Source organism: Bidens hawaiensis, unplaced genomic scaffold (assembly GCF_021521415.1).
Source record: "Bidens hawaiensis isolate Kalapana, Puna unplaced genomic scaffold, B.hawaiensis_p1.1 tig00016109_1, whole genome shotgun sequence".
Classification (NCBI taxonomy): Eukaryota; Viridiplantae; Streptophyta; class Magnoliopsida; order Asterales; family Asteraceae; genus Bidens; species Bidens hawaiensis.
Window position 1 is genome coordinate 495,124 of NW_027492464.1, and position 68,808 is coordinate 563,931.

The following is a 68,808-nucleotide window of genomic DNA, read 5'->3' on the forward strand; positions in this document are numbered from 1 at the left end:
ACTCGCGATCAAGCCTCTTACACTATAGTTTCGGTTATTGTTCCAAAACTAAAGTTTAAACCGTAAAAATTCGTTTTTGGTTCGTTTAACTCCTTTCTTGGACCAAGATCCCTTGTATAACCCGTATACATCACTTGATCATGCAAGAATCGGTTTTCATCTTTGAAACCTCATTTTCTTGCAAATAAACTCAAGAAACGAAGATGGAAACGTAAATAACTCGACTCTTTACCTCGGTTTTCTTGCTAAAATCTCGGTTTTTAGGATCTTGATGTGGAGAGGATTGAAGATCATGGATATGTTTGTTGTAAAAAAAAGAAATGAAAATGGGGTTTAACCCCTTTAGTCCGATCGGTCTTCAAGGGGGGTGGGGTGGGACCCACCTCTCCATTTCTAGCCACATGTTTGGATTCTCGAAATCCGGATAATGTTTTGGATAATCTGGTTCAGTTCGTTTTTCGGTTAAATGTTTAATTCGGCTTAAAACGAGGCTAAAACGGTCGTTTTCGGCTTAAAAATGAAATTTATATAAAATCACTTTAAAAACTTTAAAAACTTAAACCATGACGTTTATTAACTTAAAACATCATATTATTAATAATTGCGCATCTTTTTCGGCTTGATCGATCGTCTCTTGCTCGGTTTGGTATTGAAGGTTTCGTTTAATGTACCGACGTAATATTAAATCGAAAATTCTTTTTCTGTGCCGTACTTTACTTATCCCGAAGCATTAATGCTTCGTAAAATCACTAAATATTATAGATATCGTCTATAAATGATCCCTCGATTCGTTCGGGTTTCAATAACTATCGATCGATTAATCGCATATTCAATACGATGAATTATATATTCACGTACAATCAATACAGTGAACCATGTATCCTCGTATAATTACTATGGTAATTCATGTACCCGACATTAAATATAACGTAACTATTGTCTACCGGTTAAGGTATATCTGGTTTCGTCGGAATCGTTACATTCTCCCCCCGTTAAGAAATTTCGTCCTCGAAATTTTACACGCCCGCTATCCCCTTCCGGGAGAAAGGTGGGGGTTTTTCCTTCAGAATCCACCCTCGCGTTACCAGGTATAATCTGGTCCTCGCTGTGAATTCCACTTAGTCTTAGTCAATAAAGCTTGGTGTGTCCAAACTGTTTAGTTTTCCCGTCTACTATCTCTACGGAATTATTTATGATATCAGGCATGTCTTCTATGAGTACCTCCATTACTGGTACTTTCGTTGCCTCATTGCCTGGGTACTTTTCAATCCGTATACATGGCAAAACATCATGTATAGTACTTAGCCCCTGATGTACTTTAATCGATAAACTAAATGACCAATCATGGAGATAGTCTCATGAGGTCCAATATATTAAGGAGCTATTTTCGGTTTTGCCAAACCTCATATCACCTCTCTAAGGTGATGCCTTAAAAATGCCTTGTCACCTCTTTCCAGTGACAATGGTTTCCTTTGAATGTTGGCATAAATCCTTTGCCAATCTCTCGCTGCTTTCAACTTATCTTAAATATTATAAATCCGATTGGTTGTTTCTCGAATCAATTCAAATCTTGTGGCTTGATTGACGCCCATTTTCAATTTAACAAATTGGTGATAATTTCTTCACCCATAGAAATTTTCAAGCTCTTGATGCTTCCTTCCCCGCCTTCCAATAATGGAAGTAGGATGACTATTTCGTTCTGAGATAATTGAAAATGGTACTCCACGACGAGATACCATTTCACCGTCATGAACTTGGGCGAGAATTCATTGTGGTAATCGTCATGGATTGGGATGAAATGCGAGGATTGGTTAATCGATCCGCGATTACCCAAATTGCATCATGTCCTCGGGACGTCTTAGGGAGATGTGTCACAAAATCCATCGTGATTTACTCCCACTTCCATTCGGGAACTTCTGGTTGTTGTAATATCACAATTCTCGCACAAGTCGTACACTTACCGACATACGTTGCTATAACCTTTTTCATACCCGGCCACCAGTAGATCTCCTTCACATCCTTGTACATCTTATCCGATCCCGGATGCATGGAATATTTCGATCTATGCGCTTCGTCCATGATTAAATCACGAAGGTCATGGAGGGTCGGGATCCAAACCCGATTTTTGAAATAGAGAATTTCGTCCACGCGCTGTTCGAAATTCTTCTCATTGCCGTAATGTTCCTCCTTTTCCAATTGTTCCTCTCTCAACGCCTCCCGTTGAGCGACTCGAATCAGGTCCGAAAGGTTCGACTGGACTATCACCCCCAGCGCTCGCACTCGCAATGACTTAACCCGATCTTTCCTACTCAAGGCATCGGCTACGACGCTAGCCTTGCCGGGGTGATAACGGATGTCACAGTCATAATCGCTTAACAACTTGACCCATCTTCGTTGCCTCATATTCAGTTCTTTCTGATCGAATATGTGCTGCAAACTTTTATGACTAGTGAAGATGGTGCACTTCGTACCGTAGAGATAATGTCTCTAGGTTTTAGGTGCGAAGACAACCGCTCCCAGTTCGAAGTCATGAGTAGTGTAATTTTTCTCGTGTACTTTTAACTGTCGGGAAGCATAGGCTATAACCTTATTATTCTGCATCAACACGCATCCTAACCCTCTACGCGATGCGTCACAATACGCGACAAAACCATCGTCTCCATCGGGGAGACTTAAAATCGGCGCTTGGCACAAATTTTTTTTGCTTTAACGTTTGAAACGCCGCTTCCTGCTCTTCTCCCCAATCATACTTTCGATCCTCTTGAGTCAGGAGAGTTAGAGGTTGGGCGTTGCTGGAAAAGTTCTCTATAAATCGACGATAATATTCAGCTAAGCCTAAGAATTGGCGGATTTCCATTGGCGATTTAGGCGCTTGCCAATTCTTAATTGCTTCAACCTTACTCGGATCAACGTGTATTCCTTGATGGTTTACAACGTGACCGAGGAATTGCACTTCTTGAAACCAGAAGTTACACTTGGAGAATTTTGCATACAACTTTTCCTGATTCAGAAGCTCTAAAATTATTCTTAAGTGTTGCTCGTGCTCTTCTTTACCTTTCGAGCAGATCAAAATATCGTTAATAAACACGATGACGAATTTGTCGAGGTAGGGTTTACAGACTCGATTCATGAGGTCCATGAACACTGCCGGCGCATTTGTTAGCCCGAACGGCATAAATAAGAATTCATAATGGCCGTATACGTCCATCTTTACCATACCTGTGGCCTACTATCACTCGACATTCTTCTTCCTGCCGATAACCATATTTTCCACATTTAGGGAATGACCCTTCATGCGGTTCATGTTTTCACACCAGAACTAGTCTTTAGTATAATTCTGGGTTGTAGGACCTACCTACTTATTCAAAAGCATATCTTGCACTATACCTTTATCATTTCTCTTCTTTAACACTCGACGTCTCACCTAACGTCCTTCCAGTCTGCTTCCCATAGAGTCAAATATATCAATGCTGGCTTGTGACACAACCCTTCCAAAGGTTGTATATTTTACAAGATTGACTATACTCCTTATCGATGGAGTTAGTCCCCAATATAGCGCTCACTTCGCTTAGTTTCAGGAGTAATTAGCCATGTTACCAGACATGACAATTCCTTCAAACGATTAGCGTGTTCTAAGTGATCAGCACACAACATTTCTATCTGCCATAGCTCAGTTTCCAATCTCTGAACTTAATTACTTGAATAAAAGTGCTCTAGCACAAGAATTTTAAATTCTGACCATATCGTCTGAGTAATAATTTTCTAACTATAATTTTGAACCATCGTGTTCCATCACAATCAACATAATCTACCAACATATCTGTAGCATATTTCACTACACAATGTTCTAGACTCTTACCAATATCCTTAACCATTTCGATCTTTTCTATCCACTCGCTAATCTATTCCTCCCTTTACCATCAGCAAACTATTAATAATTTCCATAACACAACCTACAAACATATCCTTCATACCGGATCTAATTCATTACGACTACTATTCATGTTTAGTTTATAACTAATACTTGTAGTCATATTAGTATTTGGTGGGACATTATCACTCTTAGTAATAACACTAAGAATTGAAATATTCATAATCATGTGATTGCTCGATCTATAATTCTGCGATCACATTTACATCAACACTAGCAGTGATCTGTGATACAACATTCGGTATCATTATCTGCTATCTTTGAGCAATCAACTGAATCATATCAATCTCCATCATTGGAGTTACTCTTTTTATGTCATTCTGTCGTACTCATCCCGTACGCAGTAATCAATACTAATCTCACCGTATAACTCGTTACCAGCTCAATCATAACAACAGGTACACATACACACCAAATATTATCATACATATTACACATACCAGTATCTAGTATATATGTCCCACAAATATAATAACATATGGACTTAACCTGACGTCGGTTATCGTTTAAAATATGTTTCATAACCCTTGTTACCAACTGACATATAGATCTTTCTCAACAAAGATTAATATTTAATATGCTTGATTTCAATATCCTTCTGCATGTCAGCATAACCGATACATGCTTACCGTGAGCACCAAGCGATTAAGTACCACGAAGTTATAATATCCGTGTCTATTTGTATATCCGGCATACACGGTATACCACCTACGAGCGAACAACCAACTATGCTATAATGATTCCAACACCTCTTTGTGTATGGGTAATCATTCTATTCGAGTATACATGGGTATAGGCATCTAACGGATGTAAGGTTAACATAGGGAGTTGCAAGGTTCAAGGTAATCGCGCAACCCATGTTGCCTTCAAATATTATCAATTACTATTATGGGAAACTCTATCACTTGCTCAGTCAATGTCCTCAAGCGTTCTAGATTCGCTAAAATCAGTAATTCTCGATCTGGAGGTGGTATGACTCATATGTTTGAGAGTGAGAAATACATATATATATTTCTATATATTATTTTTATCTGCTCATTTATTATCATTTTTTTTTACCTTAATGGAATAAGAATGGGTTCAGGTACAGGTCCGCCCGTACGTGAGGGTCGTCGGTTCGGGTGAACATAGGGGGTTATTAGGATATACGGTACCGGTGTTGGTAGGGTAAGGGATTTATCAATTTTGATTGGGAGTGACGGTTACTAGATATTTCTGGTTAATGTCAAACGGGAGATCTAATTTGGTATTATCATAACTATGGCCCGATAAGTCAGACTTATCATCAACCGATGCTCTAGAAATTTCAGCATCCTTGGTACTTTTATTATTTCATCCCCCGGTTACTTATCCGGGTCCTATTTCTCAATACATGTACCCACAAGATACGTACATATATATATACACATTAGCACGCATAGATAATATTATATACTTTACACATATGTTGCCATATTTACCTATTAATGTACCCCGTGACTTCCCCTGAATTCCCTCGTGCAGACAAGTCTGTTATTATGTTCCGGACCATAATAACTCACTTGTCCATCCAAGTTCATCCAGATCTCGTCACTATAAATTATTAGTTGATATTCAGATCCTATAATACTTGAGCCTCCGGTTATATTTTAGGTATCTTTTAAAGACATCCTAAATCTTTATAACCAATGGCTCTGATACCAACTTCTGTAACACCCCGTAACCGCAGCGGAAACGTAACCGGGGCGCCACAGACACCTCCGATATCAACCACATTGTTTATAAAGAAAACTGAATACATTAATATACTTCAAATTACATTATCTCGTATTTCATTACCGTCTAGGTGATACACACATCATACAATACGATACATAATTCTATTTGTTATAATGTATCCTAACATCCCACAAGCAAATCTTACACACATTAAGCACTTAGCACGTAAGCAATCACTTCATCTTAATTGTACCTGAAAAGCATGTGAGAAAACGGGTCAACTACGAATAGTTGGTGAGTTTCACAATTTGAGTAAACCATGATAAATCCATATCAAAATATAATATTATCGATGTAATTATGCTGAGCCCACAAGTGAAACCTCTGTTGACCCAGTACTGTACCCGTTCCGCGGGCAATGTTAACCCAGAAACAATTCTAGGGACATCTGGGGACACTGTTAACCCAGTACAGTACCCATTCCGGGGGCAATGTGTAGGTTCCCTGGATGGATCAACACGAGATATCTCGATCTACGTAGGTGCGGAATCCCTGCGTAGGTCGTTACGAGCGTAGAAGACACGAATAGATCAAACACGATACGATAAACAAACACGTTATATTATAACCAAAACACGTGATACAATATCACTATTACAGACACGAACTCTCGTCCTCACGTTACAGCTCTCGTAACTTCGATAATGATCACACGAACTCTCTTAAACAAACCGTAACCTAGGAATATAAATACACGGCAACTTCGCCTGGCATGTTCAGGCGAAGTTGTCCATAACTTCGCTTGACTAACAAGTTCGCCTGATAAGCGAACTTGTCAGTAACTTCGCTTAAACATAAACAAAACATAATTAACATTACAGACTCGGTTACAGACACTAGACTATGAACTACTGACATTATGCACCAACATACTCCCCCTTGGCAGTAGCTTCATGTCTTTACCTTTAAGCACGTGACTTGTAATCTTCAATCTCTTGGTCTTCATGCATGTACTCCTTCTCTCACGCATACCGTGACTACTCGCTGATATTTCTTCGCTTCGTCTTTCCAAGCAGGAATATAGAATATCTTCTTCTCGTTTAACACCTGCAGATCAGCTTTAGATAAATTAACAAGATGCATCGGATCATACACTCTTAGCACTTCTTGTTCATCTTCGTCTTCCATCACGGCTTCAGCAGTCTGGCAATCCACATACCACCATTTAAGATCTTTCAACACATCTTGAGGCATAGTCTTCATTGGAACCTCTTTCATGCATCGAATCGGTTTGTACTTCATTTCCATCCATGGCTTGCCATCTGCTCTCATTCCTCTTTCCTTATCTTCCACTAGCTTTCCCTTCTGTGGCTTTAATAACTCAAACTTCTTTTCTTTAATACTTTCTTTCCACACGATCTTCCCAATAACTCTGGCCATGTTGTCGTCGCTTCTATTAATCAACCCCAATCTAGCCAAATCCTTCACCTCACATTCAGGCAATGTATTGAGAGATCTCAACGTCCTCTTAAAGTATTGGATCCCATCATATCTTTTCACCACAAACACTTTTAACTGTTCATCATATAGCCAACAGATAATTCCTTTCTTTGATTCAGCATAGCCTTTGATATTATAACTTTTCTTGAACATAGTTGGAACAGCAGGCTTCTTAGTTTTGATAAACCAATGAGCATAGCCTTCCTTCCATCTAGGCTGCTCCTCCCATTCTGTATCATCATCTACTGTATCTTGACATACATCTGACTTTTCAACTTCAGGGATCTCGTGTTCAACATTCTCCTCAACTATTTCACCTTCTTCAACATCATCTTCTATCACAATTTCTGCACCAATCTTTTCAATCTCTTCGACTGGTAGAACATCATCTTCACACATAAATTCATCATCCAACATATCATCATCCAACTCCTTCAAGGCATCGATCACATCATCTCCCATCTCCTCGTCATCTACCATCACCACCTCATTACCACCAGAACCGCCAGCTGCACCAGCAGACTCCCCCTGAGCTGTGGTTGTCCCAAGAGCTTGAGTAGTTCTTGGCAACTCACCACCTGCACCTTTCGATGCATTGGGATCATCGTCTCTGTCATTCTTCTTCTTTGTCCTGAGCTCGTCGCCTTTACAGCTCGTCTCCCCCTGAGATGCCAAGAACTCCTTCATAGCATCTATAATTTTTCCATGTTCAACCAGGAGGGGCGACTGTAGTTGATTTTCTGCTACTAGGCGCTGAATAGCCTGGGTCAGGATAAGATTCACCCTTGAATGTTCTGCCACGACCCGTTCAAGTGCAGCTATTCTTTCCGAGTCTGATAGGGTTGCATCGAAATCGAACCTCATGTGAGATATGTCTTGAGTATACTGAGGAGGGATTTCGAATGAAACCGGGACATTAGAAGTAGCTGTGGACGTAACCGCAGGTGGTATCGTGACCGATAACCCTGCAGTGTGAACCACTGTCGACTCAATAACCTGTGCAACAACCTCCGACGGAGTAAGCGTTGGAGGCGGCAACGATACAATATCTGGAGTCGTCAGCTGGAGTGTGATGGATGGGAGGCCAACAGATGATGATGTAGCCACCACGGGTACATCCGTGGCGCTTGAACTTGTAACCTGTAATGGTGTAGGGACAATCGACATACCGGACAGTGCGGGTGGAGCGAAACGTACTACTCTTGAACTCTCACCTGCTCCCATACCTGCACCTGTCCTGTCCCTTCTTGAACGTCTGATCAACTTATGAATGTCTTCTTCTTCTTCTGACTCACTGTCGTCATCTGTCCTCTTTCTCTTCTCATACGTTCTTTCTCGAGTTACCATCATACGTCTTGCCTCATCCATTACATCATCAAAATCTGAGTCAGCCACCGTCGTAGCTGCTCTAGTAACATCCACCCTCGAAACTTGTGCTACCGATACCTGTACATCTTCTTGAGGATCAACTCGGTCCATATCGAAGTAGCCTTGACCTCCAAACACTTCATCAAGGTCTATGTTCTCCTCTAGTGACACAACAGGCGCAGCAGGTATATGTTGAGGTGCTCCTGCTTGTTGTGGTTGAGGGTCTCTGAACTCGTCCCCATTGGCAGGAACATACTCCGGGTTGATTAAATACCCAAAGAGTGGAGTATGCCTGGGACGGAGCTCAGGTTTGCTCCTCGCGCTCGATGTCCTGCACTGAGCGAAGATACGTTTGTTCACACTCTCCACGTATCTGATCGGGCGGCGCTGAGGTAGATTTGGAGCCACATGGTTCAAGATCATCTGGATGAATCTTGGATACATAATGAACCTCTCACGCGCCACTGCCCATCTTTGTCTATCGATCTCATAGAAGACCATCTGACTGAAGCTATAACGTTTGTTATAAGTCAGAGCAGTCATCGCCGACTGCATGGTCGCACCCATCCAGTCAGTACCCGCCTTCCTCCCTGACATGCAGACAATCATTACGTGCATGAGGAAGCGCCACTGATCGAGTAGGAAACCCTTCCTTCTTTGTGTATCGCCCAACGGGCCCGAATAGCCCATTCGTAAAAACGCTCCATCTCGGAAAGGAGCCACAAAGTCCGTCGGGTCATCCCTGGTCTCATTCCCGAAACGTAAAGCCGCCCGGATTTGTTCAGAAGAGAACTGAACTTCTTGATTGTTGACAGTTGCTCGCATAACCGGGGGCTCAACGCGGCAATCGTATTCCACCGTCTGCCAAAAATCCTCAATATTGGGTAAGGATATCGGTAGAGTAGTTGTGATCGCGTGGAATATCCGCGAGCGAAGGAGGAAAGTGATGATTTCGCGGTAATCCTCCACACCACTCGCATCTGGGTCTAACGTAATATACATATTATGACCCGGGAAGAACTGCCTTTGATTATCTCCTCCATCATCACCGCCTGCACCACCAACTCCAGCAATAGCAGCCATATCTGCAACAAACGAACCAAGTTAGATAAACGTTAAAGCATAACACAAGTTCGCTTGTTACCATGAGCGAAGTTGTGATAAAATCTGTATAGGCGAAGTTAAAGGTGGGGCGAAGTTGGGAACAACTTCGCTTCATCTTTAAGTTCGTCTAATAACTAATACGTAAAAAGGTCCAGGCGAAGTTAATGATAACTTCGCCTCACCACAACATCGCCTCAGGCGAAGTTACGGATAACTTCGCCTAATCCTTAAGTTCGCCTGAATCTGAAACGGCGACTGTTAGGTTTACGAAACGACGTGCAGTTGGTGAATTTAACGATTGTGGACTCCGTAAAACTCGATTTTATGATGGTCTAGACGTTCAGGTTGTTCACAACCCGTAAAAACAAGTTTGAAAAAAACGGTTAATAATGGCCGACCGACCGAGGTCACGAAACCGGTCTAAACGACCTTTGATAAAACACCAATGACAAAGATTATTAGCTATGACGACACTACGAACCTTGAATCGATAACGGAAACTGAGAAAAAGAACAAAGATGAAATCGAAAGACAAGTTCGCTGGTTAATCGGATAAGTTCGCTGAAAATACGGAGAGAATAAGTTCGCTTGTTTTGAAAATTAATGAACAGTTTGAACTTTAGAGTCCTTTATATAGGGGCGGAGTTATACAGGCAAAGTTGTGGATAACTTCGCCTAGGGCGAAGTTATTCACAAGTTCACCGATATATCAAATTTTACAAAATCAACCCCTATAATTTGAACAATTTGCAATTTAGTTTTAAAAATTCCTTAAAGAGTTAAATGACACGATCAAGACTAAGTAACCAAGTATAAAATCAACAACTACATAAATAGGAAAAACTTTTTAAAAATTAAAGTACAAGGGATCAAATTTCAGTCTCGACAGGGACTACTACGTGTTAGAAAAGATCCGAACAGGAATCATACTAATTACGTGACTGTCACATAGATCCGTGTTTAGCTGTATTATGACATAAAGAAACAGGTTGTAAGCATGTAAATAACTTAAATGGTTTTCATCGTTTCTGTGATACGAGTTAAGTTCAATTAAGCTCAAAAATTAAGTGGGCAACAACTCAGAGATTTTGATTCCTCCTATCTATTCTCAAAGCGTATTTGGCTTTCCCCAAGTCACCCCGAATTGACTTCGACCCATAGTGTCTGAATAAGTTTGTAAGTACTCTTCATCTGCTTCCCATTCTCTTTCTTACTCCATGATTGAGAAGTCTTGACATTGTCAGCTCTAGAATGTTTCAATAACTCATAAGGTTTTTTTTTTTTTTTTTTCGAATAAACATTTACATAGACTTCAGAGTAGTAAACAACTGCAAGTCCCGAATCTGGATCACTGCAGTTTCTTCACACACTATCTTTACGGGAATCAGAACACTTACGGGTTCGTGTATGACTGGGTAATCGCTTTTCTGCCTATCATTCGGAAAGATATATATGAAGACATGCAAAACTCTTAAGGAGTTTCCACGTAAAATCAAGTAGATTTAGTTTGTATCACTTCTACTTTTACGAACCATAAAAAGCTACCATGACATACAATGACTGTTCTAAAGCCTTTTAAGCCTAATAACTTCACTAGTTAAGCACACAGAATCAGTAAATCTATCATTTTCCAAGGTTGGATCAATTTTCTGTTAAAACATACTTACGAAGTAGTAGACTTGAAAAATAATTTCATTTCCCTTAAAGAAAAATTTAACTTCTATCGCCCCGACCAAATCAAAGTCTTCAGGTCAACGGCTATCCCGAAGATCCAATGGATCAGCTGGACCGACCACATACTAGTATGTGTCATTCTAACTAAGTATGATCTACTAATTTTAAGCGAAAGAATGAAAACTCATCATAAACCGCCCGGTCACTTTCAGTCGTCTGGTTAATGGCTATCCTCATATTCTACAAGTAGAAATGAGCACCAAACATATCCTAAGACATGTCCATCAAACTGAGGTAACCGACATTGTTCTAAGCGATAGTGACGTTTTTTTTTTTTTTTTTATTATGCACAAAAAGCATGGTTACTCGGGATTGATCATCCCATTCAACTCAACAAGGTTTTGAAATTTTGATTTGTCAAACGCTTTATTATATAAATTAGCGAAATTATCAAGCGTATCCACCTTTTCAAGCACAATCAGTTTCTTCTCATCACAATCCCGTATAAAATGATGACGTATGTCAATATGTTTAGTTTTACTGTGCTTCACGCGATAGTTAGTTACTGAGATAGCAGCTGTGTTATCAATGCAAATAGGAGTAAGTGAGAAATTCAGACCATAGTCGCGCAACTGTTGTTGAATCCACAGAACCTGGGAGCAGCAGTTGGATGCTGCCATGTATTCTGCCTCACATGTTGAAATGGCGACTGATGTCTGCTTCTTGCATTGCCAGGACACTAATCTGCCTCCTAGAAACTGACATCCTCCAGTAGTTGACTTCCGACTCTGATTGCACCCTCCATAATCAGAATCTGTGTAAGCTACCAAATCCAAGTCTCCTCCTCTCGGGTACCACAACCCCAGCTTCGGCTTGCCCTTGAGATACCGCAGTATCCTCTTCGCACCCTTCAAATGAGATTCTTTTGGGTTTGCCTGAAAGCGTGCACAAAGACAAACATCAAACATTATATCAGGCCTAGAAGCAGTTAAGTACATTAAAGAACCTATAATAGCCCGATATTGGGTTGGGTCCACATCTGCGTCATTGTCTGTCTCAGCACCCAATTTTTGATTGAGGCAGACTGGAGTATCGAATGGAGTGCTGTCCTCCATCTTGAAGCGTTTGAGCACATCATGGACATACTTGGTCTGATGAATGAACATCCCATCCTTCTTCTGATCAACCTGCAATCCTAAAACAAAAGTTAGTTCACCCATAGCACTCATTTCAAACCTTTTCTTCATGACGGCCTCAAACTCCTGACACATGGAGACTTTTGATGCAGCAAAGATAATGTCATCCACGTAGACTTGCACCAGCAGTAAGTCGCTTCCTTCTCTCTTGAAGAACAACGTGCTATCTATCTTCCCTCTTTCAAACCCATTTTCAAGCAAGTAATCTGATAAGGTTGAGTACCAGGCACGAGGTGCCTGATGTAGTCCATACAACGCCTTGCTTAACTTGTACACGTGGTCTGGAAAGTCTGGGTTAGGAAAACCCGGAGGTTGCTCAACGTACACAACCTCATCAACTTTCCCATTTAGGAACGCACTTTTCACGTCTAACTGAAATACCTTCATCTTCTTATAAGCAGCAAATGCCAAAAACAATCTAATGGCTTCCAATCTTGCCACAGGAGCGAACACTTCATTATAATCAATCCCCTCTTGTTGATTAAAACCTTTAACGACTAGCCTCGCCTTGTTTCTTATAATAATCCCTTTCTCATCTCTCTTGCACTTAAAAACCCATTTTGTGCCTATCGCATGCACATGCTTCGGTTTTTCAACCAAAGTCCAAACTTCCATTTTCTTGAATTGAGCCAGCTCTTCTTGCATGGCCTCGACCCACGAGCTGTCCTTTAGAGCCATTTGGTAATTATTTGGTTCAATCTGGCTGATAAAGCAGGTGTACAAGCATTCGTTGATTATGCCTGTCTCCTTAATGCTTGTGTAAACACAGGTGTGCTCATTCAAGCTACGTCTTGTTTGTACACCGGAGGACACATCACCAATCACATTCTCCAAAGGGTGATCTTTATGAATTCTCGTGGTCGGAACAGAACCGACATGCAAATTGTCTTTCAAGTTAGAAGAGAGCTCGTCAATGGTTGTTTCTTGCTGAGAGTGAAACGGATTGAAAAATTCTTCTTCAGGAGAGGCAGCAGGGGTATCGATAGCATTTGATGAGGAAGGTTGACATTTATCAAACAGCTGTCTTTGCACTAGATTTTCTTCCTCATCAAGGATCATCTTCGTAGCAATTCTCTCTTCTTCTTCTGCACTATCCAAATAAGGTATGTTAAAAGACTTAAAAAGTCTATCATAGTCGAAAAACTCAGCAGGTCCGTTGCTTGGTTTTGGCGGTTTGTAACTTGTGATATCGGTGTTACACACCACCTCAACCTTGCCGGTCGATGTATTAAAGACACGTCTGTTGGGAGTCGCAACAACATAACCGACTAAGATTCCTTCATCGGCTACTTCACCAAATTTAGAATTTGTCTTTAAAATCGAACAAGGGGACCCGAATGGTTCAAGACCACTCAAGTTGGGCTTCCTCCCATGCATAAGCTCATAACACGTTTTATTAAGTCTTTTAACAGTCAAGACTCTATTCAGGATATAACAGGCTGTAGCAACAGCTTCAGCCGAGAACACCACAGGAAGCTTCGAATCAGCCAGCATAGTTCCGGCTCCTTCAATTAACGTTCTATTCTTCCTCTCAGCCACTCCATTCTGTTGCGGAGTATACGGAGCGCTGTACTGGTGCTCAATCCCTTTCTGAAGGCAGAAGATCTCCATTTCAAAATTCTTGAACTCCGTTCCATTGTCACTCCTGATGAACTTAACCCTTTTATCCATAACGTTCTCAACTTTGGTAATCAAATTCTTCACCATCTGAGCCGTTTCATCTTTTGATTTCAGGAAATATACCCACGAATATCGTGAGTAATCATCAGTGATCACCAAGCAATAAGAAGTACCTCTTAGACTTTTTGCATTCACGGGACCAAAGAGATCCATGTGAAGCAATTCTAGAGTACTGACAATAGAATTGACCTTCTTGGTGTGATGGGATTTCTTGTGCTGCTTTCCCTTCTTGCACGCTAGACATTTGTCTTCAAAGTTGAAACTTTTCAAGGGAACGCCCAGCACAAGTCCATTCTTGACAATGTGGTTCATCTTCCGAAGATGAATGTGCCCCATTCTCCTATGCCACAATTCGGACTCCGATTCGCTCGCTTTTGTCATAAGGCATGATTCTTCCGTGGCCATTTCAGTCGACCTCATATCCATAATATACGTATTCCTCTCACGTGGAGCCTTCATCACAATTCACTCCTCTGGTATCTGAAAACCAGGATGCAACACAATCGCCTCATTCTTTGTAAAATGTACGGTGTACTCCTTATCACAGATCTGCGACACACTCAGCAGATTGTGCTTCAATTCTTCGACAAAGTTTACTTTCTCTAGAGTCATCTTTCCATTAGACACCGTTCCCATTCCTGTAATCTTTCCTCCACTTTCTCCAGCAAAGCTCACTCTCCCTCCTTGAACAGGTTTCAAATCGTGTAACAAGAATTTGTTACCCGTCATGTGCCGGGAACAGCCGCTATCCACAACCCATTGATTGTTGGCAGCCATGTTCAACTGTTCCTGCACGATTAAAGCAGAGAGTTAAAATCTGGGGACTCAAGACCGATTGGTCTTGGTCGATACATCCCGTACCTTGGCTGTCCAAAGTTAGTATCATAATCATTTACGTGAGTCCTAACAGGATACCTTCTTGTGGATTGTCTATGAGGCCATCCAAACCGTCTTGAATTAAATGAATTATTAGTTATGGTTTGGGTGTTACCAGTGAAAAACTGAGATCTATTTCTTTGAAAACCTGGATTAGTCCATTTTCTGAAATTCAATGGGTTTTCAGTTTTATCATTAAATTGATTACTGTTAGCTCTTTTCTCAGATTTTAAAGGCCTCACACCTCTGAATTTTTGCTTCAGAGGGCAATCAGCAACAAGATGTCCTTGTTGATTACATCTAAAACAACACCTGTTTTCAACTTTATTATCAAAAGTTGTCTTAGATGTTGAGGCTGTATTACTGCCCGTTTGTCTCACATATGGTGGGACATACGGGTTTAGTGGAGACTTCTTTTCAGATGTTTTCTTTTTCTCTCCACTTTTTGGTAATACTTCCTCTTGATTTGTCTCACTCGACTCAGAAGACTTGTCCGAGTTAGATGAGACAGAACTCGGAGCAGAAATTTTAACACTTGCAACAGGCTTACTAACTTCTGGTTCTTTAGTAGTAACTGAATTGGAACTGTCTGAACAACCTCAAAGTCAACAGATTTCTGATTACTAGGGTTAAAAGTGTAATTGTGATTATAAGGTGGTGGAACCTCATGATAACCAATTCCTCCCCTCTTAACTGAGGAACCTTGATCACTAACAAGGTGATCAAGAATAGCAGAGGAATTTTTGAACTGCTCAAGTTTTCTATTCAGTTCCACCACTTTCACCTGGTGATCAACAATCTGTTTTTCTCTTTCAGCTATTAGTTTGGTTTTTTCTTCCAAAACTTCATAGCTTAGATCAATCACTTGAATTTTTTCAGCAAGTTTTGCTTTTAGACTTTTAATATCTTTTTCACAAGCTTTTATTTTAACTTTATAGCTATTTTCTCTTGCTTTTGTAAAATGATGATCTTCTTTTAGAGTTTTAAACTCAGCATCCAAACTAACATACTGATCAGTTATAGTTGATAATTGCTCAGACAAGTTTTCACATTTAGAACAAGTAGGTTTAGAACATACCTCGGAGAGCTGGTCTTTAGCATCAGCCATGAAAGCTTTTTCTTCTCCAGTAGCTTTCTAACCTTCTTCATTTTCCACATTCGCCAAATTTGCCTGTTCAAAGATTTCTTCAGAGCAGGTTCCAGTTATATTCACCATCTTCTCTGGAAATCATGGCATTATAATCTTTACTACCCCCATTATGCTGTGTAGACTTGCCTTGACCACGTTCTACACGCTCATTTCTGCACTCCTTAGCAAAGTGGCCGTTTTGCTGACAGTTGTAGCATCTTACCTTAGTCTTGTCAAACCCTGGCCTTCCACCGACAAACTTTCTTCCGGTCTTTTTCATAAACCGTTTCACTCTTCTCACGATCATAGCCATCTGCCATTGCAGATCCATTTCTTCCAGATCATCAGCATCAATCTGGTCATAGTCTTCATCCAACATAGCTGGATCAACAATCTTCCCCTGAATGTAATTCTCATAGGAAGCAATAAAAGAAGCATAGAGAGCAAACTGCTCTTCAGCAGATTTGACACTCATAGGCATCTTAGAGTAGTTGTTGCTAGGAATACTTGGAGAGCAACTACTCTTGCTTGCTTGCGGTTTAGATGCACTAGATCCACCTGCTACAAAGCAAACATCACCATTCGTGTTGACTGACACATGCCCCTCATGTGATGAGTTGGCGCCCGACTCTCCCTTTGAGTAGTAGGCAGCTGATTCAGTCTTCGAACCTGAACTAGAGTTGACTTTAGCACCATACATACCTGGATCTTGAACCTGATCCGTAGGTGTCTCCTTTCTAACCATGTTAAGCTCAAAGGTTCGGAGCTTGTTGACTGCCGTTTCCAGATCATATTGGGGAAAGTCTTTGTCTTCCCTCATCAGCACCGTGTACATCTCCCATTTTGGTGGGAGAGCATCAAGAAGCTTCTCAACTATCTCTTCTTCTCGGTAAGAAATTGAATAGTTGCTCAGTTCAGTCATCAGATGATAATATCGGGTGATGATATCATCTAGAGATTCATTCTTCAAATACTTGAAGACTGAGAACTGGGTTTTGAGCAATTTGATCTTCGAAGCACGGATTCCCACATTTCCTTCAAACCGGTTCTCAAGAGCTTCCCAAAGCTCTCTTGCTGTCTTGTACTTTCTAAAAGTATGAAGGATCTCTTGTGGAAGAGCCATAGTGATAGCAGCATGAGCCTTGCTCTCGGCCTCATACATCTTTTTCTCTTCTTCTTCCATTTTGCTGTACTTTTTGATCTGATCACGACCTTCGTACTCCATGGTGGAATATAACCATCCTGGATGCATACCCACATTTTCGCATCCTGGTACTTGACATATTGTTCGAACCGATCCTTCCAAGCAACGAAGTCAGTTCCTTTAAGCAACTTTGGGGCCTTAGTAGCTGACCCTGCTTCTACTTCCATCTTAACTAACTCTGAGATGTTAATTGATGACATCTTTCTCGAAAACTAAGAAACCCGAAAAAAAAAAATTCTTCTGAAAAGTACTGTAGGCGAAGTTACGGATAACTTCGCTTAGACTTAACTTCGCTGGATCTTTCTTAAATTCTTCTGAAAACTACTGTAGGCGAAGTTACGGATAACTTCGCTTAGACTTAACTTCGCTGGATCTTTCTTAAATTCTTCTGAAAAGTACTGTAGGCGAAGTTACGGATAACTTCGCTTAAGTCTTAACTTCGCTGAAGAACTTCGCTGATTCTTAACTTCGCTTGAGGTAAGCGAACTTAGGAGGTAGGCGGAGTTGTAGAGAACTTCGCTTGAGTTAGGCGAACTTGAGAAGGTAGACGAAGTTGTGGATAACTTCGCTTAACCTTATATCTTCGCCGAAACCCTACGAACAGTGACGGCAACTTCGCCTGATGAACACGAAGTTTCTGCAGATCTGATATCTGGGTTTTTCGAGGTTTTTGACGCTGTAAAGGGTTGAATACGATGGTAGGAGGTAAGAATGACACAAAAACACAGAAAACACGTCCCGCGAATAGTCGAAACGGGACGACTTCTACACCCGCGTGAATATCCCGAACCACACAATTGAGCAAATGCTTTGATACCAATTGTAGGTTCCCTGGATTGATCAACACGAGATATCTCGATCTACGTAGGTGCGGAATCCCTGCGTAGGTCGTTACGAGCGTAGAAGACACGAATAGATCAAACACGATACGATAAACAAACACGTTATATTATAACCAAAACACGTGATACAATATCACTATTACAGACACGAACTCTCGTCCTCACGTTACAGCTCTCGTAACTTCGTTAATGATCACACGAACTCTCTTAAACAAACCGTAACCTAGGAATATAAATACACGACAACTTCGCCTGGCATGTTCAGACGAAGTTGTCCATAACTTCGCTTGACTAACAAGTTCGCCTGATAAGCGAACTTGTCAGTAACTTCGCTTAAACATAAACAAAACATAATTAACATTACAGACTCGATTATAGACACTAGACTATGAACTACTGACATTATGCACCAACACAATGTTAACCCAGAAACACTTCTAGGGACATCTGGGGACACTGTTAACCCAGTACAGTACCCATTCCGGAGGCAATGTTAACCCAGAAACACTTCTAGGGACATCTGGGGACACTGTTAACCCAGTACTGTACCCATTCCGTACGATTCCCGTACAATCAAATATTTATAAATACACGCAAATCCATGCGTTCAGTATGTACTTAAACATTTCAATAGTAACATGTTTTCCGCCCCGGGAAAATATTTAAAAACAATTCCGAAAAAGGGGCTCGTGAAACTCACCTTAGCACATGCAAGCAGGTAACAACAATCATTATCAGTTAACACGTCCAATCTGTAATATGATCCCTACGATCGTTATTATACAATTATTGTTTATATAATCTTTAACCGTGTTAACCGGTACATCTGGGGACACTGTTAACCCAGTACTGTACCCGTTCTGGGGGCAATGTTAACCCAGAAACACTTCTCCGGACTCAGATTGTGATATCGTTTAGAGTTCACTAGTCAGAATTTCTATTAGTTCATTTCCCCGTTTTGCGTGCCTAGCACGGTTATCCGTTTTTACGTTTCAAAAATGAGTTTGGTCACACACGACCCGAAAAAAGTTGTTGACTGATAATTTAATCAAGGTTATGAAATTAGAGATCGGTTTAGACGCCCCGATTGGCCGCGGGACCCGTTTCCGTCTTTAGTGCACCGGAAACTGTTAAATCGTTTAAAATTACCCAAATTATCTGAATTATTTTCGGATGATTTATTTTTACTTGTTTAACTCAGTTATATGAAAATAGTTCATTTTTAGGGTTTTTATACACCAGTCAGCTCGTCTACCCGAACTTTGCTGGTTTACGCGTTTTATATTATAAAAGTTCACCTTTATTCCAAATAAATATCCGTTCATCCTCGGATCTTGAGATTTTGCACAAATAACATTTTGACAGTGGGGAAATTTATAAAAATATTTCCAGAATTAATTTTTATATTTACAATTTATTTATCTATTTTTAAACACCATTTAAACACTAAATGTGTCGTAAATACCAAACGACCTTAGAAAAATCCCAAATTTTTTCCTGGATGGCCCCTGCCATCTCCATAGTCCCCTGTAATTTTTCCAAAACCAGAATCTCTTTTTACATGCCATTTTCACTAAAACCGAGCTAGAAAACCCTAGAACTCGTTTAACCGAAAAGCCTACTTAGACTTATCCAACTGACCTAAAATTTTGTGTGTGACTTATACATGTTATGAAAAGCTTATATGGAATTTTCCAGAATTTATCATGATATTTAAGTATTTTTCACCATTTTTAGCCAAAACCGAGCATTAAATTCACCAAATATTCATCCTTTATCCAAAAATTACCAAAATTTTACAGAACTCTTATTTTCATGTGTAGATCATCCCTGTGAAATTTCGTAGCCTAACTCTAAATGTACCACAATCTGTCCAAATATCCATAACCGAACATAAACCGAATATACCTTTTGTTTTCCGCCACTACAAGCTACACACTTGTCTTTCCGCCTTATCTACCACTAAATACAGAACCTACAACCAACATACCCCAATACCAAGCAAGTTACACTCACGATCAAGCCTCTTACACTATAGTTTCGGTTATTGTTCCAAAACTAAAGTTTAAACCGTAAAAATTCGTTTTTGGTTCGTTTAACTCCTTTCTTGGACCAAGATCCCTTGTATAACCCGTATACATCACTTGATCATGCAAGAATCGGTTTTCATCTTTGAAACCTCATTTTCTTGCAAATAAACTCAAGAAACGAAGATGGAAACGTAAATAACTCGACTCTTTACCTCGGTTTTCTTGCTAAAATCTCGGTTTTTAGGATCTTGATGTGGAGAGGATTGAAGATCATGGATATGTTTGTTGTAAAAAAAAGAAATGAAAATGGGGTTTAACCCCTTTAGTCCGATCGGTCTTCAAGGGGTGTGGGGTGGGACCCACCTCTCCATTTCTAGCCACATGTTTGGATTCTCGAAATCCGGATAATGTTTTGGATAATCTGGTTCAGTTCGTTTTTTGGTTAAATGTTTAATTCGCCTTAAAACGATGCTAAAACGGTCGTTTTCGACTTAAAAATGAAATTTATATAAAATCACTTTAAAAACTTAAACCATGACGTTTATTAACTTAAAACATCATATTATTAATAATGCGCATCTTTTTCGGCTTGATCGATCGTCTCTTGCTCGGTTTGGTATTGAAGGTTTCGTTTAATGTACCGACGTACCATTAAATCGAAAATTCTTTTTCTGTGCCGTACTTTACTTATCCCGAAACATTAATGCTTCGTAAAATCACTAAATATTATAGATATCGTCTATAATTGATCCCTCGATTCGTTCGGGTTTCAATAACTATCGATCGATTAATCGCATATTCAATACGATGAATTATATATTCACGTACAATCAATACAGTGAACCATGTATACTCGTATAATTACTATGGTAATTCATGTACCCGACATTAAATATAACGTAACTATTGTCTACCGGTTAAGGTGTACCTGGTTTCGTCGGAATCGTTACAAAGGTTCTTAGTCAATAAATAAAAATTAGGAATTTATAGGACAAAGTCCAATAATACTTAGGAATAGCTCGTACGACCTCCACATGACCATTCATCCATCCAAATTTCACCGAGTGCATCTAATTAGTAGTATCAACGTGTCCTTGGCTTATGGTGATTTGTCGAACCAGTTTCCTTTGACTCTAGTTTTTCTAGCTCTCTTTGTCTGAGATGGGGTAGATGTAGCCTTAATTTTTGAACTTAGAACGTTTAATGAAAAAGAGGGGCTTGATTGGCTGGTAGATGGGTTTAAGTGGACAACAATATCGGCAATTGCGGTCAATATGCCAGGCTGTTTCTTGTGCTTTGAAAATGATAATGATCTGAGAGTTTGTTGTTTTTCACTTGGGTATGATCCTGTGTAGATTACTTTTTCAGGGACGAAAAAGACTTAAGTGTGGGGATGTTTGATGTGTTGTAAAACACACTTACTTTCCTTATCGTTTTATCATGATTTAATTGCTTTTTAGTTTAATTATTAAGAGGTATAGCTTGTATTTGCTTAATTTTATAAAGATGGATGTTTACTTGTAGGTTATGAGTGTTAATGAAGAAAAGTGGCAAGTTTGAAGACTCTAGGGGCTTATTTGAGCAACTTTGAAGACTACAACTCAAGGCCCGACCCAAGCCCACAAGTTAGAAGCCTTACATGCATAATATATTAATTAAACAAAAGAAAAAAGAACCCTAACAGCCCATCAATCCCGAAATCAGCCCCCAACTAGAAAAAATAACCCTAAAAGCCCTCATTCAAGAGGAAAAATTCGCTTTTTGCAATTCTTGAGCCAAGGGAAGAAGAAGGAGGCTAAAGATAGTTGTGGACAGCAGCTACGGGTCATATACATTCATAATCTCAGCCATATAACCCTAAGTAATCATCCATAAACTTTGTCCTTTGTTCAAGAACCCTAACATGTTAAGTTTAAGCTTTTTGTTGGATTGTTTTGCAAGTAATTTGAAGTTTGACTTGTGTTTGATTGTTCTTGATCATTGAATGAGTTTTATTATGTTTTGTTTGAGTTATTTGATGTTTGTCTTAACTATATGCTGCTGTCCAAAATCAATGTTAGGCTAAAGTAGTTAGTTCTACCTAGGTTAGATGATTATTGTTGGGTTTTAGTAAGTAGTTTGGACTGTTGATGATCATGACTTGAATTGTTAATGTAAAGTTTGTTTTAAGATTGAATTAGGTTGTGTTTAGTGGCTGTGAATTTGTTAATTACACTCAATTACCTATTGCTTTGATTAATTGAATCAGTTTTGATTGATTGTTGCATGTTTAAGGCTCTTTACTTTGTGTTTAGGGTTTATTTGCGGGAAGTTCAACCGTAGGGATAAGTGGGTAAATTAATTAGATAAAATCAGTTGTGAAACACCTTCTTAGAGACCGAGAGGTTATAGGAAGTCGGGTCGTCTCATAGCTTTTACTTGTTAGGATTAGGATCGCGCGAGAGCGGGTTCGGATTTTGCCAGGTTTGGGTTTGTGAGCGATTAGTTGACCTAGTTTAAGTTGAAATAAATTGTTCCTCTTTCCTTGGTTGCGTAGTATTCGTCTCCATTAGGGTAGTGTGTCGGTGAGACCGAGAGGAGAGTCGGCATTAGAGCACGTTAACAATTCGTCACCCGGTTAGTTCTTAAAATCAACTAAGTGTAGGTTAGGGTTTGTTAGTGAGACCGAGAGGTGATCTAGCTTTCTTGAGTAAACCTTAGTTGTGTCATCCTTAGGAACTGGTGTTGTGAGATTCTACAATCCATTAGCTTATTATACCTTCAATAGGATTCTTACCTAAGTAGACGTTTTTCCCATTGATCAGAATTATTTTCAAAGTTTCGTCTAGTTTTCTTAATTCGAGTCTTTCAAGTTATAGTAAGTTAGGTTAAGTAGTTAATTATTAAAAATCATTTAAATATTCTTAGGTGAGTCTTGGTTAGGGTTAAGTATCATTAACTATTTCAAGTGTCATTGTGTTCGATACTCGGACTTCCATAGTGCTATACTATTAGTGATCGGTACACTTGCCGGTTTTGTGTGGTTTCTTTAGGAGTCTTGTTTAATAAATTTAAAGCTTATTTGTGAGAGCATCATATTACACATATCAATTTTTTGGCGCCGTTGCCGGGGACACGGTTTGAGGCGTATTGAGAACGACCCGAGTTGGGATTTACCTATTGTATTTTCGTATACTTAGATTAGATTAGTTATTTTAATTAGTTTAGTTTTAGTTTAATTTTATTTTTAGTATTTTATTCTATTTTTATCTGGTTCCCGTGATCCTTTTCTTTTGAGTGTTCTTTACAGGAAATATATTCGGACGACAGGTTGGAACGCCATGGTGCAAAGTGTGTGGTGGAGATCACTGGGTACATGATGCATATGAGCGAAGGAGGATAGAAACCGAGGCACGAAAATCTCCATGGGAATCACTTTTGGCAAAGCCTCCTCCATACCGATTTGCATATGATCAAATGGGGAACTTCTTAGGGTATAAAGATTTGTCAGGGAATATATTAGAGCCCACCCCAGAATTGGAGGAAATAATGGATGATGTGTTGTTTGCTATTAAAAATGATTTGGAATATATTCCACCTTTGAATCCACCTTTGTTTGTAACCCTGAGTGAGATTGAAGATACCAGAATGGAGGAGTAGAGAGTAGAGGAGTATGTTCCTTCTTGGGAGGAAGAATTTAAGGATGAGTTTGGTGAAGAGTTGATGGACTTTGCCACTATGGATGAAGGTGAGTTTGACCCACTTGTTGATCTAAAGCTGCTTGAAGATTTAATATATAACGAGCCAAGTGTGGGGATCGAGAAGGAGCTTTGTAAGGAGAGCCATGAAGTAGTTAGTGATTTGGTCCTTCCGACACTTCACCTCGATTGTGAAAAACCAAAACACGAACCATACTCAATCTCCATTCGGGACATGTTAAGGTTTAATAGTTTGGCTAAAAGAACTAGAAGGAGGATTTCTGGGCGAAGAAATCGTAGTGTGATGAAGAGATTGACTTCCCCATTTCACTTCATTGAACCATTTTTGGGGGAATTTAATAGTTGGTGGGCCGAGTTTAATTCATATGGTCGGGCCCATGAGAGTTGTGCAATTGGTTTCTTCCTGACCAATTGTAAAAAGAGAGTGTTGAGGAGCATCGATGGGAAGAGGATAAAGGAGAAGCCTCCTGATTGAGGTTTCAGGAGCGAGTCCGGCTGAAGACTATTCAATAAACTTAGCGCTTCCCGGGAGGCAACCCGGTAATATCTTTCCTTATTATTTGATTTTCATTTTTATTTTTATTTCCGAGTTTTGCCGGGTGTCTCTTCTCTTACTTGCAGGTTATTCCTTGGTTGGCTGATGACGATTGATGAGCTAGATTTTTAAACAAGTGTGGGGATGAAATTTGCATAAGGACTTCCGCTTTCGTTCGTTAGTGATAGCTTGATAGAGAGCACTGGAGTTTTAAGCTTGCGTTCGAATAGGAGGGCGAGGAACATGATTCACCGCACACTTGCATGATCACATATACCAGGGGAGTCTGTTCCACTTTATTTTTCTTTATGTTTAGTTTTGTCTTTTCCTTGTCTCACATTGAGGACAATGTGAAATTTAAGTGTGAGGATGGGGAAATGACGTTTTCATTTTTAAGAAAAATAAAAGAATATTGAAAATTTTGGGAGTTAATACTTAAAAAAAATTAAAAAATTTAAAGAAAAATGTCCCTTGAAAATTGTTTTTGTTCTACGTTAAGCAAGAAATGATATTATTACCAATGTGCTAACGAACTCTCAGAACTTTTAAATAATACAATAATAAAAGAAGGGATGGTTTGCATATCTGATTTGGGATGTGTCGGTAGGCCCAACTAGCTTTGATAGTCCTCTTTAGCAGTTTTTATATATATAATAATTTAAAAAAACGGTGAAACCGAATTTCGATGCTTAGGGAGGATTACCATAATCTAAAAACTTTAAGATGGTAAGAATTAAATGCACTCAAAATCAGCACACACCACATGTCCATCTTTTACGAGCTTAGAAATAGTTATATATTTTAAGGTGATATAAAAGATTGAAAAAAAAGAAAAAAAAAAGAGAAAAAAAGTATGTTTTGAAAGTTTGTTATGTATTGTATTATTCAAAGTTGTTCAAGACAAGCAAAATTCTTATGAAGAAAGTTATGTATTGTAAAATGCCAAATGAGCATTGTTTAAAGTTAGAAAAAGAGGCCAATGATGCACATACTAGACGGGACTTAGAGTTTACGTGTTACCTTGGGGATGGTGACTCTGAGGATACACTATTGGGGCTCGAAGGTTCTTAGTCAATAAATAAAAATTAGGAATTTATAGGACAAAGTCCAATAATACTTAGGAATAGCTCGTACGACCTCCACATGACCATTCATCCATCCAAATTTCACCGAGTGCATCTAATTAGTACTATCAACGTGTCCTTGGCTTATGGTGATTTGTCGAACTAGTTTGCTTTAACTCTAGTTTTTCTAGCTCTCTTTGTCTGAGATGGGGTAGGTGTAGCCTTAATTTTTGAACTTAAAACGTTTAATGAAAAAGAGGGGCTTGATTGGCTGGTGGATGGGTTTAAGTGGACAACAATATCGGCAATTGCGGTCAATATGCCAGGCTGTTTCTTGTGCTTTGAAAATGATAATGATCTGAGAGTTTGTTGTTTTTCACTTGGGTATGATCCTGTGTAGATTACTTTTTCAGGGACGAAAAAGACTTAAGTGTGGGGATGTTTGATGTGTTGTAAAACACACTTACTTTCCTTATCGTTTTATCATGATTTAATTGCTTTTTAGTTTAATTATTAAGAGGTGTAGCTTGTTTTTGCTTAATTTTACAAAGATGGATGTTTACTTGTAGGTTATGAGTTTTAATGAAGAAAAGTGGCAAGTTTGAAGACTCTAGGGGCTTATTTGAGCAACTTTGAAGACTACAACTCAAGGCCCGACCCAAGCCCACAAGTTAGAAGCCTTACATGCATAATATATTAATTAAACAAAAGAAAAAAGAACCCTAACAGCCCATCAATCCCGAAATCAGCCCCAAACTAGAAAAAAATAACCCTAAAAGCCCTCATTCAAGAGGAAAAATTCGTTTTTTGCAATTCTTGAGCCAAGGGAAGAAGAAGGAGGCTAAAGATAGTTGTGGACAGCAGCTACGGGTCATATACATTCATAATCTCAGCCATATAACCCTAAGTAATCATCCATAAACTTTGTCCTTTGTTCAAGAACCCTTACTTGTTAAGTTTAAGCTTTTTGTTGGATTGTTTTGCAAGTAATTTGAAGTTTGACTTGTGTTTGATTGTTCTTGATCATTGAATGAGTTTTATTATGTTTTGGTTGAGTTATTTGATGTTTATCTTAACTATATGCTGCTGTCCAAAATCAATGTTAGGCTAAAGTAGTTAGTTCTACCTAGGTTAGATGATTATTGTTGGGTTTTAGTAAGTAGTTTGGACTGTTGATGATCATGACTTGAATTGTTAATGTAAAGTTTGTTTTAAGATTGAATTAGGTTGTGTTTAGTGGCTGTGAATTTGTTAATTACACTCAATTACCTATTGCTTTGATTAATTGAATGAGTTTTGATTAATTGTTGCATGTTTAAGGCTCTTTACTTTGTGTTTAGGGTTTATTTGCGGGAAGTTCAACCGTAGGGATAAGTGGATAAATTAATTAGATAAAATCAGTTGTGAAACACCTTCTTAGAGACCGAGAGGTTATAGGAAGTAGGGTCGTCTCATAGCTTTTACTTGTTAGGATTAGGATCGCGCGAGAGCGGGTTCGGATTCTTGCCAGGTTTGGGTTTGTGAGCGATTTGTTGACCTAGTTTAAGTTGAAATAAATTGTTCCTCTATCCTTGGTTGCGTAGTATTCGTCTCCATTAGGGTAGTGTGTCGGTGAGACCGAGAGGAGAGTCGGCATTAGAGCACGTTAACAATTCGTCACCTGGTTAGTTCTTAAAATCAACTAAGTGTAGGTTAGGGTTTGTTAGTGAGACCGAGAGGTGATCTAGCTTTCTTGAGTAAAACTTAGTTGTGTCTTCCTTAGGAACCGGTGTCGTGAGATTCTACAATCCATTAGCTTATTATACCTTCAATAGGATTCTTACCTAGGTAGACGTTTTTCCCATTAATCAGACTTATTTTCAAAGTTTCGTCTAGTTTTCTTAATTCGAGTCTTTCAAGTTATAGTAAGTTAGGTTAAGTAGTTAATTATTAAAAATCATTTAAATATTCTTAGGTGAGTCTTGGTTAGGGTTAAGTATCATTTACGTTTTCAAGTGTCCTTGTGTTCGACACTCGGACTTCCATAGTTCTATACTATTAGTGATCGGTACACTTGCCGGTTTTGTGTGGTTTCTTTAGGAGTCTTGTTTAATAAATTTAAAGCTTATTTGTGAGAGCATCATATTACATACATCAACCTTCCTTCAAAATGGGTTAGAAAGGGTAGGATCCTGGGTCCTTAAAAAATGATAGGATCCTTGATGTTTAATTTTGACTTTGAGTATTCTTTTTGTTTTGCAGTTGAGAACTTTGCTTCCTTGGCTAAATTACCTGGCACCGAGGAAATAACAAAACGGTTCCTTGCACTGGATACCGAAGTTAGAACATTTCAAGCCCGATTCATCGAAGCTTTTTGCGAAATCTCCTCGGATTCAAATATGTCCAGTAAGTTTATTAAAAACAATTTCAAAGTAAATAAAACTGGATAGAATACTTATCTGTCAACCGGATTTGTGTAGGTGCCAAGAAGTCTCAAAAGTCTGCTAGCAAGTTCTCTCTGGAAGACATCGACAATATGCTCACTCCTCAAGACATCAAGAAAGAAATTCCGAAGACAGCCTCCAGTTCCGAGCCGAAGACTGCAACGACTAGAGCTAAGTCCGCGGCTTCTAAAAGAAAGAGGTCCTCCGATCCCGAAACCCATTATGACACAGTCCTCTTTGTAAATATCTTGTATCCTGCTATTTTGAATTTAAGGATCCAATATCCTTCTAATCCTGACTAAATGGTTAATTACAGGCAATTAATGCTTTCAAGGAGCATTATGAAAATATTTTAGGCTAGATGAGTGACAAGCTATCTGGGTTAGGGAATGCGGTGGTCAACAAGGACAAAGCTTTGGCTCAGCTTAAGAGACAGCTCGAGGATCAGATATCCACAGCAGAAGCCCAGCGCCAAGAGGAATTCAAGCAGGCAACAGAAGATGCCAAGATGTGGGCAGCCAGGTCAGTGCTTCAAGCAAGGATTAAGATGGCGACGGAGGCTAGTGATCCTGCTTTTGACAAGGAAACCTGGAACGTGCAGAAATGGAAGGATACCTTGGCGGCTCTTGGCGGTGATGAGGATACTGAGATGGCCGAGGAGGATGTTGTTGGAATGAGCGGGGTTAAAGATGTGATTGAAGGTGGTGAAGGAGCAGGTGCTGCAGAGGGTGAAGACGCAGCTTAAGTGGGCGATGAAGGATATAAAAGACAAGGCCCGAGCCCACTTTTTTTATGTTAATGTTTTTAAGGATAATCTGGTTTGTAATAAACAATAGTAAGTAGGGTTTAAGGATCACTGATCCTCAAGACAATTTTCAGGGGTACCGAAGGTGGATGGATCCTCTGTTTGTGGGGATGAAGCCTTTGGTGCCTCTGACTTTTATTTTCCTGCACTTAAGAACAATTAGTAACACCTGTTTAACCCGGGTGGATGGTCCATCTTTTGAATGGTGAAATCCGGGTTAAAGATTTTGGTAAGTCCAGGTGACTTATGCTTAATAATATAAAGCTTTTAACTATCTGCTTGTTACTTATCATTTTGAAAGTTTGTTAGATATAGCTTTAGCTTTTTTGAAAGTTTTGAGAAATAATCTTGAGCAAAAAATTATAAGATAGGATATCCTTATTAAAAATATTTAGAATACAATTTTCTTAAAAAACAAACTGTAGGATAGAGTATCCTTAAAAATTGATAAAAGATTTTTATAAAAGAATACCCTTAAAGGGATAATCCTAAAACGATTAAAATTATTCCAGCTAAGAAAATATAAATTTATTAATAAAAACCATACCATAAGGTCTAGGTAGATCTAAGTTACCATAAGTATAGAACCTTCGATGATCCTTGAAGAATTAGTCTAAGGATTATGAATCCATAAGCCTTTGTTTTAATGATGAACTTAGAAGATCTGTTGCAAACAACTTATAATGTTAACTGGGATCAAACCCATTAAACTGGGGTCAAGCTCGAATAATAAACTGGGGACAAGCCCGTGCAACTGGGACTAGCCCGTGAAACTGGGGACAAGCCCGTGAAACTGGGGAAAAGCCCAAAACTGGGGACAAACCCAAAACTGGGGACAAGCCTAAATTGGGGATTGGCCCAACGATACGGATGTCAACTGGGGACTTACCCAAACCGGGATTTAGCCCAATGTAAGACAACATGAAAATGTTGTAAACCGGTGGTATGGTACGTCTACCATAAATCGTAGGATCCTCCATATAGCCGAAGACAACGAAATTGTCAGCCACTAAACGTGTACTGGTCCCGCTGTCCGTGACTATACGTTGGATAGCGTGCGCTCCAGGCGAGAGTGTAGAAACTCTAATTTATAAGAAAGGTGAAAACCTTTAAACCTTAGGGGATATGACCATCGGGGGTCATATCCAATCGTGGGCTAGGCCAAGGGAAATAGAAAAGTACCTTGAATGTAAAGGAGAGGTGGCCAACCTCTTGGTTATTACACATCTTATTAGAATCTTTCATTGATACTTAAAACTTGGAAGAAACAAATTGTCAAGAATATATTATCCTGAAATCAATAATAGGAAATTTGAAAAGAATAAGTAATCAGATAGATATTACCAATTTTGGGGATCCTTGATCCTCTAAGGATAATAGATCCTCACAGGATACTTGATCCTGATCAGAAAAAGTACTTCTTGAGGTGGATAGCATTCCATGCTCTTGGTAACCTGTTTTCTTCCATAGTGAGCAAATGATATGCCCCTTTTCCTGCCTCCGACTCGATCAGATAAGGACCTTCCCATTTAGGTGCTAACTTCCCATCAGCCGGATTGTTCGTGTTTTGGAAGGCTTTCCTTAAAACTAAATCTCCTTCTTGAAATCTTCTGATTCTTATATTTTTATTGTACGCCCCATCTACCCTTTGTTGATAGGCTGCCATTCTGATCTTGGCTAGGTCTTTGAGTTCTTCAACAGTATCCAAGTCTTCAAGAAGAATTTCTTCATTGATCTCAGGATCACGGATGCTCGTTCTTACTGTAGGAACCACCATCTCTGTGGGGATAACGGCTTCTAATCCAAACACCAATGAGAAGGGTGTTTGCCCTATTGCATTTTTGGGTGTTGTCCTATCGGCCCAAAGAACCTAAGGTAGCTCCTCGGCCCACTTTCCCTTTTTGGATCCTAGCTTCTTCTTTAGATTGTTGATGATGATTTTGTTGCTATACTCCGCTTAACCATTAGCTTGAGGATGCACTGGAGTAGAGGTAATCATCTTGATGCCCCAGCTGTCACAAAAGTTAGTGGTTCTTTTCCAAATAAATTGGGAACCATTGTCACAAATAATTTCTGAAGGGATACCAAATTTGGTAATAATATTTCTTTTAATGAAAGATATCACCTCTTTTTTGCATACTTGAACAAAAGCTTCTGCTTCTATCCACTTTGAAAAGTAATTCGCCATTGCAAGCATGAATACTTTTCCTCCTGATGCCTTAGGTAGTTTGCCTGCAATATCCATACCCCATTTCATGAAATGCAATGAAGAGGATATAGGATACATAGGTTCTGGTGGCTGGTGAAGGATGTTTGCATGTCTTTGGCAAGAAGTATCCTGTTCTTAGAATCCTAGAAAACATAGCTCTACCTCCGGTGTGATTACCACAATCACCTTCGTGAAAATCTTTGAGCACCTCTTGGATTTCAGGATCCTCGATGCACCTCAAGTATGGACCTGCAAGAGATTTCCTGTATAGCATATCATCTAATAAAATGTATTGTGATACATTGAGTTTGAAGGATTTGGGATTCTCAGTGGTTGGAATCTATCCAGTTTGAATGTATTTCTTGATTGGGAGGATCCATGATTCTTGATTATTCGAGGATAATGGATCCCAAAGTACAATTTCTTTGTCATTCGTTATCTCCCCAACTTCTTGTTCTCCTATTGCTGGTGAGAGAACATGAATGATTGGAATCTTCGTGTCTTCTGGAATTTTCAAAGATGAGGCTATATTTTCCAGAGCATCTGCCCCGACATTTTCTTCCCTCGGTACCTGTACAATGCAAAACAATTCGAAGGATTTTGCTAATTCCTTCACAACATCTAGATATTTGATTAGTTTTTCTCCTTTAACAGCATATGAGCCATTAAAGTGGTTAGCAATCAATAATGAATCTATATATACTTGAAGATACTTGATCCTCATGCATATAGCTAATTGCAAACCTGCGATCAAAGCATCATACTCTGCCTCATTATTCATTGCTTGAAACTCACAGGCTATAGACTGGGGTAATATGTCCCCATGTGGCGATTTTAGTAGGATCCCTAATCCTGTTCCTCTTACATTGGTGGCGCCGTCAGTGAAGAGTATATAAGGATACTTGGTTTCTTCTAGTTGTTGGACCTCTAAATCAGCTTCCTTTTGCATGTCACTGCTGAAATCAGCCACAAAGTCTGCTAGCGCCTGCGATTTTATAGCTATCCTAGGCTCATACTGAATGTCATATGCACTCAGCTTCACAGCCTATTTGGCCATTCTACCTGATAATTTTGGCTTTCTAAGAACATTCTTAACAGGATAGTTAGTTCGCAAAATAATAGTATGAGTTTCAAAGTAATGTCTTAATTTAGTAGAAGCCATAATAAGTGAAAGAATTAACTTTTCTAAATGAGAATACCTGGCTTCTGCATCTAGAAGACTTTTACTTACATATGGGATGTTGTTCACCTTCATGAACCTTCACAAGGACAGCACTTACAACATTTCCTGAAATAGCTAGGTACAGATATAAGGATTCTCCATCCGCAGGCTTCATTAGAGCTGGAGCTAAGGATAAGTAATCCTTCAAGGCTTTGAGTGCACCCTCATGCTTTTCCGTCAATTCAAACTTCTTATTCTTTCTGAGAATGTCGTAGAAATCTTTGCACTTCTCTGAGGATCTTGAGATGAACCTGTTGAGAGCGGCTATTCTTATCGTGAGCCTTTGGACATCCTTGGCATTTGCAGGCGACTTTAGGTTGATGATGGCTTCAATCTGCTCTGGGCTTGCTTCGATTCCTCTTTTAGTCACCATGTATCTCAGAAACTTTCCAACCTTAACACCAAAGTTTCATTTTGACGGATTCAGTTTCATGTTATACTGGTTAAGGATATTGAATGCTTCTTCAAGATCCCTGAGGTGATCCTCAGCCTTCTTTGATTTCACCACCATGTCGTTTATATAGACATCCATGGTTTTGCCTAACTAATACTTGAACATCATGTTGACCAGTCTTTGATATGTTGACCCTGCATTTCTTTGTCCAAATGGCATAGCAATATAACAGTATATGCCGGTAGGAGTCATGAAGGCTGTATCCTCTTGATCAAATGGATCCATCTGAATTTGTTGAAATCCAGAGGAAGCATCCATAAAGGTAAGCATTTCATGTCCTGCCGTTGCATCCACCATGGAGTCTATATGTGGTAACGGGAAAGGATCCTTGGGGCATGCCTTATTTAAATTTGTAAAATCGACACAAACCCTCCACTTTCCATTCTTTTTTGAAACAACAACCACATTAGCCAACCATCGAGGATATTTAACCTCTCTGATCATATCAGCCTTAAGAAGTTTTTCAACTTCTTCTTGTATGATCTTGTTCCTCTCAGGAGCGAACTTTCTTCGCTTCTGATGGACGGGTTTAACAGATAAATCAAGGCCTAATTTATGAGTGATTACCTCCTTAGAAATACCTGTCATGTCTGAATGTTTAAAGGCAAAGGTGGATTTTCTTTGCCCTAAGAAGGATACCAAATCCTCCTCGATCTTGCTAGGGATACTGGATCCTAGGAACACCTTTATATCTGGATCCTCGGGATCCAAGGATACTTCCTTAATGTCTTTCTCCTGAGCTTCCAGAACGTCCCTAGGATGTTGTTGTGGTTTCTATGCTATAGTTTGCTTGGCTTTATGCTTCATTGTTGAAGAATAATAGTTTTTGGCCTCCACTTGATCACCATCTATCCTTACTACTCTCCAAGGGGTAGGGATTTAAATGCATTGATGGTAAGTAGAAGCCACTGCCTTCATTCCATGTAACCAAGTCCGGCCTAAAATAACATTCCAACAAGAAAGGTTATCAATAACACAAAATCTTTGATAAGAATTTAACCCTTCGATGTATATCGGGAGGTTGATGTCTCCCAATGTCTTTTTGGTTTCTCCACTGAAACCAACTAGCACCGATATTCTTGGGATGATCTCTGAATCTGGCATGTTCATCTTTTGAAGAACATCATGTTGGATGATATTTACCGAGCTACCGCCGTCTACCAGGATCCTGCATACATAATGGTTAGCAATAAATAGAGTAACAATCAGATCGTCATGGTGAGGATCCTGAATGCTTGATTTATCTTCTTCGTCGAAGAAGATCCTTTTATCATTGGTCAAGGTGGTGGATATAACCGGTCGGTCCCCGCCATCCAATTTGATTTCCTTGGCGAGCCTCTTAGCTGCAGAGAAAGAAGTGCCGCATACGTCTGACCTTCCGGAGATGAAATTGACCATGTGAGCATCTCGATGAGGATCATGGATCCTTGTATTACCCTCTTTTTCAAAGAAGATTCTTTTATCAGTTATTGAAGTAGTGGGGATGAGAGATCTTATTTTATCATCCAACTTTTCTTCTTCAGCAGGCTTCTTCTCTGCAGAACAAGAAGTTTGAAATATGTCATAGTCTCTAGAGACGAAGTTGATCAAGTGAGCATCTGGTGGGGGTAGTGTAGCTTTTTGTGGAAGATCTTCAGGATCCTGGATTTTGGATTTTTTCCTTCCCAAGAGCTCTTTTAAGTGGCCCTTGCTCAAGAGGTATCCAATTTCTCTCCTTAAGCCAATGCACTCGTCCGTCATATGGCCAAAATCTTCGAGGAAGGCACACCACTTAGATTTGTCTTTGAAGGTGGTCGTCTTCTCGTTCTTTCGGGGCCATCTTGCTTTCTCGCCTAGATCCTTCATGGCACAAATTAAGCCATGGGTATCTACGGAGAAGCAATACTCAGAGATGCAGGGATAGTCTTCATCATCATCTCCTTCTTCGACTGCTCGTACGTTTTGATTGTTGAACTTGGTGTACGGCTTCGAGTTGTTATTCCTGTATGAGGATCCTTTATTCTTGTCAGGGGACTCTTGTTTTGTCTGAGCCCCCAATCGTTCTTGGATCCTTTTGTCGTCTTCCAGCCGTATAAACCTTAGTGCTCTGTTCCTTACTTCATCTAGAGACCTGCAAGGAGTCATCACAAGATCATCATAAAAGGGGGAGCCCCTCTGAAGTCCCATCTTAAAGGCTTCAACAGAAGTAGCCATGTCAACATTAGGGATTTCCATAGCTTCCCTGCCGAACCTCGTAACTAAATCTCTAAGGGATTCATCACTTGGTTGGATAACTCGGTATAAATCACTAGTTAACTTCTCAAATTTCCTGCTACAGGAAAATTGACTGTTGAACAAGTTAACTAGGTGTGAAAAAGAAGTAACTAAAAAGGGAGGAAGACTTAGCAGCCATTTTAACGTTGATCCTGTCAGTGTGGATCCAAAGCCTTTGAACAGGCAGGCTTCCTTGAGTCTCTCAGGAATGGGATTGATCTCCATCCTCTCTCTGTATTGTGCCACATGCTCTTCAGGATCAGTGGTCCCGTCGTATGTCTTCTTGTTGGGGGGTTTGGAATCGCTTCGGGATTTCAGCATCACAGATAGGTGGAGCAAATCTGGATAACTTGTGGCTTCCCTCCGGTATCTCAGGAATTGGACGTATCATCCCGGGAACACTGGATATCATATCCTTGAGCTTCTGTAGCTCCTTGGCCATAGCCTGGTTGATACCTGTATCCTGTATAGAACCACGGTTAGTATCTAAGGATATAGGATCATACAAGTTACCTCGTTGGGCGAAGTTTGGCATCCCGGATGAGTAGCTAGGATAAGAAGAGTCTGCGATAGGAGTTGGTCCTCCAGAGGCTATGGTTTGCATGGGGATTATATCTCCTTCATGGACTTCGGAGGATCGTTGATGTTGGACTCCTGAGGATCCTTTATTCGGAAAGAAGGATCCTTGAGGTTGGGAATTCTAGGATCCTTGGTGATATAACCCAGAGGATCCTGGTGGAAGGATGGATGATCCTTGTCGGAAGTATGAGGATCCTTGAGTTTGTTGACCCATGGACCCTTTTTGAAGGATAGATGATCCTTGCGTGAACTGACCATTGATCTTGGACTAGTGAAATCCAGCATCCTGTGCATCAAGGGAGTGTGATCCTCCGCTGGCCTCTTAGTCTTCTTGAGATGTTCTATCTCACGAAGGATCCTCTAATTGGTCTTTTTCTGTTGCTCCATGTATGCTTTAACCTGCGAAAACATAGATGAAACATTATTGTTAGTATTAACCACCGGCGCAGCAGCAGCTGTTTTCGAGCTCTGGAAGACTGGTAGTTGTGTCTTGCTTCCAGCAGCAGCAGCCCGTGGTGCTCCCGTGATTGGCGGAGGCATTGGTGGTAAAGTCCTTGATGAGAGAGGAACTGATGACGGCATGGTTGATGAAGCAAAGGTTGATTGAGAGGCCATTGATAGTGATATGGGTATGAAAGGTTGAAAATTAATAGGAAATAATCTGGATTATAGCACCAATTGCCACACGGTGGGCGCCAATATGTTTTGGATAAAAACCTGCTAAGGATAATGTATCCAAGTCTGTGATGTGAGGTTTAGTGCTAAATTGATAACAGTGAATATATGAACGAAATTGAGATGAACACAGCGATTTGTTGCGAGGAAAAACCCTTTGATCTTGTTCAGATCAAAAGAAAAAACCACGGGTGATAACAGCTCGTCGATCACCAATTTATTAATCACAAAAAAAGGGTTACAAGTGTTTGGAGATCGATGTTACAAAGTAAGCTAGTGTGTAGAGAGAGTTATTGATTCTGCTCTAGTGCGTGTGAGAGTACAAGTGATATCTAATCGATCATATCTCGATGTTTATAAAGAAAATACATATAACAAAAAGTCCTAACTATCTGCCACTATTCCACTACTCCTCCAACGTTCATTGACCACGTGCTGGGAGCTTCCAGTAGCGAAATTTAATGTAGACCAAGTCACAAAGCCGTTACTTCTGTTGAACAATAATCTACACATGTGAAACAATTGTTAATAATACTAACCTCTGAGGATCCTTGATCTTTGACATGGTTTTGGAGCTCTTCAGAAGGATAACTGATCCAGGCATATCTTCAAGGATAATATATCCTCAGCAGAGAAAATATCAGTCCTAACAGGAATAATATATAAAAGTTTATTAGATATTATTGTTCTATCACTAGAGAGGCCGGGAGACAATTTAGTGTTGTGTCATCTTTTTCTTTTGCGGGTTTGGGTAAAAATTGCACTGGAGTGAATTATCCTAGGCCCCTTAGATTATTGTGATACAAGTTTGTTCAAGTTAATTATAAATACCCCCTTTATATTAATATATATTGTATTCGAAGAGACCGGGAGGTGATTTGGGTTTTAGGGTACCATAGTATTATTAGGTAAGGTGAGACCGGGAGGTGAACCAAACCTTTAACAATTGAGCTTCACATGTCATTAGAGTTCTAGGGTGTCGTTGGTGAGGTCGGGAGACGATCTAGCGTACTTTAGTGGTCTTTAGTGTCATATTTTTAAGATATTGTTTTTCAACCAAGTCAAGTTCGTTAACTATTAATTTAACTAGTAGGATTCCATTACCTAGGTTGTCTTTTCTCATATTTGTTTTAAAACCCAATTTTTATAAAGTTTTATTTTTAGTTTAATTATTAATTAGTTAAGCATTATTAGTTTAAGTAATATAAAAAGAATTCTAAAAATCAAAAGAAAGTCTAGGTTAGTAATCTTTTAGATTTAATAATTAGAGTTTACCCATAGTGTCCTAGGTTCGATATCTGTTCTTACTTGCTAACTACATTGCGACCGGTACACTTGCCGATTGTGTGTTTTTTTAGGTGAATTCGGTAAAACTTGGTTTTTAATATTGTATACGTTTTTCACACATCAAGTTTTCGAGCTCCGGAAGACTGGTAGTTGCGTCTTGTTTCTAGCAGCAGTAGCCCTTGTTGTCCCCGTGATTGGAGGAGGCATCGATGGCAAAGTTCTTGAGGAGAGAGGAACCGAAGATGGCATGGTTGATGAAGACCTGGTATGTTATAATTGTATATAAGTTGTTTGTCGATCATAGTACACAATATACGTATGTCTTGGGTCAGTTGTTTGTATATATTGATGTTAGTATTTGTCAAAAAATAGTAAAAGAAAAAAAAAGAAAGAAAGGTTGGAAAATCAAAGAAAAGTTCAAAAAGAGTCATTGTTGCGTTAGGTACGTTTGTAAATAATAGTCAGTGAGTTGTTTATTTATTTGTTTAAATAAATTTAGTTTCATCCACCATAAGTCACTAAATTAATTCGCTTCTACACCCTAACCTAATCCACAACAAAACCCTCAGTTCTATTCTTTATGCAACCGGTGGATAATGAGTGGAGATATGACTTGATTCCAAGCTTATTACTTCATGTCATACTTGGTATAGAGGGCATAGAGATACTAGCACATTTTATGTTGGTCCAGATATTAAACCGAGAGAAGAGATGTTATATTATGAGGGGTATGAACATGTGTGCCTTAACCGGAAACAAAGTACACTCGTTTGGGCGGTTCCATAGTTTTACTATGTATCACTAAATTATTTGGTGGGTTATCAACCTTGATAGTGTCAGTTCTTAGGAATTGGTTATGACCTTATACCTCACTAGTATTAATATTGATAATTGATGAACCATCGATCGAGGTGTATGTGTTGCATGAGAGTTTGCTTGAGGGCAAGCAAAGGTAAGTGTGGGGATGTTATGTATGGGTGAAAGCATTCGTTTATAGGATGCAATCTCGTGCATTTTTGTCACAACATACATATGCAACTGACATTGTCTCATGCGCTGATATGCTCACATGCAAACCCGTGGACACTCTCGTTGACATGTGTGCCAAACTGAGTAGCAACTTGGGTACAAACTTCAGGGACCCGACCGTATCCTGTAGCCTCGCGGGTGCCTTACAATACCTAACTTCCACCCGACCCGACATTAGTTATGCGGTTCAACAAGTCTGTACACACATGCATGCCCCCAAAAGGGACCATTGGGATGCTCTTAAATGCATCATTCGATACACTAAAGGTACCGCTTCTTACAGTCTTACTCTTGGAGCTTCCCTAAATTCTTCACTCATTGCCTACACATATGCGGATTAGGCGAGATGTCTAGACACTTGCCGATCCACAAGTGGATATTGCATTTATTATGGTTCAAATATGCTATCGTGGTCTACTAAACGACATACCACAATTTCTCATTCTAGTGCGGAAGCCGAATACCACGGGGTTGCTAACGCAGTTGCTGAATTTGTTGGTAAATAAATTTTTTATTCGAGTTAAGACGACCGCTAACTCGCGCTACCATTGTTTATTGTGATAACAATAGTGTCATATATCTGTCCACTAACCCCGTTCAACATCAAAGAACGAAACACATTGAACTCGACATTCATTTTATGCATGAACAAGTGTTACGGGGTCAAGTTCAAGTTCTCCACGTACCTTGTTGTTATCAAATCGCAGACATATTTACCCAAGACCTCCCTCAGGTTCTATTTAATGAATTTCGGTCCAGTCTCAGCTTACGTTCACCTCTCGCTTCAACTACGGGGGTATAATAGAATAGATATATTAGGATAATTATATCACTCCTTAGAATAGGAGATTCTGTTGTATATTTCCTTGATGTAGACGATCTCCTTGTATCTATTTATTGATTATGTTGAATGAGAAGAGGCAACGGATTATACTCTAACAATTATTATTATTATTATTATTATTATTATTATTATTATTATTATTATTATTATTATTATTATTATTATTATTATTATTTAAAGGTGGAAGGGCCTTCGATCGGGAAATAGATCGGGTTAATTCAGATAAAACCGATAAACACCACCATGAATCATTCGGGTACTTTTGGTTGCAATGAGGTGTCACTAGATGAATGGCTGGTGGTTGATTTGGGTTTATCAGTATTTGTGCAAACGAGCGTTTTAATGACATCACATGCATTCAAGTACAGGTGCCAACAAGCCGAGTTATTCGAGATTGAATCTTTAAAATGCTTGAAATGAACTAATCTAGCCCTAGCCTCAATTAAAACTCGTTTTGTTGTCGAGCCCGAACCGATCTCATGTTTTCCATTTGTATTTCTGGTCCTACATCATATATATAGAATTATTCATCAAAAAAATGACACTCTTCACATCTTTTTTTTGTCTATTCTTGTTTTTTTTAAAGTTCATTCATACAAAAGCTAACCGGGCCAAACAACTGGTAGATGATTCAGATCGATTGTTGATGTAACAGATACGTAAGTACAAGTTTTGTAAAAAGCTTCAAGAACTATTTGCTCTTTGGATGAAAGAAAAACTTACGAATATGAATGAAGCCCTATAAGTGTTCATCTGTTCGATCAAATGCTTCAACCATCACCATTAAGGTGTTTATTGTAATTTAAGAGGTAAAATGTCTACAGTCTGCGGACAACATCTACAAACCTCTGGATAAAAAAAGGTGGGCCAAAGGTCTGCAGTCTGTACTGAAGAGTGTATGTTTTTTAACATCTGTCTACCTACACCTAAAAAACCATATCAATCTAACATTATCAAAACCAAAGAACAACACAATCAATCTAACATTAACAAACCAAACAACAACATAAACCAGGAAAAAAAACATATATATCTGCAATTAACAAAACCAAACAACGTAAACCCAAAAAAACCAGATCAATCTCCCATTAACAAAGTTACAAAACCAAGCATATAGCATAAAAGTACAAAGATAATCAATCAGAAATATGCCTAGTGGTGGAGGGTTGTAGAGGGCCGACGGGTGTGGCGGGGTTCGGGGTCGAAGGAGGGGGGTGACGGGATGGAGGGGTTGACGGGTGAACGGGGATAGAGGGGTCAACAGGGTGGACGAGGCTGGAGGGCCGACGAGGTGGAGAGGGGTGGAATGATGCCGGTGGTGAGAGTGGTGGAAGGTCTCCGACGGTGGAGGGTCGCCGACGGTGGAGTGGCGTGAGAGAGATCAACGAAGTGGAGAGGTGTGAAAGAGATGGTAATATGATGTTTAGGGTTTTGAAAGAAAAGATATTATGAAAGACCTGATTGTATGAAAGATGTTAGAAGATTTGAGAAGTGGGTGGTCGATGTCTGCGTGAGGAAGAGGGCGCACAGACCTTTTTTTTTAATGAATTGTCTTCCGTAAAGCAAACAATCTGCTAACCTCAATGTTTACGCGTGGTATGCGTGGCGCAGACAAAAGTGACCAGAAAGATCTTTGAAAAAACAAACATCCCCTAACTGTCATCGCTGCATAAATCTGATTGGCACATTAAAACTGTTTTAAGGTAAATGGCCTAGACTAAAAACGAGTTTTATCGAGCTTGTACGTAGTCTAAGCTAGTTCAAGTAGAGTTTTAATTGAGGTCAAACTTAAACAAACCAGCTCGAAATATAAAGCGAGCTCTCGAGCTTTTGTTACTTCATAGTGTATAAAACAACTTATGTTATAATGCATTAATGCTAGATTGTATGTATCCCACGGCTAGAATTCATGAGAACAAAAGTTAAGCAATAGTGTATATAACTATATTTATCAATAACAGTAAATAAGCATGATACGGGAGCAAAAGAATATACAGGCACAATTTCAAGTATCTCATGCTTAATGTACTTTCATGATTTTCTTTAGAAAAATAAGGAGGCTCTCATGTCACCCTTGTTCTGCATGGGTTGTTTATGTAATGATAGCAGTCTTCATTGACAATCTATCGCCATTGCTGCTAACCGTAGTTGATGCACTGTTATTGCTTTGCCATTCACTAGTGACGGAGACCGGCGAACGATGGAATTCTTTCAACAAAACCACCGAGTCGCTGATTTTAGACAAAGGTGGCACATGAGCGTCTATTCTACCCACAGCTTGAATATCCATCAGCACATTCAGAACTTCTTTCATTGTGGGCCTGAAATCTGAATCATATTGTAAACACCTAAATCCCAGTTCTGCTACTAATGTGATCATGTTCATGATTTCAGGATTCCCATCAGATACTAAAACCGGGTCGACTAGTTTATCAATTTCACGTCTTTGGATTCTGTTTAGAGCAAGGTTGGCCAAACTAACCTCATCTTGAGACCTGTTTAAGTCGACAGGTACCATTGATGATATCAGTTCAATCAAGACTACCCCAAAGCTATAAACATCACTCTTCTCTGTTAATTGATAGCGTTGGTGATATTGTGGATCCACATATCCTGGTGTTCCCTGAGGAGCTGTTGATACATGCGTGACATTATTTGATATGAGCCTCGAGAGACCTAAATCTGCAACCTTGACACAAAAATTGTGATCAAGAAGAATGTTGCTGGTCTTTACATCTCGGTGTATAATTTCAGACGCATGAAGGTACACCAGCGCACTGGCAGTCTCAATGGCAATGTTCATCCGTATTGGCCATGTTAGCAGGCTTGGATTTGCTAGTTCCCCATGGAGGTGATCGGCAACAGTGCCGTTGGGAATATACTCGTAAACAAGGAGAAGTTCACGGTTTTGTCTAGACGTGCAGCCGTAGAGAACCACAAGATTTTGGTGCTTTAATTTGGTGAGGATCTCAACCTCATTTCTAAAATGTTGGACTCGATTGTAGTTGTGCTCGTGAAGTTTCTTTACCGCAACTTCTCTCCCATCTTTGACTTTCCCTGTTTCAGAAATATGTTAAGATCGGCACGGGAGATTCATATGAAAATATTTATCTGGAAGCTGAGTAATCAAGGTCTTACCATAATAAACAGCTCCGAAGCCTCCATCCCCAAGTTCATGTGAATGGTCGAAATTACAGGTGGCGTCTTCAAGCTCCTTGTAGGAGAAAACAGAGACACCGCATGAGAAACTTACGTCTTCAAGGTTTGGAGATTTCTTCTTGGATGTGACATAGGAAAAATGGTTGTTCTTATGGTGACGACAGATTATGAAGATGACAAAAGACAGAATGAGGATTATGGTTGATGCGGTGATAACTAGAACAAAAAATGCAACACATTCAGCACGGTCTGTAAATACGCACATGTTTGTATGTATGCAATCATATATATCCAATAATAATAATGATGCATAGGATCAAAGAAGCATATTACCCAGAATCTTGATAGTCCTATCTCTGCTTTGTTTTTTGTGTGGTCTTTCTGTTACAACCAAACAATAAAAGTATATATTTGAGGGCAATATGAAAACATTAGAACTATGTTAGACATATAATCTGGTGTATAAAAATGAGGGAAGAGGGAAAGTGAAGCTGTAAATACCCCATTTGACGTCCAAACAGTGATCATGTCCGTTTTCAGTAGTACATAGACGACCCTTTTTTTGGCACTCGACACAGAAAGGTGTCAATATAAATTCAATAGAGGTGACAGGATTGAGAAGAGAAAATATGTTGGTTTCATTGAGTCCCGGTTCAGTTGACAATTTCACAGGTAGCTGCACAACTTGACATGTTTGTGGGAGGTCACTTGGAACAGAGCTATTGAAGTAATTATAGTAGTAAGTGTGATCTTCACATCTGTCGTAGCTGTTGTAATTATGCTGCTCAAAATAAGTGAAATTTACATTTACTGTGCATTTGAAGAGAGTAATGAAGGCAGTTATTGAAATTGAATACAAATGAGGGCTTGGGCTAGGAAAAGTGAAATTATGCGTAAGCGCTTTGCATTTAGCATTATTTAAGAGCTGCCCAAATGTTCCGTTCCAGACGAGTAAAACAGAAGAATTTTGGTTAGTATCATACTTTCCAATAATCCCATATGATCGTCCTCCAATTTGAATCTCCCCGCCTTTCGAGGTACAGTTGACGTTGATCAACCCGCATCCTGTGTCCTTGACATTGTAAAACGGGTACTTGAACGGGGCCATACCTATGCAACCGAAACTTTCTGGGCAGACAAGCGTAGAAATGCTTCCAACCGCGGCAGAAAGAATAACCGGCACGAAAAGAATGATGAGAATCATTTCAAATTCCAACCCAGAGATTAGAGAAGTACACAAGGTATCACTGCATTCTTCAGACTCCATTATTGCATTATATACATTAATGTTAATAAATACTTTCAAATTCAACTTGTCCCATTTTTCTTTTCCATATTGACTAAGACATTCAAGACTTTGACTCATTCATATATGTCTGCCACTCATTCTTAAACCATTTTCAAAAGCCAATAGGGCATACTTGAAAAGTTTCATGTGTTCACATTTCCCACTTTCTAACACGTCTTAACTTATCAAAGTCCAAAGTTTTAAAAAAAGACATTGAGTAGACTTTAGATGCCATTTTATTAAATCCACAATTACTAGAACATCACAATTCACACCAAAAGAAAATGTACACGTTAACAGCATTGTGTGTTAGGTTTATCCTGTTAGGATGGCTTAAACCATTTAATTGAGATCAATTAAGGTACTATTTGTTTTTGGAGACAAAAATTGTCTATAATCTGATTTCATCTGATTTAATGTTTGCAACTAAAGATGTGGTCTGAAGGTCTGCAATCTGAAAATATAATATTGTTTGTTTTATAAACTGGAAATCGTCTGCATAAGCTGAAAATTAATTACCTATCATATATATTATATATATTACAGTAGATAAAAGTCATTTAACGTTTGTACACTGCTAAAATAATTGATAGTGGCGTACGAACTATGAAAGTGAGTGGCGGCACTACAAATAAAAAGCCATTTAATGACACACAAAAAGTGTCACAAGAAACTAAAGAAGTGCCACTAAAGAACCAAATTGGAATGAGTGGCACACAAAAAAAGTGTCACTAGAAGTGCTACCACTAAAGCCTTTCAGTGGCACTTTTTTCATCTGCCACTGCAAACCTTTTGGACTTTTAGTGGCACTTTTTCCTGTATACCATTAGAAAGTTTTTGGATTTGTGGTGGCACTTTTTTCCATCTGCAAATAAAAAGTGTTTGAATTTTTTATGGCACTTTTTTCATATGTCACTACAAACCTTTGGACATTTTGGTGACACTTTTTCAGTCTGCCACTACAAACTTTTGACTTTTAGTGGCAATTTTTTTTGTGCTACCACTCCAAACCTTCGGCCTTTTGATGGCAAATTTTTGGTCTACCACTACAAATTTTGAGCTTTTAGTAACATTTCTTGAACTGCCAGCGCAAATATAAAAATAGAAATCATAATATCTTCATCACATTTAAAAGTATTCCAAATACATACTAAATGTCTAATAACTCTCAAATCAAGTCAAATTATCAAATACATAAAAAAGGGAGTAAAAATATATATATAAGTAAAACTGAAAAAACTTCACCACGCTCATTAACGTCTTTCACCATCTTCAATCTTCATGTGAGATACCTGATAAGAAAAATAAAGACTTTTCAGTATGTAAACAATATGGACACTAACTTATGTAAACGGCTTAATTATTAACCAAAAACCGATAATAACCTATTGAAATCAACCATATAACACTAGCCTTGTTTAGTGATGCAAACAAGTCAAGCCGCTCGCGAGCTACTCGAGATCGATTTGTGAAAAACTCGATCGAGTTGAGCCTAAACGAGCCGGAGCCTAAAAGTAAGCTCGTTTAATAAACGAGACCAAGCCCGAGCTTCACTTGTTGAGCTCGAACCAGCTCACGAGCCTAAACGGGCATAGCATTTTTATAATGTATAAAAACATATATAAAGAATTATAAATATATAAAAACTAATTAATAAATAGTAAACAAGCTTGAAAAATCACTCACAAGCCAAGCTCAAGCTTTAGAAAAGAGATCGAAATGAGCCGAACTCGAACTCTATGTAAGTTAAATGAGACAGTTTCAGTTCACTGATAATTTTCGGTTAAATGAGCTCTGTGAAATTTTTATTAACTAGTCGAGCTCGGACCCGGCTTGCTCGTTTTCTCCCCCCTAATAGATTTAACTGTGTAGTAAACAACTTCTTTGACAAATCACTTTATTCAATTAGGGGATGCCAATTCCATCCAACTTCTGTCATATTTAAAGTATTAAAAAGTATATAACCAAACCTTAAATTGCTGGAAAAACCAACATTCTGCAGCTATATAAAACAACACAACTACATAAGACATACCTTGATTTTTGTAACTCTTACCAAAGCAAATGGCCATAACTCCACCCTGTTAGAACAAACCAAATAAATGTTATAAAATCATTATGAATATGATATATATACATATACACTAAATTTACCTTCACGACAAAAGACAGTGGATAATGTATATAACAATAGTAAAAAAAATTATTCACACATAAATATATATACTCATCCAATATATATATATATATAACAAGACTATACCAACACAAATGAATACATATAAGATTTATCAAAAGTTATATGCCTTTTTAGCTTCACAGTTTCCTTCAACTCCCACATGAGAAAGCATTTGCCTTTGAAAAATATCACGGGCGTACCTATGACTTAAAAACGGTTATAAATACAAATTATGTAATAATGGTAAAGAACCACTGATGAAACTAAATTGGAAAGCTTGTTGAATGAGCTTATGCTTAGGCTCGATCTCTGGCCCAGCCTCGTTTAAGCTTAACTTGATCGAGCCTTTTCACGAGCCAATCTCGAGTAACTTGTGAGCAGCTCGACTTGTTTGCACCCCTAATAGTCAAACAATCCACCTAAAAATAACTTAGATCATCCTTGTTCTATAAGTTATATACCATCTAGCAAAAACAAAGTGTAGCTTGAATATTCAGATTGTGGAGTTAAAATTACAGTTACTACTGGTAATTGTAGGAGTAATCAATACCTTCCGATTCGAGATGAAAGAGAAGCACAATAACATAGAATCAACTTGAAGAAGACTGCATATGAAAGGCACAAAGCACGTTATATTCATGAAATTAGATCATTCTTCAATATTCCTCATCCAACATCTAATATTCTAATCAATAAATAAGAATACACACACAACAATTTTATTGATTTGCTACCGATTGAGCACTTCCAGCTATACATTTTAGATCATCCCACTGATAAAAAACTAATCCAATTCCAATTCCAAATTTACATAACCTAATCAGTCACATAAACCAAAACCTAATCAAATTCCAATTCCAAATAAACATAACCTAATCAATCATACAAACCAAAACCTAATTCCAATTCAGATTCGGAGTTTTACATATCAAATTTCTAATCCTACTACACATAGTTATAAAATTAGCATCAATGTGTTTAAATCAAACTAACAATAAGCATAATTAAGCACTTTAATTAATTAGATTTGACTAGGCGTTCCCGGTAAAACTCAGTTTGCTCACCCCGCCTAACGGCACGATAGGTTTTGATGAGTATCTATTATTGATATTATATTAGCATTATTGTTATAATTAATTATTTGTTTTTTTGACTTTTTTTCGTATGGTAGCACTAGCATATGCCCCTTACTCATGGTTAATTAGAGTTTTTTTTAATATTACAAAAAGTTAAATGTTATTGGAAACAATTAGAAACGTGTGACACTTTTAGTGTTATAAGCAAAGTGTCACTGTATTATGGGGGTGTTTGAGATTGCTTATTTTCACCAACTTATAACTCATAAACTTTTTGAAAAGTAATAAGGTGTTTGGGATTGCTTATATTGTGAGAGGAAAAGTTTTATAAGTTACAATGTTGTAACTTATTAACTTAATGAAAAGTTATAAGGAGGTAAAATAAGGAATCCCAAACACCCCCTATATATTAGTGGCACTAAAACTTAATGCCACTAAATTTGTGTACTAAGCAAAGATTACATACAAAGTGTCATTAAAAACCAAAATCAGTGGCACAAAAACTAAATGTCATTAAAAATATGTGACACTAGTATTTTAGTGGCATACGGAAAGTGCCACTAAAACCATAAATTAGTGGCATTAAAACTATGTGCCACTAAACGTGTGGTATAAGTAAAGTTGCATATGCAAAGTGCCATTAAAACCTAAATTGGTGGCACAAAAGCTAAATGCCACTAAAATCATAAATTAGTGGCACTAGAACTAAGTGCCACTAAAAATGTGTTATAAGCAAAAATGGAATAGGTAAAGTGCCATTAAAAACCTAAATTAGTGGCACAAAAGCTAAATGCCATTAAAAACGTGTGACACTAGATTTTAGTGGCATACGCAAAATGTCACTAAAATCATAAACTAGTAGCACTAATACCAAGTGCCACTAAAAATGTATTGTAAGCAAACAAAGTGCCATTAAATACCTAAATTAGTGACACAAAAGCTAAATGCCATTAAAAACGTATGCCACTAAATGGCTTTTTATTTGTAGTGTGGTAGACGATTATGGTAGGCGGTGAACGGTGGGTGGTGGTGATGGACGGTTGTGGTGGTGGGTGGTGGACAGTGATGTTGACCGACAATGGGTGCTGGTGGTGATGAATGGTGGTGGTGGGTGGTGGATGGTTGTGGCGGGTGGTGGTGGATGGTGGTGGCGGGTGGTGGTGGCGACAGACGGTGTGTGGTGGTGGTGGATGGTGGTAGTAGTGGACGGTGGTTGTGGCTGACGGGGGTGGTGGTGGTGATGGACGGTGGTGGTGGTGGGTGGTAAATGGCGGTGGTGGTGAGTGGTTGACGGTGGTGGTGGCGGACGGTGGGTGGTGGTGGTGGAAGGTGGTGGTGGGTGGTGGTGGCGGCAGATGGTGGGTGGTGGTGGTGGGTGGTTGTAAGACCTTAACTCGTTAAACAAGGTATTTAAGCATAAACATACGCTTAATATGACCCAAAACCAAGAGGTAATTAAAACTTTACAATTTACGAACATTACACACTAATACTAAATTCATTTATCAATTTATTTTGCGGAAGCTTGCTCGGTTCGGTTGTGTTCGGCTCTTCGGCAGCTTGATCTTCAATCCGCAACCCTTATTTAGTTAAAAACTTGTCATGGGAAGAACCATAACAATTAGCCACATTTCACTTGACCTTTACTTATTCGATTAACACGAATGTACTCATTTGTTAATACTTCTGTAATCCTTTAATATCATTCAAGTAACTATATCTAATTCAAGACCTTCTTGTCATGGCTCGATCTTCATCCGGGTCTAAAGTGCATAATTACATATCAAACAATTTCATTCAAACGATTAGAAATCAAAGCATTTGAACAAATATATATATATATATATATATATATATACATATGTATTTATTTTATTTGTTTATTTACTTTTCTTTTTCTTCCTGACTCGGTCGTGTCAGTTTTCAACCCTGCTGGGTCACCTGGGCATGCTTTCTCTCAGAACCTTTACACGGCCGTGTCAGTTTTCAACCCGGCCGGGTCACCTGGGCATGCTTTCTTTTCACCTAGTTTGCATCCAAATCTATCCAAAACTCATCCAAACTCAATTTAATCACTAGAAAATCGTGTCTAACATATCTAAACCGTAATCCATTAACCGGATTCAAATTTCTTAGGTTTTTACGCTCCCGTTACCCGGTTTGTGTTTGCGTTTATTTAACCCGTTTTGACATTTAAGCATTGTAACTTTAAGTGTCCGCAATCTTTTTATAGGTTTATTTCTCTACATTTACAACCCATTACCCGGGCTTATTAATCTCGTGTTCCACGCTTCCGTTACCCGGTTTGAGTTTTACACTAATTGACCCGGTTTATGTTCAAGTACTTAAACTTGATTCATTCATATTCTTTTCAAGAAACTATATTTTTTCCAACTATAACCCATTATCCGGGTTAATTATTTTATGACCCACGCTCCCGTTGCGTGGTTTGTGCTTATATTAATTACAACCATTATCCGGGCTCATCGTCCTTATTAATCACACTTTCGTTACCCGGTTTGCGTGTTCATCTCAACTATAACCCATTATCCGGGTTAATTATTTTATGACCTACGCTCCCGTTACCCGGTTTGCGTTTATATTAATTACAACCCATTATCCGGGATCATCGTTCTTATTAATCACGCTTCCGTTACCTGGTTTGCATGCACATCTCAACTATAACCCATTATCCGGGTTAATTATTTTATGACTCACGCTCCTGTTACCCGGTTTGCGTTTATATTAATTACAACCCATTATCCGGGCTCATCGTTCTTATTAATCACGCTTCTGTTACCCGGTTTGCGTGTACATCTCTTTGACCCGTTTGGTTTGCTTTTGTGAATATTATCACTTATGGGCAAACCATTCACACTTATAAACATTTTTACGACAAATCCTTTGAATTAACAAGATTAAATGCTTGAAATAAATAACGAAGCATATAGCCACGTACCTTAATCGCCGACCTTTGCTGACTCCTTACCAGTTCCGCTTCCTGACGATTCATGTGATCTGTCTAAACACAATTCACATGATTATTAGCATATGCAAGCATTCAAGGCCCATTTTTCATACTAATCTATCAACCATTAGTATATCCCTTTTTAGTAGGATTTTCGTTGTTTAACGAACCCGTGTTCGCTTAAGCAATCCTTTTAGTTATCAGTGGCCATTTCTTGTATATCTTATCGTTACTTGTTGAACTCGTCATTACCAACCGTTTTGGTTCGATCGAGTTTCGTAACACACCATTTAATTAGTCTAGCAATAATCTTAAAATTTAAAGCTAAACTAACCACGATTCATATGAGGATTGGACATGAGTTCTTCACTCATGTCTCCACCCACACCCCTCATATGGGTTTTATCTCTAAACTTCAATTTCACTTTAATTTGTTCACTACTCATGTTTTATATAGTGATTGTAGGTTCCCAACCGGATCTACACAGGAGTATCTCGTAACACGAGAGTGCGGAATCCCCACGTAATACGATACGAGCGTAAGATTTATAATACGTTGAACCGAAACACAAACACACGTTACAATACTAATAAACACGATTGTATTGCAACACTTCAACACGTGATCTCAACAATCACTAACACGTTCAGCAAAAAACTTAACCAGACTAAGCTGAAGTGAGGTTTATATAACCTTGACAACTTCGCCTAACATACTAGGCAAAGTTGTCATAACTTCGCTTGTCTCCAAGTTCGACTACATCCCAGGCGAACTTGTGTAAAACCATATTCAAAACTAAAACAAACAATCTAACACGATTACAGACACATACAAAACACGAGATACTGAACTACTGACATTATGCACCAACAGACTCCCCCTTGGCAGTAGCTTCATATCTCTATCTTTATTCTCGTGTCGTAATCCCAAAAATCTCGTGTCACCCGTCTTCAAGCATGAACGCCCTGTCTTACACAGACAGAGACCACCCTCTGGTACTTCTTGGCTTCATCTTTCCATGCAGGAATATAGAATATCTTCTTATCGTTTAGCACCTGCAAGTCAGCTTGAGACAAATTTACCAAGTGCATGGGATCATACACTCTCAGAATTTCCTGTTCGTCTTCATCTTCCATAACCGCTTCAGCTGTTTGGCTATCAACGTACCACCATTTGAGACTCTTTAAAACATCCTTGGGCATTGACTTCATCGGCACTTCTTTCAAACACCGAATCGGCTTATATTTCATCACCATCCAAGGTTTGCCATCAGCTCGCATTCCCCTTTCCTTATCTTCAACTAACTTCCCTTTCTGAGGTTTTAACAACTCAAACTTCTTCTCTTTCACACTTTCTTTCCACACAATCTTCCAAATTATTCTAGCCATATTGTCATCACTCCTGTTAATCAATCTTAATCTGGCTAAATCCTTCACCTCAAACTCAGGCAAGGTATTGAGAGATCTCAACGTCCTCTTAAAATACTGAATCCCATCAAAGCGTTTAATCACAAATAACTTTAACTGCTCATCATACAGCCAACAAAAGATACCTTTCTTTGACTCAGCATACCCCTTGATATTGTAACTCTTTTTGAACATCGTTGGGACCGCTGGCTTCTTTGTCTTAACAAACCACTGAGCGTAGCCTTCTTTCCATCTCGGCTGTTCTTCCCACTCAGACTCATCAGACACATCCATATCTTGACTCACACTCACCTTGTCAACATTTGGAATTTCATGTTCTACACTATCATCTACAATCTCACCTTCTTCTATCTCACTATCAATCACAATCTGTTCTACTATCTTTTTAATCTCCTCAATAGTTAACACATCATCACCCACATCAACATCACCCAACATTTCCTCATCATCCACAACCACAACATTCTCACCACCTGATCCACCTGATGTACCAGCTGACTCCCCCTGAGATGTGGAAGTCCCAAGAGTTTGTTCAGTTCTTGGCAACTCACCACCTGCACCTTTCGATGCATTGGGATCATCGTCTCTATCATGACTCTTCTTTGTTCTCAACTCGTCGCCCTTGCAGCTCGTCTCCCCCTGAGATGCTAAGAACTGTTTTAGAGCATCAAAAAGTTTACCGTGCTCAACAAGGAGTGACGATTGGATCTGATTTTCTGCAACAAGGCGCTGGATAGCTTGAGTCTGGATTAGATTGATTCTTGACTGTTCAGAAACCACCCGTTCAAGAGCAGCTATCCTTTTAGAATCAGACAAGGTAGCATCAAAATCAAAGCGCATGTGAGAAACGTCTTGAGCATAAGGTGGAGGTATTCCTAAACTGGCTGGAGTATCAGAAGCAGGCTGAACAGTAACCGCGGGTGGTATTGTGACAGATAACCCCGCAGTAGCAACCAACGTTGACTCAACAAATCTTGCAACAACCTCCGATGGAGTAACAGTAGGAGGTGGCAAGGAAACTATCTCCGGAGCCAAAAACTGAAACGTGGTTGGTGGAATACCAAATGATGATGACGTTGTCACCACGGGAACACTTGAGACAATCGGTATTGTCACAGACACAGAAGCAAGAACCATAGTCATACCAGATAACGAGGGTGGAGAGAAACGAACCACCCTTGAGCTTTCACCAACTCCGGAACCCTCACCAGTTCTGACCTTCTTCGATCGTCGTATCAACTGGTCTAACTCCTCCTCGAAGTCAGATTCACTGTCATCCGATTCTTTCTTTCTCTTGCCATGTATTCTTTCTTGTCTGACCAGAATCTATTGTGCTTCAGCGATATCATCAGTGGAGGAGTCAGAGTCGGTTCTCTCAGAATCTGCTACAGACGTAGCTACCATCGAAACATTCACACCAGATGCCTCAGCTACTGGAGCTTGAACTTCAGCAGCTGGATCAATTTGTTCCATGTCGAAGAAACCTTGCCCACCAAAGGCTTCTTCAAGATCGACCTGTTCTTCCGGAGCCGCAACAGGATCAGCAGGCAGTGCTTGCTGTATCACAGGTGGTGGTTGAACCACAGGAGGTGGTTTAGGAACATTAGCCTGTTGTGGTTCCGGGTCACGGAATTCATCTCCTTGAGGAGCAATATACGCAGGGTTCACCAAATAACCAAACAATGGAGTGTGCCGCGGACGAAGCTCTGGTTTGCTACGAGCACTTGACGACGTGCATTGTGCAAAGATTCTCTTACTTACACTCTCAACATAACGGATAGGACGTCGTTGAGGCAGCGTAGGTGCTACATGATTCAAAATCATCTGTAAAAATCTCGGGTACATTAAAAATCTTTCCCTGGCGACCGCGCGTCTCTGACGATCAATTTCATAAAACACCATCTGACTAAAGCTGTAGGGCTTGTTGTAAGTCAGGGCTGTCATAGCAGATTGCATCATTGCCCCCAAACCGTCAGTACCAGCTTTACGACCGACATGCATACTATCATCACGTGCATCAGAAAACGCCACTGATCTAATAGAAATCCCTTTCTCCTTTGAGTGTCACCCAACGGACCCGAATACCCCATGCGTAGAAACGCACCATCTCTGAATGGAGTCGGAAAATCTGTTGGATCATCTGTAGTTCAGCCCCGAACTGCAAAGCGACCCTTATTTGATCTGCCGAGAACTGTACGACCTGATTGTTTACTGTAGCGCGCATAACTGGAGGCTCAACTCTACAGTCATATTCTACCGTTCGCCAAAAGTCCTCAATATTTGGTAGAGAAATAGGAAGAGTAGTCGTGATGGCGTGAAAAATACGTGAGCGAACGAGGAAGGAGATGATGTCGCGATAGTCGTCGATACCACTAGCATCCGGATCCAAAGTGATATATATATTGTGACCCAGAAAGAACTGTCGGTTGTTGTCACCACCCTCGTCACCACCAGCCCCTGCCACAGCAGCCATATCTGCACAAAAAACGGTCTAAGTTAGAACATCGACATAGCAGATCATAACTTCGCCTGTTACCATGAGCGAAGTTATGATAACATGTAGTGTGCAGGCGAAGTTATCCATATGGCGAAGTTGAGTACAACTTCGCCCTAAACATTAACTTCGTCTGAGTACAAACCAGTACTATTAAATAATATAAGGTTGAGCAGGCGAAGTTAAACCTAAGGCGAAGTTGAGGATAACTTCGCCTAACCCTAACTTCGCCTAAGAACAAACCAGACTATTTAGTTAAATAAAAAACATGAGCAGGCGAAGTTATACCTAGGGCGAAGTTAGAACAACTTCGCCTAAACCATAACTTCGCCTAAATCTGAAACGGCGTAATTTTATGATCCGATCAGGTTTTGTTTGGTAATTTTAGAGAATGAAAACATGAAAGGATAGTAATATCGAGATTTAGAAGACTAGATGGTTACAAACACAATAGAAACTGAAAGTTTATCGGGTGTTAAAAGGTTTTCACAAACTATGTCACAAATGGGACCACAGAGGCTTCTGATTAACACCATTAACATGAATTACAGGTTAAACCGATCCTACACACCTTGATCACGGACAAGAAACAGATAATAATGAGGTTCGATTCAAGGATTAAGTTCATCAAGGTTGTAAGTATGGTTATAAGTTCGCTGGTGTTTGAAGGTTTGTAAAGAGTTTGACCAAGTTGACCCCTTATATAGGTTTGAAAATACTCAGGCGAAGTTAAGGTTAACTTCGCTTACCATTAACTTCGCCCCTAAACCTTACCAGTAAGTTCGCCTAACTTAATTTACAAAACAGGACCTTATAAATTTGATCAAAATGCAACTGTCTTTTAAAATCCTCTGTTAAAGATTTAAACTTTACGATCAAAGAACCAAGTAACCAAGTTTTAAACCATAAAACAAAATATGCAGTGAAAATTTTAGTAATTAAATAAACGGGATCAAATTTCAGTCTTGACGAGAACCTGCATGTTTTAGAAAATATCCGAACAGGAATCATACTAATTAAGTGGCTGTCACATAGATCCATGTTCAGCGGTATTATGACATAAAGAAACAGGTTGTAAGCAGGTATAAAACTTAGTATGGTTTTAATCACTTATGTGATACGGATTAGGTTCAATTAAGCTCAAACTTTAGATGGACATCACATGAGAGTTTGTGATGCCTCCTATCTATTCTCAAAGCGTATTTGGCTTTCCCCAAGTCACCCCGAGTTGACCTCGACCCGTAGTGTCTGATTAAACAGTAAGTACATATCGTTCTTTAGAGTCTTCTTCCCGTTCTCTTTCTTGCCTCTTGATTGATATTTGTAACAACATAAGCTTCAGAAGACTTAACAACATTTTTTTTTAACAATAAAGATATTAATACAGCTTCAAATAATAGACTACTGCAAGTCCCGAATCTGGATCACTGCAGGTACTTGACACACCATCTTCTCGGGAATCAGAACACTCACGGGCTCGTGTATGACTGGGTAATCACTTTTCTGCCTATCATTCGGAAAGATGTATATGGAGACATGCACAACTCAGAATGATTCTCCACATTAAATCGAGGAGATTTAGTTTGTATCACTTCTACTTTTACGCACCATAAAAAGCTACCATAACATACAATGGCTGTTCTAGAGTCTTTTAGGCCTAATAACTTCACCAGTTAAGCACACAGAATTAGTTTTTCTATCACTTTCCATGGTTGGATCAATTTTCTTTTAAACATTGTATTGAAACTTCTTACGAAGTTATAGACTTGAAAAATTATATCATCTCCGAAAAAGAATTTAAAATTCTATCGCCCCAATCAAGGCAAAGTCTTCAGGTAAACGACTATCCTGAAGATCCATTGGATCAGCTGGACCGACCACATACGAGTATGTGTCCTTCTAACTAAGTATGAACGACTATTTTTCAGCGAAAGAATAAAAACGCATCATAAACCGCCCCGGTCACTTTCAGTCATCTGGTTAATGGCTATCCTCATAATCTACTAGTAGAAGTGAGGACCATACATATCCGAAGATGTGTCCTTCAAACTTAAGCAACCGACATAATTTTAAGCGATAGTGATTTTTTTTTAAATAAAATGGAAAACAAGGTTACTCGGGATTGATCATCCCATTAAGCTCAACAAGATTTTGAAAACGGGATCGGTCAAACGCTTTAGTAAAAAGATCGGCGAAATTATCCAAAGAATCAACCTTTTCAAGCACAATTAATTTCTTCTCAGCACAATCCCGAATAAAATGATGACGAATGTCAATATGTTTAGTTTTGCTGTGTTTGACGGGATTGTTAGTTACTGAGATTGCAGCAGTGTTATCAATGCAAAAAGGAGTTTGAGTGAAATTCAGACCATAATCGCGCAATTGCTGTTGTATCCATAGAACCTGGGTGCAGGAGTTTGATGCTGCCATGTACTCTGCTTCGCAGGTGGAAATGGCTACCGAGGTCTGCTTCTTGCACTGCCACGACACCAATCTTTCTCCCAGAAACTAACATCCACCGGTTGTTGACTTCCTGTTCTGATTGCAACCTCCATAGTCAGAATCTGTGTAAGCTACCAAATCCAGTTCTCCCCCTTTCGTGTACCGTCAATCCCAACTTAGGCTTGCCTTTGAGATACCGCAATATTCTCTGTACTCCCTTCATATGAGATTCGTTCGGGCTTGCCTGAAAACGAGCACAAAGACAAACTGCAAACATAATATCAGGTCTAGATGCAGTTAAATACATTAAAGATCCTATGATTGCTCGATATTGGGTGGGATCAACGTCTTCATCACTGTCAGAATCAGCACCCAGTTTGTGGTTGACGCAAACTGGAGTATCAAATGGGGTGCTATCGTCCATCTTGAAGCGTTTGAGCACATCAAGGACATATTTTGTTTGATGAATAAACATCCCATCTTTCTTCTGATCTACCTGCAATCCCAAAAAGAAAGTTAATTCACCCATGGCGCTCATTTCAAACCTCTTCTTCATGACTGCTTCAAATTCCTGACACATGATGACTTTTGATGCAGCAAAAATGATGTCGTCCACATAGACTTGAACGAGTAGAAAATCTCCCCCTTTTCTCTTGACAAATAGCATGCTATCGATATTTCCTCTTTCGAACCCATTCTCAAGCAAGTAATCAGACAAGGTTGCGTACCAGGCACGAGGGGCCTGATGTAGCCCATATAAAGCTTTACTCAATTTGTACACATGATCAGGAAAATCTGGGTCAGGGAATCCCGGAGGTTGTTCAACATACACCACCTCATCGACTTTACCATTTAAGAAGGCACTTTTCACATCTAACTGGATTTGTGTGCAGCAAATGCCAAAAAAAAGCCGAATTGCCTCCAATCTTGCCACAGGAGCAAACACTTCGTTGTAGTCGATTCCTTCTTGCTGATTGAACCCTTTTACTACTAGCCTTGCCTTGTTCCGTATGATTATCCCTTTCTCATCTCTCTTACATTTAAAAACCCACTTTGTACCGATAGCATTTACATTCTGTGGTTTTTCAACCAATTTCCATACTTCCATCTTCTCAAACTCTGCTAATTCTTCTTGCATGGCTTCGAACCACGAGCTATCCTTTAGAGCCATTTGATAATTCTTAGGTTCAATCTGATTGATGAAGCAGGTGTACAAGCATTCATTTATGATACCCGTGTCTTTAATGCTTGCGTAAACACATGTGTGTTCATCCAAACTTCTTCTTGTTTGAACACCGTCAGACAGATTACATATCACGTTCTCCAAAGGGTGATTTTTGTGAACTCCAGTAGTCTGAACCGGACCGACTTCCAGATTGTTTTCTAAATTTGAAGAGAGTTCATCAGCGGGTGATTGATGTTGAGAGTGAAATGGATTGTAGAATTCTTCTTCAGTAGAGACAGCAGGAGTATCAACGGCACTTGACGAGGAAGGTTGACTTTCGTCGTATCGAGGACGTTGCACAATATTTTCCTCCTCGTCATACAGAATCTGTGAAGCAAGTTTCTCATCAACTTCTGCAAAATCCAAGTAAGGCACATTAAAAGATTTGAATAGTTTATCATAGTCGAAAGCTTCAGTGGGTCCCGTGCTAGGCCTTGGTGATTTGTAACTCGTAATGTCAGTGTTACATACCACCTCAACCTTGCTGTTCGATAAATTAAAGACTCTTCTGTTGGGTGTCCCAACAACATATCTGACTAAAATACCTTCGTCGGCTTTCTCACCAAATTTTGAGTTTGTCTTTAATATCGAACATGGGGACCTGAAAGGTTCGAGACCATTCAAGTTTGGCTTTCTACCATGCATTAGTTCATAACAAGTTTTATTTAATCTTTTAACAGTTAAAACACGATTAAGGATATAACAGGCTGTGGCAACAGCTTCAGCCCAGAACACCACGGGAAGTTTAGCATCTTCCAGCATGGTTCTGGCTCCTTCGATTAGCGTTCTATTCTTCCTCTCAGCTACCCCATTTTGTTGCGGAGTATACGGGGCACTGTACTGATGTTCTATCCCTTTCTGTAAGCAGAACATCTCCATCTGGTAGTTCTTGAATTCTGTACCATTATCACTCCTGATGTACTTAACCTTTCTCCCAACAATATTTTCAACCTTGGTAATCAAGTTAATTACCAACTGAACTGTCTCATCCTTTGCCTTCAGAAAGTATACCCAAGAGTATCAAGAGTAATCTTCGGTTACAACCAAGCAGTATGACGTTCCACCTAGACTCTTTACATTCACGGGACCAAAGAGATCCATGTGAAGTAGGTCTAGGGTACTGACAATTGAGTTAACCTTCTTGAAGTGATGAGGTTTCTTGTGTTGCTTTCCTTTCTTGCACGACAAGCATTGATCTTCAAAGTTAAAATTTTTCAAGGGAACTCCAAGCACCAGCTCATTCTTGACAATATAATTCATTTTGCGAAGATGTATATGTCCCATTCTTCAATGCCATAACTCTGACTCGTACTCATTTGCCTTTGACAGAAGACATGACTCTTCTGTTGTCATATCAGTTGACCTCATATCCATTACATACGTGTTCTTTTCTCTTGGAGCTCTCATAACCACCCAGGCCTCTGGTATCTTGAAACCATTTGTCACAAATCTGAGACACACTCAACAAGTTATGCTTCAACTCTTCCACATAATTCACTTTCTCTAACTTCATTCTTCCATTAGTCACTGTTCCAATACCACTGATTCTACCTCCACTCTCTCTAGCGAAACTAACCCTTCCTCATTGAACAGATTTCCAGTCACGTAACAAATTCTTGATACCAGTCATGTGCCGGGAACATCCACTGTCAACAACCCACAGATTGTTTACAGCCCTGTTTGACTGTTCCTGCACAATTCAAGAAATAGATTAAAATCTGTTGACCGGCATCCAGTACTTTGGTTGCCCAAAGTCAGTTTGAGGATGGTTTCTGTAAGTTCTGAAAGGAAACCTTCTAGAGGATTGGCTATGAGGCCATCCAAACCTTTGTGAATTAACTGAATTATAATTTTGGTAGTTAACTGGGAAAAAATGAGACCGATTTCTTTGAAATCTTGGATTAGTCCAATGTCTGAAATTTGGTGTGTTCGCATTCTTACCAGTATCATAATTAACATTCATTTTATTCTTAGTTTTCGGAGGCCTCATACCTCTAAATTTTCTCTGGTTTATAGGACAATCAGCAATAAGGTGTCCTACTTGATTGCATCGGAAACAACTTATGTTTTCAACTTTCGTCTCAACAATTGTTGCCAATGTCGAGGTTGCATTACTACCCGTTTGTCTAACATATGGTGTGACGAACGGGTTTAGGGAAGAATTCTTTTCACTGGGCTTATATTCCTCCCCACGTTTTAGTAACACTACCTCTTCTTTTATCTCACCCGATTTGGATGCCTTGTCAGAATTTGATGAGACAGAGCTAGGAACAGAAATCTCAACATTAGAAATTGGCTTACTCGTTTCGCTCTTAATAACTTCAGGTTCTTTAGTAGAAATTTTGATAGAAACTGTCTGACTAATCTCAACATTCGTAGATTGCTGATTACTAGGATTATAAGTATAGTTATTGTTATACGGTGGTGGAACTTCAGAAAATCCAATTCCCCCTTTGTTAACTGGGGAACGTTGAACACTTATAATGTGATCTAGCATTGCTGAAGAATTTCTAAATTGTTCAATTTTTCTGTTTAGTTCCACCACTTTTACCTGGTAATCAGCTATCTGTTTATCTTTTTCAGCAATTAGTTTGGTTTTTTCTTCTAACACTTCATAACTAAGATCAATTACTTGTATTTTTTCAACTAGACTGGCTTTAAGACTTCTGATATCCTTTTCACTAGCTTTTATTTTTACCGAGTAACTGTTTTTCTCTAGTTTTAGTATAGTGATGATCTTCTTTTAACGTTTTAAATTGTGTGTCCAAACTAACAAACTGATCAGTTATTGTTTTCAATTGTTCAGACAGATTTTCACATTGTATACAATGAAGTTCAGAACTTACCTCAGAGAGCTGATCGTTCACTTCTGCCATATATGCTTGATTTTCTCCCGTCTCCCTCTCACTTCCTCCAGTTTCGATGTTTACCAAATTAGCCTGTTCGAACACTTCCTCAACTTGTATATTCCAGTTGTATCCACCATTCTGTCTAGATACCATAGCCCTATTCTCACTACCTCCCCCATTCTGTTGTGCAGGCCTGTTCTGACTTCGTTCGACTCTCTTATTTGTACATTCCTTAGCAAAGTGACCATTTTGTTGACAGTTGTAACACCGAACCTTTGATTTATCAAACCCTGGTCTTTCTCCAACGAACTTTCTACCCGTTTTCTTCATGAATCTCTTGACCCTTCTTACTATCATAGCCATCTGCCACTGCAGGTCCATCTCTTCCAAATCATCGGCATCGATCTGATCATAGTCTTCATCCAAAGTTGCAGGGTCGACTATTTTACCTTTGATGTAGTTCTCATAAGATGCAATGAAGGATGCATAGAGAGCAAACTGCTGTTCAGCTGATTTAACACTCATGGGCATCTGTGAGTAGTTGTAGCTTGGAGCTTTTGACGAGAAATTTCCAGTTGTGGCTTGAGGTTTTGAAGGATTACTACCTCCAGCTACGAAACATACGTCGCCATCCATGTTGAGAATCACATGACCATCACGAGTTGAGTTTGAGTTTGATTCACCCTTTGAGTAGTAGGCAGAAGATTCTGATTTTGAACTTGAGCTTGGAGTGACTTTCATACCATACATTCCCGGATCCTGATCCTGATCAGTTGGTGTCTCCTTCCGAACCATGTTAAGTTCAAAATTTCGTAACTTATTGACCGCTGTTTCCAGATCAATCTTGGCAAAGTCTTTATCCTCTCTCATCAGAACCGTGTATATTTCCCATTTTGGTGGAAGAGGATCAAGAAGTTTCTCTACTATCTCTTATTCCTTGTATTCAATTGAGTAATTACTAAGTTCGGTCATCAAGTGATAATATCTTGTGATGATATCGTCAAGTGATTCATTTTTCAAATACTTGAATACAGAGAATTGGGTTTTGAGCAGCTTTGTCTTGGAAGCACGTATCCCCACATTACCTTCATATCTATTTTCTAGTGCTTCCCATAGCTCTCTAGCAGTTTTGTACTTCTTGAAGGTATGAAGAATCTCTTGTGGAAGAGCCATTGTTATTGTTGCATGAGCTTTACTCTCTGCCTCATACGTTTTCTTTTCCTCCTCTTCCATCTTATTGTACTTCTTAATTTGTTCACGACCTTCAAATAAGGATGTTGGTTGAATGTATCCGTCTTGAATGCAAACCCACATCTTAGCATCTTGATACTTCACATACTGTTCAAACCGATCTTTCCATGCAACGAAATCGGTACCCTTAAGCATTTTTGGAGCTTTGGTTGCCGAACCAGCTTCAACCTCCATTTTTACCAGTTCTGTAATGTTTATTGAAGTCATAGTTGAAAGAAATACGACTCGAAATACAAAGAAAGTATTTTTTTTTATTTTGAACAGTGATCAGATGGCGAAGTTGTGCTTAACTTCGCTTGATCTTAACTTCGCTTGTGCTTGCTAACTTCGCTGCTTCCTAACTTCGCTTATACTCAACTTCGCTTGACCTTAACTTCGCTTGCACTTATAAGTTCGCTTAAACCCTACGTAAGACGACGATAACTTCGCCTGATGAACACAAGTTTTTGCAGGTTTTAATTGGACGTATTGCGAGGTATGCGAAGGTGTATTGGGTTATATTTGATGGTGGGAGATGGGTAGGACACAAAAACTAGGTATTTCAACGTAAACTCGTTCCGCGAAAAGTCGAACGGAACGATCTTTACACTCGTGTGATAATCCCGAACCACACAATCACGAGCAAATGCTCTGATACCAATTGTAGGTTCCCAACCGGATCTACACATGAGTATCTCGTAACACGAGAGTGCAGAATCCCCACGTAATACGATACGAGCGTAAGATATATAATACGTTGAACCGAAACACAAACACACGTTACAATACTAATAAACACGATTGTATTGCAACACTTCAACACGTGATCTCAACAATCACTAACACATTCAGCAAAAAACTTAACCAGACTAAGCTGAAGTGAGGTTTATATAACCTCGACAACTTCGCCTAACATACTAGGCGAAGTTGTTATAACTTCGCTTGTCTCCAAGTTCGCCTACATCCCAGGCAAACTTGTGTAAAACCATATTCAAAACTAAAACAAACAATCTAACACGATTACAGACACATACAAAACACGAGATACTGAATTACTGACATTATGCACCAACAGTGATTATAATACATAACCATGTTCAATTTCATGTTACATTCTTAACCCATCATCATTCATCCAACCCTAACTTTAAACATTAGGATTTTACACTAACCTTGTGTTTAGATGGTGTAAGGAGCTAGGGATCGTCAATCCCGTAGCCGAGACACCTTGATTCTTCCTGGATACGCCCAATTTGAAGGATTTAGGGTTTGGGGAGGGTTTCCCCTTTCCCTTTTCCCTGCCATCGACACACACACTTCTAGTGTGCTTGTGTGTGTTGATTATTATTATCAATAATATTCAAGTTCTCTAAATATCAATTCTAGCCCCTCAAGTTTCATTATTTGATACTTAGGTTTCATAAGTGCTACCAGTTAACTAACTAGGTTATCGTTATTATACTTATCTATTTCGGGTTTCATATCATAAACCGAAATATTATATTTTAATATTTTTGGAGTGTTACAGTGGTGGTGGCGGTGGAAGGTGGTGGTGGGTGATGGCGGACGGTGGGTGGTGGTGGTGGTGACGGACGGTGGGTGATGGTGGTGGTGGAAATTGGGTGTTGGTACTTTGTATGATGTTATGTAGTGTGAAGATGATGAAAAAAACTTATTTTTTAAGACTATAAAAGCAGTTTTCAGATCTTTTTTTTTAACAAACAGTCTTCAAGAGTTTACGTCTATAAAATGAAATAAAAATGAGAAATATGAGAAGAATTAATAGCGACACACAAAAACCTTTAAAAAATTAATAAAAAAATCATAACTCAAAATTTAATAAAAAAAACAAAAAAAGTAAGAACACAAAAATATTTTCACCGTCTTTCTCGTTCAAAAAAAAAGAAACAATCGTGAGTGATTTTCATTGTGTCTTTTTTGTTTATCATTGTGTTTTGTGTTTATTTTCGTCATTAATTGTGTATTTTTTCCTTGACATTGTGTCTTTTTTTATGTTGTGTTATATTACTCAATATTATGCTATATTTTGTTCGGCATTGTGTTATATTTTGTGATCTATTGTGTCTTTTTTTAGTTATAATTGTGTCTTTTGTTCATTCTCGTCATTGTGTCTTTGACCTCGGCATTGTGCCTTTTCGTCAAATTTGTTGGTTTTTTTGAACGGGAATGATGGCAGAACATTTTAGTCTTAATATTTTTTTCATTTTTTATTTATATTTTGAGTTATGAATTTTTATTAGTTTTTTTGAATTTATTTAAGGCTTGATGCAAAACTACTATCGAGCCGGGGGTCTCACCGGAAGCAGCCTCTCTATCCATATGGGATAGAGGTAAGGCTGTCTACATCTTACCCTCCTCAGACCCTACCATAGCATTGCTATTGGTGGGATATACTGAGTACGATGATGATGATTATAGTTTAACTTTACCCCTATTTGGAAATTTAATGTGTTTTTATGAATTATGGGTAACACACCAAAAGTTAAAACGATGTAGTTGGATAGAATCATGTTTTAGGTTAATCGGTTTGGGTTATTCGGGTTTTTATACTTAAAAAGTCTAATCAATACCAACCCCTAGTAACAATCAAGTTAATCGGTGCGAGTAAAATTGATGGGCCTAGATGATGTATTATCATTGCTCGAGATTATGTTTCACGAAAAATGTTAAAATACTAAGGGAAAGAAAAATAAGAAGTATGAGAATGATTTATGACCTATAAAAAAACCCCTAAAAATCAAGAAAAAATAAATAAATCATAACTAAAAATATAAATAAAACACAAAAAAAAGTAACAAAAATAAAATATTTCCCCCATCTTTCTTTAAAAAAAATCAAAAAAGACACAATGTCGAGAAAAATAGATACAATGACGAAAACAGACAAAAAAACACAATAATAAATAAAGAAAGATACAATAGACCAAAATATAACACAATATCTACCTATATTCTAATAAAGTAAAATAATTATAAACCCGGGTCAGTTTTTAGATAATCCTCATAATTTTTTTTCCTCCAAAAATTAATATATGATATAGATTAATAATTATTCACTTTTCTTTTACACTTCATTTATATTATATTATATTTTTAACATGATTAAATTATTCACTTTTTTAAACTCTATTTATATTATCTATACACGTTTATAAAAATAATTATTTACATATTATACTACTATACATTGTTATAAAATATATCACAGAATAGTTGGTGAAATCCATAAATTAACCAAAAAACCGTGTTTGTTAAATATTGAATAGAATATAATTGTAAATGTTATCATTAACGTATTATACTATGTATATAGTTGAAGATTGTAAATAAAAAAATAAAAAAGCTCTAATATGCTTTCAATTTACGCAATAATTTTTTTAATTATTAAATTATAAATATATGCTTAAAATTAATCTATTTTTTTTAAAATAAATACATTTATCTATTGGTTTTTTTATACACTGTTATATAAATTTATAAATTATAAATATATGATTTAAATCTATTTATTTTTTCAATTAATTTAGTAAACTATACATATATGTGTTAAATTGTAAGAACATTATATACCAATCACTTTCAAATATAATAAAGTTTATCATATTTAGTTTATTGGTTTTTTATCAAGGATTGCTTCGGGTTTTTTTTTAACTTAAATTTGATTATTACGGGTTAAAAGTTGGTAAATAAATAGTTTGGTACAAATTAACTTCATTTGGCTTAAATTTGTTATGGGTAATAAGGGGTAATTTGAATGTTTTTAATAATTTGATAATGCAAATAGATTTATCGTCAAACTTGTTACGAGTTCAAAGTTTTGACTTGAAAATGTAAAACAAATGAAAGTTATGCTTGAATAGTGATTAGAATGTTGTATGTGAAGCATGTCGTACAAAATTATGCTCAAGTGAAGAAATACATTCACAAAATTGAACGGGCTAACCTGTTATTTTTTTTGTCAATTGGCAAAGTCGAGAAGCCTCTCAAACTTATCAAAAAATTTTCATGGTGTAGCTCAAAAATATTTTTATATGAGAAGTATTCTTCGGTATTACAGTTTAACGTTCTCCTTTCCTTTGATGGGTGGTAAATTGATAAATATACAAATAAAGGTAACACTCATTTTGTATTTAGGCTGAGTGGTTAGAATCACTACTGCATGAGAAGTCTTACTCCTGAAATTGGTTCATAACCAAATTTCTTTCAATTATACATATATGAAAATAAGAATGAATTTTTCAATAGAAAAAGCATTCTCGGGTATATATTTGCACGTGCATTATTTTTTTTTTTTTATTAAGTTCATTTTCTTTTTGAAAAAAACATTTTTTTATTATTCCTGAAATTGGTTCATTTTTCTATTTTTTATTAAAATGAGAAGGATAAAAAGGATTTGTATCCACAAAAAAAAAATCCTAAAACAATTAATAAAAAAAATCATAACTCAAAATTTAATAAAAAAACAAAAAAAAGTAAAAACACAAAAATGTTTCCACCGACTTTCTTGTTCTAAAAAAAAGACACAATGGTGAGTGAAAAAGATCATTATGTCTGTTTTGTTTATCATTGTGTTTTGTGTTTATTTTAGTCATTGATTGTGTATTTTTTTCCTTGACATTGTGTCTTTTTTTTCTTTATATTGTGTTATATTACACAACTTGTGCTATATTTTGTTTGGCATTGTGATTTGGTGAGGAATGCTCTATGCGATGTTCTTAAACCGGTGGGAATTTCGGCTAAAAAGGAAGCCCCCCCCCCCCCTCGGTAAACTTTCTTACAGATTCTCTTGAAGGACGATCCACATTACAACCAGCCAATATTCTTGTTTTTGGGTGGGTAGGGGGGAAAACACGCTTGTATGGACCTCACAGGAGTGTTCCCTCTAGTATGAATCAAATTCTTTGCAACAAAGGCGTTGTAAGATTATGTGAGCATTAAAAATAGTGCTTGATACTCGGTTCCTGGATTTGCATTATTTGGAACATAGGGAGCATGACCACTAGCTATTGAGGAAGTATCACCATCATCTAACATCTTCACACTAAATCTGTACTGACCAGACTGACTTCCAGATGCTGGAGTGAGAGGATAAACTCTTGGAGTTTCAGAGTTGAAAACATTTGGTTCTTCAATGATGAGAATTTGTTGTTGATTCTTTGTGGACAAATTACTCATGGGAGCAATCAATGCATTGGCAACTGGAGAGCTTGGTCTTTCCTCCTTAATCATATTATTTTCTATCATCTCACGCTCTACAGCTTAAAGAAAACAAATGACATCATTACCGCTTAAAGTTTGGAATTTTGTCTTCTCTTTGATGAACTTGCTAGCAGTGTACCATTCACCGGATAAGGATGATAACAACTTTTTGTTCGAATCAAAGTCAGTTATTGGTAAATCAGTTGTCCTTATCTGATTCGCTATGGTCACAAACCTCCACAACACTGATTTTAGCCTTTCACCCTCTCTAAACTTGAATCTGTCTAACTGTTGCTTCAACCTATCTTTCTTGATATTTTTCAACTCTATATTTCCTTCAAACATTTCAACAACTACATCACACATTCCCTTGGCATCTGTGAGATGGTTAACACTTGTAAGAATTTCCCATGATAACCCCAATTTCAGCATAGACGGTGCTTTGTCATTTTGTTTCTTCATCTGTCTCTCAATAGCTTGATTGTCGTTTGGTGCAGCAGAAGGAACATATGAACCTTCTTTGACTGATCACCATAACTTTGTGTCAATGTAGCTTACTACTGCTTCAAACAACACTTTCCACTGGATGTAGTTTTCCTAACCCAAAAGTCAAGGAATCTTGTTAGTAAACACCTCTTGGTCATCCATTTGTTCTTTTTGAAATATTTTATCAAGGAGTTTTTGGTGTTTTTGAAATTTTTAGATTTGAAGAAAAAATCTATAGATGTGATGGAAACAAGCGATACCGACCAAGATCTAGACACAAACTTAATCAAAGAGATGTAAATATATAATTAGAATACTTTTGAACATAAAACAATAGAAGAAAAAAACAGAGTAGCTGACGTCACTTTTTAATGATACAGTAGTATGCTTACGACATTGTTTTCAACCTTAAATCAACTCAAATCTACTAAAAACTTTACAATAAAACCTTCAAGAAACACACCGGTCTTCACTTAGCTAACAATTCCTTGATACCACTTGTCAGGACCGAATATTTCGTGACACAAATAACCTTAATTGACAAGATAATTACGAAACAATAATATATGATAACCCCTTGATAATAGCCGGCAGAATCAGCTAGAATCAGGATTTTGCTTAATATACTGTAACACCCCGTAACCGCAGCGGAAACGTACACGGGATGCAACAGACACATCTGATATCAACAGCATTGCTTATAAAGAAAATATCACTACATTAATTTATATCATATTACATTGTTGCTAGTTTCGTTCCTGTCTAGGTGTTACACACAAAATTTACCGATAAGACATTACTATATTCATTTCAAACTATAGATCAGCAAGCCTCCAACAAGTAGCACAAATCATTAAGCACATATCAATCATTCCAACTTGGGCATACCTAGAAAACATGTAAAGAAAACGGGTCAACTACGAATAGTTGGTGAGTTTCACTAATTTAAATAAACACTGACCGATCATTTTAATAATCATTTATTAACAATGTAAATTATGCGGGGAACTATATTTTCCCCATAACATTTCCATTAATCTTCTGGGAACTATGTTACCCCAGAACAATTATAACCTCTGGGAACTATGTTACCCCAGAACAATGATAACCTCCGGGAACTATGTTACCCCAGAACAATGATAACCTCTGGGAACTATGTTACCCCAGAACAATAATAACCTCTGGGAACTATGTTACCCCAGAACAATAATAACCTCCGGGAACTATGTTACCCCAGAACAATAATAATAACCTCTGGGAACTATGTTACCCCAGAACAATAATAACCTCCGGGAACTATGTTACCCCAGAACAATAATAATAACCTCTGGGAACTATGTTACCCCAGAACAATAATAACCTCCGGGAACTATGTTACCCCAGAACAATCCCACACGATAAACAATTTATATATTCTATGCATCAAACCATATATATAAAAATATACAAGTGTTTC

General features: G+C 38.5%; 1 protein-coding gene across 1 annotated transcript; it reads right to left on the bottom strand.

Moving 5' to 3' along the window:
- Positions 1 to 41,070: 41,070 nt before the first annotated feature.
- Positions 41,071 to 44,026, bottom strand: LOC143550589 (LEAF RUST 10 DISEASE-RESISTANCE LOCUS RECEPTOR-LIKE PROTEIN KINASE-like 1.1). Its single transcript, XM_077041212.1, has 4 exons — positions 42,970 to 44,026; positions 42,802 to 42,849; positions 42,448 to 42,684; positions 41,071 to 42,366 (listed from the first exon to the last, which is right to left on the bottom strand). The coding sequence occupies exons 1-4, from the start codon at positions 43,832 to 43,834 to the stop codon at positions 41,402 to 41,404; spliced, it is 2,115 nt and encodes a 704-aa protein (XP_076897327.1). The 5' UTR covers positions 43,835 to 44,026; the 3' UTR covers positions 41,071 to 41,401.
- Between the last annotated feature and the right edge of the window lie 24,782 nt (positions 44,027 to 68,808).

What these genes read in the sequence shown, in the direction of transcription:
- LOC143550589 (XM_077041212.1), bottom strand. Translation starts at nt 43,834, where the DNA reads ATGAGTCAAAGTCTTGAATGTCTTAGTCAATATGGAAAAGAAAAATGG. An exon ending in CTGTTTGGACGTCAAATGGG is followed by an intron (nt 42,850 to 42,969) that starts GTATTTACAGCT and finishes TGGTTGTAACAG; the next exon opens with AAAGACCACACAAAAAACAA. An exon ending in CTTCGGAGCTGTTTATTATG is followed by an intron (nt 42,367 to 42,447) that starts GTAAGACCTTGA and finishes TTTCTGAAACAG; the next exon opens with GGAAAGTCAAAGATGGGAGA.